At 45.5% G+C, this 72,089-nt stretch overlaps 1 protein-coding gene across 2 annotated transcripts; it reads right to left on the bottom strand.

The window, feature by feature from the left end:
• Positions 1 to 225: 225 nt before the first annotated feature.
• On the bottom strand, positions 226 to 15,957 carry USP29 (ubiquitin specific peptidase 29). 2 transcript variants are annotated; one of them, XM_073017225.1, is made up of 4 exons: positions 15,825 to 15,957; positions 12,688 to 12,839; positions 11,020 to 11,111; positions 226 to 3,466 (listed from the first exon to the last, which is right to left on the bottom strand). In XM_073017225.1, the coding sequence occupies exon 4, from the start codon at positions 3,448 to 3,450 to the stop codon at positions 712 to 714; it is 2,739 nt and encodes a 912-aa protein (XP_072873326.1). In that variant the 5' UTR covers positions 3,451 to 3,466; positions 11,020 to 11,111; positions 12,688 to 12,839; positions 15,825 to 15,957; the 3' UTR covers positions 226 to 711. The 2 variants fall into 2 exon arrangements, with proteins under 2 accessions (XP_072873326.1, XP_037862248.1); XM_038006320.2 differs by lacking the exon at positions 15,825 to 15,957 and adding an exon at positions 14,817 to 15,111 and having other exon boundaries at positions 11,020 to 11,117.
• Between the last annotated feature and the right edge of the window lie 56,132 nt (positions 15,958 to 72,089).

Raw genomic sequence — 72,089 nt, forward strand, 5'->3', positions numbered from 1 at the left:
TCACTGTCCGCCTGAGGATATGCTGCAGCATTCTCTAAGTTCCCCCTCATAAATGCTCCGGACAGATCCCTCTGGTGTTTAGTGCTTCTTTCTTTGGAATCGCAACTGGCCTGATCTCAGAATGGTTTTGGGCACTCTCTTGTTGGAATTTCCCTGCTGCCACTTTTGGAGTGACTCTTATCTAGTCTTAGGTTCAGTGGGACAAAATAAAGGGAACGCAAAAAATTCAGTGAAAATCATTTATCTAACATAAACAATCCATATCAACAGTAGCAAAATACACCAAGATACTCCACACATTACCAGTGTTCTTCCAACTCTCATGAGCACTAGCATCTCCATCTGATTGCTGGCTCACACCTCCTGTTTCTGCGTCAGTTGGTCTGGAGGGGGACCCAAGAATGTGCTTTTCTAATCAGTCCCTAGCTGCTGCTGTTGCCAGTGGGAGAACAACATTTTGAAAACCATTGTGTCAACACATGAAGAGCACCATTCTAATCTTGTAGGGAAAATATGCATATGCACCTGAGTTCTGGGATCTAGGTGTCTGAAGCAGTTAAAATAGATATACCCCAAAATAAGTGTTTTTCATTGAGCTTTCATCCTGAGATACTTGTTCCTTCATTCTGAGTGAAGTACCGGATTCTTCTTGCAAGGATGAAGTGAGGCCGAGTGAGTTTGCCAAGCAGCTCTGTACAAAGAGTTGTCTTTTTACTCCCCCTGAGGGATCACTCCTGCCTGTGTGCTAAGTAGCCGAGAGTTCTCTGCCTTTCTTAACAGCTCCTCAAAAATCCCATTGTGCATGTAGAAGAAGATATACCCAGAGTGAAGCCTCGCCTCTTGCATTTTGGTCTCTGAGATTTCTGATACACGTAGATCGTTGTATGTGAACCAGGCCTGCTTCTGAAAGTCATACACATCGCTGATGTAATGGCCTGAATTTGGGGAGCTCCCAATGTGGCTGACAACACTGATGAGTCTGTAGGCCTGGAGAGGATCCCCCATCTTCACGTTTCTTGTCAGTTCCTTGGCTTCACCTCTTGTGTTCTCTGTATCTAAAATGTTTTTGTTTCCTGGGTTATCACAACCCAATGCCTCGAGGTGGTTCAGGTCAGCCTGCTGAAGTCTTAATTCTGTAGATTGATTGGGGGTCTCCTCTGCATGTTCCTGGGCATCCAGTTTCCTAACAGCTGGAGGTGGTGCTTGCTGAAGAAATTCCTCTATGATGCTCTCCTCAAAACACTGCTGGAACTGTTCAGTCATCTCTTGAGATCCTTCTGGAATCCTGTTTTCTTTACACTCATAAAAGCCATTGGTAGACTCCATGACACTGTCAAAATCGAACTCTACGAATGTATTGGTTTTCTCATACTTCTGAAGTTCTTGATGTTGAGGCATTTCTTGAAGATGAACCTCGACAAGCCTTGTGTCTGGGCTGCTGATCGGCTTCCCTCCATCTTCACAGATCACAGGAAGAGAAATGTCTTCCTGGTCCATCGGTGAGTCAGCCACTGGAAGCTCCTGTTCACTTATTGCCCTATCTCTAAAGTGGACCAATTCTGACTCTAGTGCAGAACCATTTTCCAGGTCTCCCTGATGCTGCTCTTGGCTTTCTTCTCCACAGTCTCTCTGGGATCTTTGTAGGTCGGCATTCTTCTCTGGTTCAACGGGTAGAACCAGGGAACCACTGGATTCTGAGGTCAGTTTCATTGATGGTGTCAATGGGCTGGTGATCTCAGAAATCATCTCCTGAGAGACTTCCAGGACTTCACATTTCCTAACAGGTGCATTACTGCTCAAGGGAAGAGGTGGTTTGGTGCTTTCATTGCAATAAGAAGATAAGCTTAAATATTTGGGAATATAAACTTGCTCGTTATTCTTCACCAGCAACCAAGCATTGTTGAAGCTATAGCGTTTCAGATGAACGATAAGGACCCTGGAGAGCCTACTAAATGTATGCCTTGCAACACAACTCTTGTGCTTACACATCTCACAGTTATATTCAAGCTCTTCTTCTCTAAAGAAAAGATCTAAAGAATTCTGAATGGACAAAGGAAGTGGTTTTGTTTCTTGGTGCAGGTTGATGGAGAGATAATTGTTAGGTTCTACCTTGAGAACCGCATGACCACAGGCTTTACAGATAATGGAGAGCTGCAATTCAAACTCAAAATTAGCAACAACAGGACAAACAAACACTTTGGTGGCAGCACTACCAACATGCATTTGTGGAGATGAATTTTCATCCCTGCATTTTTTCCCAGTATTCAAAATGGCATTTAAGTTTTCCATGTCTTCTTTCAGCTGGTCTAAACACTGACCTAAAAACTCATGCGCATCATTCTGCATGTTGCCAGAAAATATTTCTGCAACTGCTGAAATGACTTTTTTAACATTCCCAAGTAATTCTCTCTTGATCTCTGTACTACAGAAATCTTTCAAAGCAAGCAGCTGGGTCAAGGTCATAATAAGAGCCTCAAAGGGAATATATTCCCATGGGACATCTTGAGTGAGTAAGTCATCAGCAAAAGAGGGAATTGCAAACAGCGATTGTAAAATTGCATTCATGTAACAGGTGTTTCCCAAATTGGGGAACCCTTGCTGCAGTTGCTCCGAATGAGAGTCAAGAGGCACCTGGGCTTCGTTGCATCTCGGGTCATCCTGGCTGTGCACTGGTTCTAATGGAAATGTCAAACCATTTTTGGCATCGAGAGTCTGGGTTGCAAGAACAGTCTCATCTAGGTTAGGATGTCCATTAGAGTTGGTCTTGAATGAAGGCCCGAGTTTCAAATCGCTAGCTTTTTCTAAATCCTCTAAACTTGATGGGTTCTTCCTATTGCTTTGTATATATTTCAAGGAATCTGTCTTATATTTCTTGTTTGGTACAGGGTTATGTTCCTTCAGAATGTCCTCATTCATCTGTAGACCAGATGCTAGTGGGTTTTTCTCCTTCCCACCTTGATTTTCTAATAACCCTTTTTTCACATGTGTTGGTGATTTTGACATAAACAAAGGCATCTTCTGATAACTTGGCTTGTTACAAATGCTGTAAAATGAAGTTTTGTCAATTTCCTTCAGCACATTCCTGCTTTCAAACACACTCCAATCATCATCAGGTTTCATGGGTTGCTGAAATTTGTTTTGATGGATTATGTCCAGGAACATATTCAACTGTTTAGCATCTCTGTAGGATAATTTGTCAATAAACAAGAACACATTGTTTTTCAAAGTTAAACGCAGGTGACTTTGTCTTTTTTTACAATGTCTAAGGACCACACTTCTAATGTTATTACTCAGCTGAAAAATTCTTATAAATTTTCCAGATTTGAAAGTGACCACCAGCTTAATTTCCTTTTTTCTTTGCACTGTTTCAATGAGAGCTTCTTTCAACTTAGTCATCCCAGTCCTCTGGCTCCAAATCTGGATGAATCCACGTACCTTTAGAGATATCATCCTTTCTTTATGTAACCTAAAGAAGAAAAGCACACATGCATTTTAACCAAAAATATATTAACAGTTATATTTTATGAAAAACCTCATCCACATACAATAATGATTTATTTTTCGTCTTCTTATGCTCTAAGTAAAACACTCTTTTGGGGAACTGCTCATATTCTGAAGCTATGCCAGTTCTGTAGAAGACATAGACTGAGGGCACACACTCTTTCAAGGGAGCTGTTAGACGAGCAAGAAGATACAAATGGCCAACAGAGATATGAACAGGTGTTCAACATCACTGCTCATCGAGAAAATACAGATTTGGTTGGACATGGTGGCTCATGCCTGTAATCCTAGCACTCTGGGAGGCCAAGGTGGAAGGATCAATTGAGCCCAGAAGTTCAAAACCAGCATGGCAACATAGGGAGACCTCATCGCTACATAAAATTTTTTAAATTTAAAAAAGGGGAGGGGTGAAGATGGCCAAATAGGAACAGCTCTGGTCTGCAGCTCCCAGCAAGACCAACGCAGAAGGTGGGTGACTTCTACATTTCCAACTGCGGTAGCCAGTTCATCTCATTGGGACTGGTTAGGCAGTGGGTGCAACCCACAGAGGGTGAGCAGAAGCAGGGTGGGGCATTGCCTCACCTGGGAAGTGCAAGGAGCCAGGGACCTCCCTCCCCCAGCCAAGAGAAGCCGTGAGGAACTGTGCTACTTGGCCCAGATACTACGCTTTTCCCACAGTTTTTGCAATCTGCAGATCAGGAGATTCCCTTGTGTGCCTACAACACCAGGGCCCTGGGTTTCAAGCACAAAATTGGCCAGTTGTTTGGGCAGACACCGAGCTAGCTGCAGGAGTTTTTTTTTTTTTTTTTTTTTTTGTACCCCAGTGGTGCCTGAAACCCCAGTGAGACAGAACCATTCACTCTCCTGGAAAGGGGGCTGAAGCCAGGGGTCCAAGTGGTCTCACTCAGCAGGTCCCACTCCCACAGAGCCCAGCAAGCTAAGAACCGCTGGCTTGAAACTCTCACTGCCAGTGCAGCAGTCTGAAGTTGACCTGGAATGATGGAGCTTGGTTGGGGGAGGGGCATCCGTGATTACTGAGGCTTTAGTAGACACTTTTCCCTGGACAGTACTAAGGAGGGTGGGAGGTTTGGACTGGGCAAAATTCACCACAGCGTGGCAAAGCAGTTGTGGCCAGACTGCTTCTCTAGATTCCTACTCACTGGGCGGGGCATCTCTGGAGGAAGGGTAACAGTCCCAGTCAGGGGCTTACAGATAAAATCCCCATCTCCCTGGGATAGAGCAGCTGGGGGACGGGGTGGCTGTGGGCACACAGCTTTAGCAGATTTAATCTTTCCCGCCTGCTGGCTCTGAATAGAGCAGCTGATCCTGATAAGAGGGATTTCCTAGCACAACAGCTCTGCTAAGGGACAGACTGCCTCCTCAAGGGGGGCCCTGATGCCCGTGCCTCCTAACTGGGAAAGAACTCCCAACAGGGGTTGACAGACACCTCACACAGGAGAGCTCTGGCTGGCATCAGGCTGGTGCCCCTCTGGGACAAAGCTTCCAGAGGAAGGAACAGGCAGCAATCTTTGCTGTTCTGCAGCCTCCACTGGTGATGCCCAAGTGAACAGAGTCTGGAGTGGACCTCCAGCAAACTGCAGCAGACCTGCAGAAGAGGGGCCTGACTGTTAGAAGAAAAACTAACAAACAGAAAGCAACAACATCATGAACAAAAAAGACCCCCACACAATAACCCCATCCAAAGGTCATCAGCCTCAAAGATCAAAGGTAGATAAATCCACGAAGATGAGGAAAAACCAGCACAAAAACGCTGAAAATCCAAAAAACAGAATGTCTCTTCTCCAAATGATCGCCAATTCCTCTCCAAGGAGGGCACAAAACTGGACGGAGAATGAGATTGACGAATTGACAGAAGTAGGCTTCAGAAGGTGGGTAATAACAAACTCCTCTGAGCTAAAGGAGCATGTTCTAACCCAATGCAAGGAAGCTAAGAACCTTGAAAAAATGCTACAGGAATTGTTAATTAGAATAACCAGTTTAGAGAGGAACATAAATGGCCTGATGGAGCTGAAAAACACAGCAAGAGAACTTCGTGAAGCATACACAAGTATCAATAGCCAAATCGATCAAGTGGAAGAAAGGATATCAGAGACTGAAGATCAACTTAATGAAATAAAGCATGAAGACAAGACTAGAGAAAAAAAATGAAAAGGAATGAACAAAGGCTCCAAGAAATACGGGACTACGTGAAAAGACCAAACCTACGATTGACTGGTGTACCTGAAAGTGACGGGGAGAATGGAACCAAGTTGGAAAACACACTTCAGGATATTATCCAGGAGAACTTCCCCAACCTAGCAAGACAGGCCAACATTCAAATTCAGGAAATACAGAGAATATCACAAAGATACTCCTTGAGAAGAGCAACCGTAAGACACATAATCATCAGATTCTCCAAGGTTGAAACAAAGGAAAAAAATGTTAAGGGCAGCCAGAGAGAAAGGTCAGGTTACCTACAAAGGGAAGCCCATCAGATTAATAGTGGATTGCTGCAGAAACCCTACAAGCCAGAAGAGAGTGGGGGCCAATATTCAACATTCTTAAAGAATTTTCAACCCTGAATTTCATATCCAACCAAACTAAGCTTCATAAGTGAAGAAGAAGGCCGGGTGCGGTGGCTCAAGCCTGTAATCCCAGCACTTTGGGAGGCCGAGATGGGTGGATCACGAGGTCAGGAGATCAAGACCATCCTGGCTAACACGGTGAAACCCCGTCTCTACTAAAAAATACAAAAAACTAGCCAGTCCCAGCTACTCGGGAGGCTGAGGCAGGAGAATGGCGTAAACCCGGGAGGTGGAGCTTGCAGTGAGCCCAGATCGCGCCACTGCACTCCAGCCTGGGCGACAGAGCGAGACTCCATCTCAAAAAAAAAAAAAAAAAAAAAAAAAAAAAAATAAGTGAAGAAGAAATAAAATCCTCCACAGACAAGCAAATGCTGAGGGATTTTGTCACCACCAGGCCTGCCTTACAAGAGCTCTTGGAGGAAGCACTAAATATGGAAAGGAAAGCCGGTACCAGCCACTGCAAAAACACACAAAAATACAAAGACCAATGGGACAGAAGAAACTGCATCAACTAATGTGCAAAATAACCAGCTAGCATCACGATGACAGGATCAAATTCACACATAACAATCTTAACCTTAAATGTAAATGGGCTAAATGCCTCCAGTGAAAAGATACACACTGGCAAATTGGATAAAGAGTCAGGACCCAGTGGTGTGCTATATTCAGGAGACCTATCTCATGTGCAAAGACACACATAGGCTCAAAATAAAGGGATGGAGGAATATTTGCCAAACAAATGGAAAGAAAAAAAAAAAAAGAGGAGGGGCTGCAATCCTTGTCTCTGATAAAACAGACTTTAAACCAACAAAGATAAAAAAAGACAGAGGGGCATTACATAATGGTAAAGGGATCAATGCAACAAGAAGAGCTAACTATCCTAAATATATATGCACCCAATACAGGAGTATCCAGATTCATACAGCAAGTTCTCAGGGACCTACAAAGAGGCTTAGACTCCCACACAATAATAGTGGGAGACTTTAACATCCCACTGTCAATATTAGACAGATCAATGAGACAGAAAATTAGCCAGGATATTCAGGACTTAAACTCAGCTCTGGACCAAGTGGACCTAATAGACATCTACATAACTCTCCACCCCAAAGCAACAGAATATACATTCTTCTCAGCACCACATAGCACTTATTTTAAAATCGACCACATAATTGGAAGTAAAACACCCCTCAGCAAATGCAAAAGAACGGAAGTCATAACAAACAAGCTCTAGGCTGGGCGCGGTGGCTCACGCCTGTAATCGCAGCACTTTGGGAGGCCAAGGCTGGGGGATCACGAGGTCAGGAGATTGAGACCATCCTGGCCAACATGGTGAAACCCATCTCTACTAAAAAAATACAAAAAATTAGCTGGGCGTGGTGGCGGGCACCAGTAGTCCCAGCTACTCGGGAGGCTGAGGCAGAAGAATGGTGTGAACCCGGGAGGCAGAGCTTGCAGTGAGCCAAGATCCCGCCACTGCACTCCAGCCTGGGGGACAGAGCGAGACTGTTTCACAAAAAAAAAAAAAAAAAAAAAAAAAAAAAAAATTAATTAATTAAAAAAAAAAAGCTCGCAGATTACAGTGCAATCAAATTAGAACTCAGGATTAAGAAATTCACTAACCCACACAACTACACGGAAATGAACAACCTGACCCTGAATGACTACTGGGTAAATAACGAAATTAAGGCAAAAATAAAGAAGTTCTGTCTGGAAGTGGTGGCTCATACCTGTAATCCCAGCACTTTGGGAGGCTGAGGCAGGTGGATCACTTGAGGTCAGGAGTTCAAGACTAGCCTGGCCAATATGGTGGAACCCTGTCTCCACTAAAAACACAAAAATTAGCCAGGTGTGGTGGTGCATGCCTGTAATCCCAGCTACTCTGGAGCCTGAGGCAGGAGGATCGCTTGAACCTGGGGGGCGGAGCTTGTAGTGAGCCACGATTTTGCTACTGCACTCCTGCCTGAGTGACAGAGCAAAACTCTGTCTCAAAAAAAAAAAAAAAAAAAAAAAGGAAAAACAAAAATAAAGAAATAGGCCGGGCGCGGTGGCTCAAGCCTGTAATCCCAGCACTTTGGGAGGCCGAGACGGGTGGATGACGAGGTCAGGAGATCGAGACCATCCTGGCTAACACAGTGAAACCCCCTCTCTACTAAAAAATACAAAAAAAAAACTAGCCGGGCGAGGTGGTGGGCGCCTGTAGTCCCAGCTACTCGGGAGGCTGAGGCAGGAGAATGGCGTGAACCCGGGAAGCGGAGCTTGCAGTGAGCTGAGATCCGGCCACTGCACTCCAGCCCGGGTGACAGAGGAGACTCTGTCTCAAAAAAAATAAAAATAAAATAAAAATAAAGAAATAAAGAAATTCTTGGAAACCAATGAGAACAAAAGGACAGCATACCAGAATCGCTGGGACACAGCTAAAGCAGTGGTTTTTTTTTTTTTTTTTTTTTGAGACGGAGTCTTGCTCTGTTGCCCAGGCTGGAGTGCAGTGGCCGGATCTCAGCTCACTGCAAGCTCCGCCTCCCGGGTTCACGCCATTCTCCTGCCTCAGCCTCCCGAGTAGCTGGGAGTACAGGCGCCCGCCACCTCACCCAGCTAGTTTTTTGTATTTTTTAGTAGAGACGGGGTTTCACCGTGTTAGCCAGGATGGTCTCGATCTCCTAACCTTGTGATCCGCCTGTCTCGGCCTCCCAAAGTGCTGGGATTACAGGCTTAAGCCACCGCGCCCAGCCTAAAGCAGTGTTAAGAGGAATATTTATAGCACTAAATGCCCATATCAGAAAGCTGGAAAGATCTGAAATCAACACCCTAACATCACAATTAAAAGCACTACGGAAGCAAGAGCAAACAAATTCAAAAGCTAGCAGAAGGCAAGAAATAACTAAGATCAGAGCAGAACTGAAGGAGATGGAGACACGAAAACCCTTTAAAAAAATCAATGAATCCAGGAGCTGGATTTTTGAAAAGATTAACAAAATAGACGGTTAGCCATCCTAATAAAGAAGAAAAGAGAGAAAAATCAAATAGACAATAAAAAATGATAAAGGGGATATCACCACTGATGCCACAGAAATACAAACTACCATCAGAGAATACTACAAACACCTCTGTGCAAATAAACTAGAAAATCTAGAAGAAATGGATAAATTCCTGGACACATGTACCCTCCCAAGACTAAATCAGGAAGAAGCGGAATCCCTGAACAGACCAATAACAAGTTCTGAAATTGAGGCAGTAATTAATAGCCTAACAACCAAAAAAAGCCTAGGACCAGATGGATTCACAGCCGAATTCTACCAGAGGTACAAAGAGGAGCTGGTACCATTCCTTCTGAAACTATTCCAAACAACGGAAATATAGGGACTCCTCCCTAACTCATTTTATGAGGCCAGGATCATCCTGATACCAAAACCTGACAGAGACACAACAAAAGAAGACAATTTCAGGCCAATATCCCTGATAAACATCAATGCAAAAATCCTCAATAAAATACTGGCAAACAGAATCCAGCAGCACATCAAAAAGTTTATCCACCATGATCAAGTCGGCTTCATCCCTGGGATGCAAGGCTGGTTCAACATAAGCAAATAAATAAATATAATCCAGCATATAAACAGAACTAATGACAAAAACCATATGATTATCTCAATAGATGCAGAAAAGGCCTTCGATAAAATTCAACATCACTTCATGCTAAAAACTCTCAATAAACTGGGAATTGATGGAACATATCCCAAAATAATAAGAGCTATTTATGACAAACCCATAGCCAATACCATATTGAATGGGCAAAAACTGGAAGCATTCCCTTTGAAAACCTGCACAAGGGCGAGCACAGTGTCTCACACCTGTAATCCCAGCACTTTAGGAGGCTGAGGTGGGCGGATCACCTGAGGTCAGGAGTTCGAGACCAGCCTGGCCAACATGGTGAAACCGCATCTCTTCTAAAAAGTACAAAAAGTTAGCCAGGTGTGGTGGCAGGCACCTGTAATATCAGCTACTTGAGGCTGAGGCAGGAGAACTGCTTGAACCCCAGAGGCGGAGGTTGCAGTGAGCTGAGATCACGCCACTGCACTCCAGCCTGGGCAACAAGAATGGAAACTCTGTATCAAAAAAGGAAAATGAAACTTAAAACCATACCTGATGAGTTATCATTCGCTGTTATATTTGGACTGGAGTGGATTGCAGAAGTTGGAAAACATGAAGGAAAACTGGAACACTATTAGGAAGAATTGATGGGGCAGAGAGTAAATGCTGGATATGCAACCAGTAGTGTCAACACAGGGAGTACGGGCCAGGTGTGGTGGCTCATGCCTGTAATCCCAGCACTTTGGGAGGTCGAGGCAGACAGATCACCTGAGGTCAGGAGTTTGAGACCAGCCTGGCCAACATGGTGAAACCTAGTCTCTACTAAAAATACAAAAATTGGCCGGGCATGGTGGCAGGCGCCTATAGTGCCAACTATTCGGGAGGCTGAGGCAGGAGAATTGCTTGAACCCTGGAGGTGGAGGTTGCAGTGAGCCAAGATCTCGCCACTGCACTCCAGCCGAGGCAACAGAGTGAGACTCTGTCTCAAGAAAACACAAAACACAAAAAACAAAAAACAAAAAACAAAAAAAACAGGGAGTAAGGAAAGGGAGTAAGATGGCGAGTTGTTGTGCTAGCTAATTAGCAAAACTGAGGCGGGGAGAGAGACAGAGAAAGGGAAATACGAAGAGTAAAAAAAAAACCATGGAGGGAAAGACATCTCAAAACACAAACAGAGATTTCAGAAAAAATAAAAAATATCTCTCTTAATTTGCTCCCTCCCCTTACTCATTTGCCTATTTCTCTCCAGGCAATCAGGAATGCCTACTTGCTTCTAACGTTCCAATTTCAGGAAAAGCAGTGAAATCCCAATGAAACCAACAGAAAAAATTGCCCTTTGCCTACTCACAGTTTCTGAAGAAACTTGAGTCAATTTACGGAAGTTTAAGCTTTGGAGAGCTGTCCATGGTCACACTGCAGGCAGAGCCCTGACTGCCACGGCTGTTACTAGAAAGAAAGAAAAAGGTCAGAGTCCTGAAACTGAGCTTTATTTAAAAAGTCTGCACATAGTCCCAACCATCTTTCGTGTTAATTTATTGCATTATATCTTAGAAACTGGGAAAACCAACCTTCCTCCAAAATCCTTTACGTTAATCCAATCTGGGAGAAAACCTGGTGTGTTAATGGGATTATCTCTAGATGCATTCCTAAAAGCGACCCTCCCCAATTACACAGATTAGATTAGTATATCAACCAACCTCACATTCATTGGTTTTCTTGAAACTCTGCCACAACCAGACTTTCTAACAACATTTGTTGCCTGATAAACCCTATACTTTATGGGTCTCTAACTTAAAGACTAGTTCTGACTTTGCTCACCTAGAACTTTAAGCATCTTTATTTTTTCCTTGTTACAAAGAGGCACTACAGAGAGGATGCACAGAGATCACACATTGTACATTCCAATTTCCAGGATTCCAAGACTGGTTTCACCACTTACTGCTTTTATAATATGAAGGCTGAAACTCAACCCTTCTGAGTCTTAGTTTCACATAAGTGAAAATGGGGCAGCAATAATAACAGCGACTTCTTAGGATAAGCCATTGGGCTAAAATGGCTCAAAATCATGTCTGCACATAAGTAATTACCATAATTGTCAACATCATATTCCTATTGCTAATTCTAAGAATACATTAAACTACAGGGATGCCTCATATGGAGAAAATTAAGTCTCCATCATGGGAGGAAAGGGAGTTTAGTGACATTTATTACAGGTTTATTGTTTGTTGTACTATATCAGTCTGTATGATTTACATGCCTTAATACAATTTAATTCTGCAAGTGACCATATGATATTCAATTTTATTACATTTAACATAGTAAGAAAACTGAGGTCCAAATACATTATTAATACATTAAGGGACTTTTAGGAGTCAATTCAGCTAAAGAAACACGGATGTGCAGTTAGAAATGGCTGCAGTTGATGGGTGCCCACATTTCTTCAATGTAGGGCATGAACTATACTATGCCAAACCCAGCAAACCGTGTGGGAAGCAGAAAATCTTCCATGATTATAATTAATGTGTCCTCCGTTTCCTGAGAGATCCTAACATAATATCTAGAGTGTGAAGAAAAGTCCCTCTATTTCATCCTGTTGCTGCTGATAAATTAGTGCCTCTTTAGGGAAACTTCACCCTCACTGGACCTTAAATTTAATGAAAGGAGGAATCACAAAAATTAGAGTGATCTCTAATTTTAACTCAGCTTTTCCCTGAGCTGAGTTCAAAAGACAGATAGCCTTCATCATTTTCATTTTGAATGCATGCTCTTTTCTGAAGATGCCAGTATCCAATGCCACAGAAAACAGAAAACTATCCCTCAAAATAAAAACCCGGAATCAGGATTTTCTAATTTACAAGTCAGCCTCATAAAGGGTAGGAGATGAAATTCCCCTCATCACAATATCTGACAATATTTTTAGGGCATTAAGTCTAGAAAAACTCTCCTTCCAACACACACACACACACACACACACATATCCCATCACCCAAACAAGCAAACCTTGAATGAAACTTACAGTTCGGAGAGCTGTTCTGGGTGAGAGTGGACGATAATTCTTTTTTCAGAAATGAGATCTTGCTATGTTGCCCAGCGTGGTCCCAAACTCCTGGCCTCAAGTGATCCTCCAGCCTCAGCCTTCCAAAGTGCCTGGATTAGACTCCATAGTGCCTGGATGAGAATGGATGAAAGTTGAGTCTGACAGGGATTACGATGTTCCGAACTTTTCTTCCCAGGTGGCTCCACCTATATCATGGGTTTTTCCAGGACATACGTTTCTTGATTAACTCATTTCTGTGTAAGAGTTTAAAACATTTGTCTAGAAAAGGCTAGCTAGGTCTACTACATTTCTAGACATTCTACTACATTTCTAGACAAATGTTTTAAACTTTATTTCAATTTGTAAGTTAAAACTTTTATTTAGAAATCATTGCAAATATACATAAGAATTGCAAGATTAGTAGAAATAACTCATATTCCTTTCACCCAAATTTACCAATTGTGTATGTTTTACCACATCTGTCTGCTTTCTCTCTCCCTCTTTTGATGTTTTTTCTATCTATCTATCTATCTATCTATCTATCTATCTATCTATCTATCTATCTTTTAATAAAGATGAGGTCTCGCTATGTTGCCCAGGTCTGGAACTCCTGACCTCCAGTAATCCACCCCTCTCGTCCTCCCAAAGTGCTGGGATTATAGGCGTGAGCCACCGTGCCCAGTTAGATGTTCAAGTCCCTTATATAAAATGATATTCTTTTACTCCAATTAATGTTTACCTGTTTTCCTTGTAGTAACCGTCCTTTTTGCTTTATATATATATAAGTATGTATATATTAAACATATATATATCCCCTACATTTTCAACATGTGTAACAGATGTGGATAGTTTCAAAAAGATCATTTTACATTTTAGTGGTTACCCTGCTTGACCAGAGTGTACTACTTTTATTTTTCTACTGCAGTGCATTTTCTTTTTCTTCTTCTTTTGGCGGGGGGCAGAGCAGGGGCGGGGACGGAGTCTCACTCTGTCACCCAGGCTGGAGTTTAATGGCGCAATCTCGGCTCACTGCAACCTCTGCTTCCCGGGTTCAGGTGATTCTCCTGCCTAAGCCTCCCAAGTCGCTGGGATTACAGGCGCCTGCCACCACACCTGGCTAATTTTTTGTATTTTTAGTAGAGACGGGGTTTCGCTATATTGCCCAGACTGGTCTCGAACTCCTGACCTCAGGTGATCCGCCCGCCTTGGCCTCTCAAAGTGCTGGAGTTACAGGCGTGAGCCACTGTGCCCGGCCTTTTTTTATTTTTATTTTTGAGACGGGGTCTCTCGCTCTGTTGCCCAGGTTGGAGTGCAGTGATGTGATCTCGGCTCACTGCAACCTCCACCTCCCGGGTTCAAGCAGTTCTGTCTCAGCCTCCCGAGTAGCTGGGATGACAGGCACCCACCATCATGCCCAGCTAATTTTTGTATTTTCTTTTTTTTTTTTTTTGAGGCGGGGTGTAGCTCTGTCGCCCAGGCTGGAGTGCAGTGGCCGGATCTCAGCTCACTGCAAGCTCCGCCTCCCGGGTTCACGCCATTCTCCGGCCTCAGCCTCCCGAGTAGCTGGGACTACAGGCGCCCGCCACCTCGCCCGGCTAGTTTTTTGTATTTTTTAGTAGAGACGGGGTTTCACCGTGTTAACCAGGATGGTCTCGATCTCTTGACCTCGTGATCCGCCCGTCTCGGCCTCCCAAAGTGCAATTTTTGTATTTTCAGTAGAGACTAGGTTTCACCTTGTTGGTCAGGCTGGTCTCTAACTCCTGACCTCAGGTGATCCACCCGCCTCGGCCTCCCAAAGTGCTGGGATGACAGGAGTGAGCCACTGACCCAGCCCTTTTTTTCTTTTATATACTTTTTGAGACAGGGTCTTGCTCTGTTGCCCAGGCTGGAATGCAGTGGTGCGATCATACCTCACTACAGCCTTGATCCCGGAGGCTCAAGTCATCCTCCAAACTCTGCCTCCCGACTATCTGACACTACAGGCGTGGGGTAATTTTTAAAGTTTTTTGAGACATAGTCTCACTTTGCCGCCCAGGCTGGAGTGCAGTGGCGCGATCTCAGCTAGCTAATTTTTAAATTTTTTGTAGAGATGGGGGGGAGGGTCTCACTATGTTGCCCAGGCTGGTCTCCAACTCCTGGGCGCAGGCGATCCTCCCGCCTCGGCCTGCCAAAGTGCTCGGATTACAGGCATGAGCCTGGCCAGCATTTTCTGTTTGGATGTTTTTACGTAACCGGAGTCGTCATGATGGAGGTACAGTTCCTTGGACTTCCGGCTCCCCGGCTCTGGAAATCTCAGCTCGGACCCGCCCCTTCCGGCGCCGCCTCCCCCGAGTCTCCCGGCAACACAAGAGTTCCGGGCTCCACACGCTGCGTCTGCGCAGTGCCGGGCTGAGGCCTCCAGACCTGTGGGACTCGGTGCGGGCTCCAGCGTCGCCAGGGAACATGGAGTTGCTGGCCTAGAGCGGGTGGGGCCTAAAGGCAGGAGTTAGGGTTCAGAGAAAACCAGCCCAGGCGGGGGTTCACTCCGCTACCCATTCAGCCTCAAGCGAGGTGGGGTGTGGTAGGCGGGCTGGTGCCAGAAACCACGCCAACCATTGTTAGTAACAGTCCTCCCGGCCGGGCGCGGTGGCTTACGCCTGTCATCCCAGCACTTTGGGAGGCCGAGGCAGGCGGATCACGAGGTCAGGAGTTTGAGACCAGCCTGACCAACGTGGCGAAACCCCGTCTGTACTAAAAATACAAAAATTAGCTGGGCATTGTGGTGCGTGCCTGTAGTCCCAGCTACTCCGGAGGCTGAGGCAGGAGAATCGCTTGAACCCGGGAGGCGGAGGTTGCAGTGAGCCGAGATAGCGCCATTGCACTCCAGCCAGGGCGACAGAGAGAGGCTCTGTCTCAAAACAACAACAACAACAAAACCCAAAAAACAGTCATCCTCCAGGTAGAAGAGACAGAAAAGAGGGTGCGGAAGAGACTTAAAAGTCTCAGGCCTGCAAGCGTATTTGCCTCAGCCACCCATGAATCCTACAGGAAAACTAAAACAACATGGCGACAAGCCCCTCAGTCTTGGGGAAGCGGACGGTTTCCCAGCCGAGCTTTAGGAGGAGGCGCCGCGGGGCCTCACGGGTGACGTCGTCCCCGGGGGTGGTTTGCGCGGAGGGTCGCTGTGGGCGCGCGTAGAGCCGCGCGGCGCCTGGGCCGGCGAATCCCAGGCACAGTCATTTGCGGCCCTGTCCCGGCGCACGAGGGGCCGAGGCTGGCCGGGGGCTGGGTCCGCGCGGTGGCGACTGCGTCCTGCCAGCTTCCATCTCTCCGCCTGGGGCGGTTGCCAGAGTCAGGTCTCCAGGCCGGGCGCTCACACGTCTGTGCCCAGGGAGGCCCCAAGATGCTGGTGAGGCCTCCACCCGGACTGCTGTCCAGGCTCTTGACACTGTCGTGAAAAGGAATTCATGGAGGAGCAGAGCAAAGTGTGGAGATTCATTGCGAATCTCCTGAACATACTGAAGAAACAAAAGTGCAAGCATACCACAGAGCATCACGCCCAACGGGGTTTGGGGCTGCTACCTGTAAATATTTATTTAACCAAGGGGTGGAATATTCATGAAGGTTCTTGGAAAAAGGTAAACATTTCTTTGTACTGTGGTGCCACCCGTTTTTATACTAAATATGGGTGTTCCCCAGAACTGTCACAGTGGGTGTGTGACTTAGTATGTAAATGAGCACATAATGAGAGGTCCTAGCTGAGACGGGTCAAATCCAGCACCATGTTGGGTCCAGTTGGCTTTAGCCAGCTTGGCCCACACCCTGGTTTTCAGGGTCTTATCCGCCGCTAACTTATGCAGCTATTTCAACGATTTCCTTTGCTAGTCATGCGAAACTGTTGCCTGGAATTTTCCGTTCTCCTGCGACCACCTTTATTATTCCTGTCTCAAGGGGCACCCCATTTGTGCCTGTAGGGAGATTGCGTTGCGACCAGGCTCTGGCTGCTCATGCAGCCTCAGCCATATGCTTGTGTGGCTGAGTCCTATGTTCATTCCACAAACATGCAGCAAGGCTGCGTGGGTTCCAGCCCTTCCTATGCACTTCCCTGCTGCGTGACACTGGCAAGTTGCTTAAGCTCTCTGTACCCCATTTCCTCCTCAATAAGGCAGGGATGGTGATAGTACTAGTTCCAAAGGATTATTGTGAGAATTAACGTAATACATGAGTTAACATGTATAAAATGCCTAGAACCTTGTCTTTGGATTCCCTCAAATATCCAAGGTGTTTGTACACTAAAGGAAGACACCCAACTTAATTTTGGATCTACAGACTTTGCATTATCTGCAAAATACCACTGGCTTCTTGACACTGAAGTTATGCAAATGTGCCATAATTTCCTTCACAAATTTCTGGTGTATGTTGATGTTGCTTGAATTAAAACAACCCTGTGGCAAGTGGCCTCGTGGAAGGCTTTGCACATGGTTATGCTTGTTTTCTGTGGCTGAACTTGTGGGATTTACCTGAATCACCTGTACAGTTTGTGTTACTTTTTAACTTGCCCCTACATCATTTTCCAGCTGTGTAATAAATTTAACAAGCATTTATTGTGTGTTGAACGCTCACTTTTCTGGGTTAGTGATTCTCACTTGGTGGCAGTTTCGCCCCCTAGAGGACAATTGGCAACGTCTGGAGACAGTTTTGGTTGTCACATGGATGCTTCTGCCTGGGTAGAGGCCCAAGACACTACTCAGCATCCTACAGTGCAGTGGATGGCAGCCTCCCCACCCACCCCAGTCTCCTACAGAAACAGTTATCCAGCCCAAATGTCAGTAGTGCCCAAACTGAAAAAAATACAAAAAATTAGCCGGGCTTGGTGGCGGGTGCCTGTAGTCCCAGTTACTCAGGAGGCCGAGGCAGGAGAATGGCGTGAACCCAGGAGGTGAAGGTTACAGTGCACCGAGATAGTGCCACTGCATTCCAGCCTGGGCAAAAGAGCAAGACTCCATCTCAAAAAAAAAAAAAAAAAAAAAGAAAAGAAAAGAAAAGAAAAGAAAAAAACCCTGAAGTCTAGAGCTAAGATCTTGGTCTCTAACGTGCCTGCACTTAATGAAAGTCAGATGTAAAAACCAATAAGTAAAAAAAAATTTGATATATAGGACAAAATAAGAGTATATACCCACCAAGGGGTATGTGTAAAAAAGTTTAATTCCACAGTGTGATAATGGAAAGATTCACAAGTGATAAATTTTAGGAAATGACTAGGAAGTTGGTAACCAAATAGAGATGCACCAAGAAAACAAGGAGAGACTTTTCTTTTCTTTTCTTTCTTTCTTTTTTTGAGGTGGAGTTTTGCTCTTGTTGCCCAAGCTGGAGTGCAATGGTGCAATCTCGGCTCACTGCAACCTCTGCCTTCTGGGTTCAAGTGATTCTCCTGCCTCAGCCTCCTGAGTAGCTGGGATTACAGGTGTGCGCCACCATGCCCAGCTAATTTTTTTTTTTTTTTTTTTTGAGACAGAGTCTTGCTCTGTCACCTAGGCTGGAGTGCAGTGGTGCAATCTTGGCTCACCTCAAGCTCTGCCTCCCGGGTTCATGCCATTCTCCTGCCTCAGCCTCCCGAGTAGCTGGGACTACAGGTGACTGCCACCACACCTGGCTAATTTTTTTTGTCTTTTTAGTAGTGGCAGGGTTTCACCATATTAGCCAGGATGGTCTCGATCTCCTGACCTCGTGATCTGCCCACCTCAGCCTCCCAAAGTCCTGGGATTACAAACGTGAGCCACTGCACCCGGCCTAATTTTGTATTTTTAGTAGAGGTGGAGTTTCACCATGTTGGCCAGGCTGGTCTCAAATTCCTGACCTCAAGTGATCCACCCACCTTGGCTTCCCACAGCATTGGGATCACAGGCGTGAGCCACCATGCCTGGTCAAGAAGAGACTTCTGAATCAAATTAATTTCATCTGTGAGAAAACATGTACTGAGCAGAAAGTCTATGAATGTGAGGCTTTGTCAACAGTATCCCCTCAAGACAAAAGCTCCATGAACATGTCTTAAGTGGAAGGGGCTTGAAGCGTAATTTTGATTTCCTGAATTATAGAAGAAATAACCTTTATCAATTTAATGGAGATGAAAAATCATTCGTTCAGTTATAACTCATCTTAAATGAAGCATGAGAAAATTCATACAAGTCAGAATGTAGTGAATGTGAGGAGGTATTCAGGCAGAAGTTATACCTAATTGGACATCAAAGAATACATACTAAAGACAAACTGTATGGATGCGATGAGTGTGAGAAACCCTTTACTGATTGCCCATCCTGTGCTAGACACATAAGAATCCACACAGGTGAGGAACCCTAAGAATGCAGTCTCTGCCTGAAAGCCTGAAGCAGAAAAGCACACCTCCTTATACAATGGAAAATTCACACCGGGGAGAAACTTTATAATTATAGTCAATGTAGGAAAGGCTTTATTGATCGTTCATCTCTTTTTCAGCATATGAGAACTCATATGGGAGAGAAGCCCTGTGAAGGCAATCAATGGGAAGAAGCCGTCAAATGCAGCTCAGCTTCCTTGCAGCATGACAGAACCGATACAGGAAAGAAAACTTGTGATTGTAAAGAATGTGATAAAGCAACAAGAAACAAGACCTCCCAGCTCATCCTGCATCAAAAAACTGATACTGGGGAAAACCCTGTGAATGTACGGAATGTGGGAAGGCTTTTAGTGTGAGTTTTCCTCCTTAAGGCAACGTACTAGAGCTCACACTGAAGAGACACCCGACAAACATAATACATGTGGAAAAGCATTCTGTTGCATGACTGACATTATTCAACACCAGGAAATCCATAGTGGAGAGAAACTGTTATGTCTGTAATGCCTTGAGGGAGCCTTCCAAAATAGCTTAGCCATTAGTCGACTTGAGAGAACTCATACTGAAGAGAAGCCCTATACATTTAATAAGTGTGAAAAAGCCTTTGCTCACAGTTCATCCCTTAGTGAATGTGCAAGAACTCATATAGGCAAAAAATTTTGTGAATCAAGCCTTCAAAATTAGCTCAATATTTATTAGAAACTAAAGAGTTCATACTATATGTTAGTAATTTTTTTTTTTTTTAAGATGGAGTCTCTCTCTTGTTGCCCAGGCTGGAGTGCAATGGTGCGATATCAACTCGTTGCAACATCTGCCTCCCGGGTTCAAGCGATTCTCCTGCCTCAGCCTCCCAAGTGGCTGGATTACAGGTGCCCGCCACCATGTCCAGCTAATTTTTGTGTGTTTAATAGAGACAGGGTTTTGCTGTGTTGGCCAGGCTGGTCTTGAACACCTGATCTCAGGTGATCTGCCAGCTTTGGCCTCCCAAAGTGCTGGGATTAGAGATGTGAGCCATCACACCCAGCCTATACGTTAGTAATCTAATGAGCTTAATAGAACTTATACATTTTCAAACTCTGTTATATCAGAAATTACTTTCTAGACCTAAAAGCCAACTTCTTATTAAAGGTTTATGGAAAAAACTGGCTGGGCGCAGTGGCTCACACCTGTAATCCCTGCACTTTGGGAGGCTGCGGTGGGCCAATCACTTCATCCCAGGAGTTCAAGACTAGCCTGGACAACATAGAAAAATGCCATTTCTACAAAAAATACAAAAAAATTAGCCAGGCATGGTGGCATGTGTCTATGGTCCCAGCTACTTGGGAGGCTGAAGTGGGAGGCTCACATGAGCCTGGGAGGTGGAGGTTGCAGTGAGCCATGATCATGCCACTGTACTTCAGCCTGGGTGGCATAGCAAGACTGTCTCAAAAAAAAAAAAAAAAAAAAAAAAAAAAGGCCAGGTGTGGTGGCTCACGCCTGTAATCCCAGTACTTTGGGAAGCTGAGGCGGGTGGATCACAAGGTCAGGAGATCGAGACCACCCTGGCTAACACGGTGAAACCCCCTCTCTACTAAAAAATACAAAAAATTAGCCAGGCATGGTGGCGGGCGCCTGTAGTCCCAGCTACTCGGGAGGCTGAGGCAGGAGACTGGCGTGAACCCAGGAGGCGGAGCTTGCAGTGAGCCGAGATCACGCCACTGCTCTTCAGCCTGGGCGATAGAGCAAGACTCCGTCTCAAAAGAAAAAAAAAAAAAAAGAAAAAACTTATGTTAGGCTTGTGTTTTGTATAACATAAAAGTTTACACATAAAAAAGTAAGAAAAAAACAACAAAAAAAACCCCAAATAATATATACAGTTAAATGGTGTATCTCATATTGTAAACAACTTACATAAGGTCAATTATGACATCTTTTTAGTTTTTTTCTAGCAGTTATATGAGTAGCTACCTTTATTTTTATTAAAACTTTTTTTTCAAAGACAGGGTCTCTCTACGTTGCTCAGGCTGGTTTCAAGCTCCTGGGCTCAAGCTATCCTCCTGCCTTGGCCTTCCAAAGTGCTGGGGTTACAAGCATGAGCCACCACACCTGACTGATGAATACTTATGTTGATTTTTAAGAAATCAGAAGAAAATGTGCATATTTTTATATTTATTTATTTAGAACATTACACACAAAGGTGATTCAGTGGAGAAATGTAGATGTTTTGCATTCCTGTTAGCAGTTGTGTATCTCATTTAAAAATGCCTAATCCAACACAAACTAAAATGTTAATTGCTTTCTTACTACAGTGTCACTTGATATGATGTAAAAGCAGAATCGAATCTTCATAAGCAGAGATCACGATGAAGCACCGAAGCATACTACACTGACTGATCAGTTTTCTCAAGTACATTTCATTCGTTAAAAACGTTAATTGTATTCATGTTCTAACTATTTATTTTAAATGCCGTTTGGGGTCATAAGTTGAAATGACCATAAAAGTCATTTTATGGGTCACAGGTCATCCTTCAGAGTTGTCATCTTCTGTATCTATATCATTTTATTCAAGCACAAGAGGAATTTTTAATATTCATTTTACATTTTATTTATTTATTTATTTATTTATTTATTTATTGAGACAGAGTCTCCCTCTGTTGCTCAGGCTGGAGTGCAGTGGCGTGATCTTGGCTCACTGCAACCTCCACCTCTGGAGTTGAAGCGATTCTCCTGTCTCAGCCTCCCGAGTAGCTGGGATTACGGGCACGCACCACCATGCCTGGCTAATTTTTCTATTTTCAGTAGAGACGGGGTTTCATCTTGTGGATCAGGCTGGTCTTGAACTCCTGACCTCAGGTGATCCACCAGCCTCAGCCTCCCAAAGTGAGTATTGCTTTTTGAGTGATATTCAGAACAATAAACACTACTTCATGGTCATGGAACTTCCTTACTAAGTTATCTTTTCTGTCTCATCCGCTTTGCTTTTCTCTTCTTTTTCCCTCCCTGTATCTGCAATGTCATCTCAGGAACTGCCATGTTTCTGCCTCGGCATTGAGGCTGTAAGAAGAAAGCTAATATATGTCAGGTTCAGGGGAATCATTTCATGAGCTATACTGATGCGTTTAAAGTTTTACTCTGACTTATAAAAAATTGTAAAAGTAAGTAACAGTCGTTCGTTTTAGTGAATAAATACTTTTCTAGGGACAATTTCTTTGGCAAGAATGCTTCTAAAACTTGCTTTTTTTGAGACAGGGTCTCACTCTGTCACCCAGGCTGGTGGGTAGTAGTGCAATCATGCTCACTGTAGCCCTGACCTCCTGGGCTCGAGTGATCCTCTCACTACAGTCTCCCAAGCAGCTGGGGCTACAGGCACACACCCACACCCAGCTAATTTTTATTTTATTTTTTTTATAGAGACAGAGTCTCACTGTGTTGTCCAGGCTGGTCTTGAATTCCTGGGCTCAAGTGATCTTCCCACCTTGGCCTCCCAAAGTGCTGGGATTACAGGCCTGAAACTTTGTTTTTCTCTTCTAAATCTGTATTGGTTGAGATTTTTTGTGTTGGAAATAACAGAACACACAAACTGATATAAGCAACAAAAGAAAGTTTATTGATCATATCACTGGAAAGTCCAGTATACCCACTGGACAGGAAGAAAGATACGTCATAATTTTTGTCATAAGTTTTACAGAGGAAATGACTGCTTAGAAAACCAAAAAGAAACAAGAAAAAATAATTGAAAAGTCATAAATTTAGTAATATGACCAAGCACACAGGAATATATTTTAATCAATATTTAAATCAATAACATTCCACAATAACTACAATTAGAATGAAATGCAAAATTATTCCATGTGAATAGTTCAATAAAATGTAAAGTGCTTACGAATTAGTATAACCAAAAGGTGAGATCTCTGTATTATTGGAGGAAACAAAATAAATATTGTGTTGAGTTCACATAATATGTTAGAAATAAGTTGAAAATGACCTGGAGAAAAGAGCCTTGTGAAAACATTATAAACATCATGAGGGGCGTGTGGGGAGGCAGACTATTTCAGCAGCAGCTGGTCTTCATAAAATGCTATAGAAATTAAATGTCTCAGCCAGGTGCGGTGGTTCACGCCTGTAATCCCAGCACTTTGGGAGGCCGAGGCAGGCGGATCACGAGGTCAGGAGATCGAGACCATTCTGGCTAACACGGTGAAACCCCGTCTCTACTAAAAATTACAAAAAATTAGCCGGGCGTGGTGGCAGGTGCCTGTAGTCCCAGCTACTCAGGAGGTATGACCGGGAGGTGGAGCTTGCAGTGAGCCAAGATCGTGCCACTGCACTTCAGCCTGGGCGACAGAGCGAGACTCAGTCTCAAAAAAATAAAAATAAAAATAAAAAATAAAAAAAATCAAAATAAAAAAATAAATAAGAGAAGAAATTCAATGTCTCCCTTCCGTACTTTAACTACAGATACATGGTTTGCACACACTTGGAAGAAAATTAACCGATGGTAGTGTTGTCATCACTAAAGAAGGCTGAGAAGTGTCAGACAAGTTGGTGAGGAAACCCCCAAACTATGGCAATATTAGGAGATGGAAATCCAAGCCTCATTTGGGTATGGAAATAGTCACATCCTGGTGCCACCGTGGGAGTGACCAAGCAACCTCAGATAGATCCTGGGAAAAGCAAGAATGATGTAGAAAGAAGAAACACATGACAGGACTTGGATTTAGGATAGAGCTGTCAATCAAAGCATGTGCTTGCTGAAACTCCTAGATACTGCTGTTCTTTCTGCCCAAACTGTGCACTCATTGGTCAGTCAGTATAAGTAATAATAGCACTGAACACTTACATAGTTGTCAGCCTATTCTAAGTACTTTACATAAGCTGAGTTAATTCATCAAATCCGTCTAAGACTACATGAAATAGATTTCATGCTTAAGCCATTTTTTTTATATATATATATATATATTTTTTTTTTTTTTTTTTTTTTGAGACAGAGTTTCACTCTTGTTGCCCAGGCTGGAGCACAGTGGTGCCCTCTGGCTCACTGAAACCCCCACCTCCCAGGTTCAAGCAATTCTCCTCCCTCAGCCTCCCAAGTAGCTGGGATTACAGGTGCACACCACTGCACCTGGCTAATTTTTTGTATTATAGTAGAGACAGGGTTTCACCATGTTGGCCAGGCTGGCCTTGAACTCCTGACCTCAGGTGATCTACCCACCTCAGCCTCCAAAAGTGTTGGGATTACAGGTGTGAGCCACTGTACCTGGCCTCATTTTAAATTTGATATATGAGAAAATTAAGTAATTTATCCTCAGTCACCAAGATTGGAACACAGGCAGCCAGAATAAGACAAGATTCTTAACCTTGTGGCACTCTTTAAAAGATTATTTTAATTCATGCAGAAACATACTATATTCATGAATGAGTGACTCTAAGACTGTAAGGGCTGAAGTTCTTTCAAAATAATTCACAGAGCTGTGAATTTACCCCAAGACTTTGTTTTTACCCAGAGCTTGACCCCCAGAAGCTTCCTGTGGGCAAAGGAGGTCAAGTTCATGTTAGGTCAAGGTCTCTGGTGGGATGGCCACTGTCCTCCTTGCTGCTTCTGGGAGGGACTGTTTTCTAAGAGAACACAGTTTTCTTAGACTGATGGTTCTGAGGGCTTCCAGTCAGACCTGTTATCCAGAATGTATTAATATTTCTTCTGTAGATTTGCCTTTTTTTTTTTTTAAATTTGAGATGGACTGTTGCTCTGTCACCAGGCTGCAGGTTGGAGTGCAATGGTGAGATCTCGGCTCACTGCAACCTCCACCTCCCAGGTTCAAGCGATTCTCCTGCCTCAGCCTCCCAAGTAGCTGGGACTACAGGTGCGTGCCACCACCACGCCCAGCTAATTTTTGTATTTTTAGTAGAGATGGGGTTTCACCTTGTTGGCCAGGATGGTCTATTATCTCTTGACCTCGTGATCCGCCCATCTCAGCCTCCCACAGTGCTGGGATTACAGGTGTGAGCCACTGCACCTGGCCTAGATCTGCCTTCTTAAAGCTCAATCTGTACCTGAGAAGACAGCGCTACTAAGGTAGTATTATTACTCACTGTATTCATTTTCTATTGCTGAATAGCAAATTTCCACAAACTTAGCATCTTAAAACCACACTCGTTTATTTGCCCACAGTTCTGTAGGTCATAAGTCTAGACAAAATTGGTTGTGCCGTCTGCTCCAATTCTCCCAAAGTGGAAATCAAGACATCAGCCAGGGCTGAATTCTCTTCAGGAGCTCAGAGTCCTCTTCCAAGTTCATCCAGCTTGTTGGAAGAATTTGATCCTTTGCAGGCTGTTGGGCAAAGATAACTTTCAACTTCTAGGAGCTACTCTCTGCATGGCCTCCTTGGTTTTCAAAGTTAGTAACAGCAAATTTCTCATGTGGCAAATTCAAATCCCCCTTCATGCTTCATATCTCCGGGACTACAGGAAGGGACTCATCCCTTTTATGGGCTAACATGATTAGATCAGGACCGCAGACGAATCCCCCTTTCTTAAAGTCAACTGTGCCCTTTTACACAACTTAATCAGAGGAGTAAACTAAATTATAGTCACAGTCCCAGGAATTTTACCAGGAATCTATACCAGGGGCTGGGATTTATTTATGTATTTTTATTTTTTAATTTTTAAACTTTTTTTGAGACGGAGTCTCGCTCTGTCACCAGGCTGGAGTGCGATGGCACGATCTCGGTTCACTGCAACCTCCGCCTTCTGGGTTCAAGCGATTCTCTTGCCTCAGCCTCCAGAGTAGCTAGGATTACAGGCGTGCACCACCACACCTGGCTAATTTTGTGTTTTTAGTGGAGATGGGGTTTCAGCATGTTGACCAGGCTGGTTTCAAACTCCCGACCTTAGGTGATCCACCTGCCTTGGCCTCCCAAAGTGTTGGGATTACAGGCGGATCTGTATTTGTGGACCTAAACACGGGAAAGGTGTAGTAGTGCGGGGCGCCTTGGCTCACACCTATAATCCTAGCAGTTTAGGAAGCTGAGGTGAAGAGATTCCTTGAGCCCAGGAGCTGCAGACCAGGCAGGGGGCATGGAGAAACCCCATCTCTGCACACACACACACCCCAACGTCCCCCACCCCCTGCCAACATTAGCCTGGCATGGTAGTGCATGCCTGTAGTCCCAGCTACTTACTCGGGAGACTGAGGTGGGAGGATCGGTTGAGCCCGAGAGGTCGAGGCTGCAGTGAGCTGTGATTATGCCACTGCACTCCAGCCTGGGGGTCAGAGTGATATCGTGTCTCAAAAAAAACAAAAGAAGTACAGTAAGCATGTGGTATGAAGGATAAAAAAAAAAGGTCCACCTGCGTAGGGCGCTTACCATGAATGCAGCTTGCAGGATGGGAAGTTGCTCTGGGTGTTGTGAGTGAGTGAATGTGAAGGCCTGGGACATTGCTGTAGACTTTATAACACTCTACGCTTAGGCTACACTGAAGTTATATTTTAAAAATACAGTAATTGTGCTATGATGTTACTTTGGCTACCGCATCACTGGGCGGTAAGGGCTTTTCCAGCTCCATTATGATCTGACGGGACCACCATCACGTATGCGGCTCATTGTTGACCAAAACGTGGCTACACGGCACATGACTGTACTAGAAACTACTCAAGTAATAGCAGTGATGAATTTGAGAGAAAAGATAAAATAAAAATAAAGTATCTTTGAAAATTGCTCAGAGTAGATTTTATGTTCTCACCACAAAGAAAAGCTATGTAGAAATTACATGGCTACATTTCGCCCTTCTACAATGTATATGAATACGGAAACATCATGTTGCATGCCACAAATATATACAACTTTTGCTTATCAGTTTTAAAATAAATAAAGATCTAAAAACCGAAAAAGGCCGGGCGCAGTGGTTCATGCCCGTAATCCCAGCACTTTGGGAGGCCGAGCTGGAGGGATCACCTGAGGTCAGGAGCTCAAGACCAGCCTGACCTCGAACATGGTGAAACCCCGTCTCTAGTAAAAATACAAAAATTAGTTGGGCGTGGTGAAGGCCTCTGTAATCCCAGCTGCTTGGGAGGCTGAGGCAGGAGAATCGCTTGAACCCAGGAGGCAGAGGTTGCAGTGAGCCGAGATGGCGCTACTGCTGTCCGGCCTGGCGACAGCAAAACTACAACACAACACAACACAAAACAAACAAAACAAAACACAAAACAACCCCTCAAAACCAAAAACAACAAAAGGCCCCAAACTACTCTATGACTTGGCTTCCACTGCCACCTAATGGCAGCAGGTAGCAACTGCTCCAGAAACTCAGGCTCACTCCTGCAAGGCAGATAATGAAATCGTGGAAGGAGGTATTTGCGCAGTTACTGTTCTCTCATAAATCACAGGGACATTAATGGCTTAGTAAAATGCAAATGTCCCGATGGGCTTTTAAACTCACCTCCCTAAGTGGATGGCTTTAGTATTTCTCTGCATAATGGGAGAAATCATTATTATTTAGAGTGGGGTGGTGGAAGGGGTCTCAACCAGTGGTGGTTCTTTCCCTAACCAGGGGACCTTTGGCAATGTCTGGAGGCACTTTGATGGTCACAGCTGGGTGAGGGGTTGCTCCTGCCCTCTAGTTGGTGAGACCAGAGATGCCGCTCAACACCCTACAATGCACAGGACAGAATCCCCCCACCCCCACCCCACTACAACCAGCAAAGAATCCTCCAACCCCAAATGCTGAGGGTACCAGAGCTGGGTAGCCCTGATTTAGAGTGACAATGGAAGGAAGGAGCACTGGTGAGCTCACAAACACCCCGACAGGACGCCGGCTCTGCTCCGTATTCAAGTCCAGCTTTGACAGTTTCAGGAGTTGGGAGGAGTTTGAATCTTGCTGTGGGCACATCAGATGATCCCTGGGTGAGGAGAGGCAGTTTGGGGCAGGGATGGGGATATTTAGAACTTTCCGCAGCCCAGGAGATGATGGCGGTGGCTTGGTTTTCAGTGGCAGCAGAGGAGATGGGGGGAAATGGGCAGGTCGATCAGCATCAAACGGCAGGATGTAGTGACCGATGGGAGGGGTGACGAGAAGGGCGTCATTGGCCTCTGGTCAGTATAACCGGGTGGATAATGGTGCCACTGGGGGAGATGGGCAACTCTGGAAGGTGAGCAGGTGAGGGGAAGATGTCGTAAGCTTCGTTTGGGACAGGTTGAGGCATCTCCCACAAAACATTAAGTAATTAGCTTGTTACAGGCTCAAGTTTGTCCCCCCAAATTCGTGTTGAAGTCTTAACTCCCAGCACCTAGAAGTGTGACTGTATTTGGTAATAGGGTCTTCAGACAGGCAATTAAGGCAAGACAAGGCCATAGGATAGAACCTAATCCAGTATGACTGATTTATTTTTTTTTTTTTTGAGATGGAGTCTCATTCTTGTCGCCCAGGCACTGGAGGGCAATGGCGTGATCTCGGCTCACCGCAACCTCCGCCTCCCCAGTTCAAACGATTTTCTTGCCTCAGCCTCCCGAGTAGCTAGAATTACAGGCATGCGCCACCACACCTGGCTAATTTTTGTATTTTTAGTAGAGACGGGGTTTTGCCATGTTAGCCAAGCTGGTCTTGAACTCCTGACCTCAGGTGATCCACCTGCCTTGGCCCCCCAAAGTGCTGGGATTACAGGCATGAGCCACTGTGCCCGGCTGATGTTCTTACAAGAGGAGTTTACGGCACACACACACAGAGGGAAGAACACACGAGGACACAAGGAGAAGACACCATCTGCAAGCCAAGGAGAGACACCATCGCAAAATATGGTCCATCCACACAACGGAATATTATTTATCCTTAAAAAGGAAAGAAACTCTGATACATGCCCAACATGGCTGAACTTTAAGGCCTTACGCTAAGTGAAATAAGCCGGTCACAAGAGGACAAATACTATAGGGTTCAACTTACATGGATGGGGTACATGGAGTAGTCAAATTCATAGAGACAGAAAGTGCAATGATGTTTGCTGGGGGCTGGGGCCGGGGTAATGGAGGGTCAGTGTTTAATGGGCACAGAGTTTCAGTTTTACAAGATGAAAAGGGTTCTAGAGATGGATGGTGGTGATGGCCATACAACATTATTAGTGTATTTAGTACTCCTGAGAGGTACACTTGAAAATGGTTAAGATGGTAAGTTTTATGTTATGTGAATTTTACTACAATAAAAAATAACTGGAGAAAGAAAAGGTGTTTTTGTTTTGTTTTGCTTTTTGAGATGAAGTCTCGCTCTGTCATCCAGGCTGCAGTGCAATGGTGCAATCTCAGCTCACTGCAACCTTTGCCTCCTAGGTTCAAGCGATTCTCCTGCCTCCGCCTTCCGAGCAGCTGGGATTACAGGCATCCGCCACCACGCCCAGCTGATTTTTGTATTTTTAGTAGAGACGGGGGTTTCAGCATGTTGGCCAGGCTGGCCTCAAACTCCTGACCTCCGGTGATCCACCCGCCTTGGCCTCCCAAAGTGCTGGGATTACAGGCGTGAGCCACTGCGCCCAGCCAAGAAAAGTTTTTTAATCATTAAGAGCGTAAAGTTAAGTTTCTATGGTCAATTTTGTTTCTGCAGAGCAAATTGAAGCCACTATCCCCAACTCAACTGAATGTATAAACCAGGAGGCATTCAAGCTACATCTCAGAGAACAAGTTCTCAAGTTTTTCTTTTTCTTTTTTTATTTCTGAATGGTGTTTCCCCTTGCAGAGCAGGACTAACTCATGGGCAGTAGGTCCGGAGTCTGCCCCACGTTCTTCTGTTGAAAACAAGGAACATAGGCTGGGCATGGTGGTTCACAGCTCTAATCACAGCACTTTGGGAGGCCAAGGCAGGAGGATTGCTTGAGCCCAGGAGTTTGAGACCAGCCTGGGCAACACAGCAAGACCCTGTCTCTAAAAAATATTTTTTAAAAACTAGCCAGGTGTGGTGCTGCAAACCTGTAGTTTCAGCTATTTAGGAGGCTGAAGTGGGAGGATTGCTAGAGCCCGGAAGATCAAGGCTGCAGTGAGCTGTGATCATTCCACTGCACTCCATCCTGGGTGACAAAGCAAGATTCTCTCCAAAAAACAAGGGACATGATACATATTTCAAAACATCATGTTTTACACAATAAATATATACAATGCTTATTTGTCTATTAAAAAATATATATATATAATTTTTGAGACAGAATCTTGCTCTGTTGCCCAGGCTGGAGTGCAGTGGCACCATCTTGGTTCACTGCAACCTCCCAGGTTCAAGCGATTCTCCTGCCTCAGCCTCCCGAGTAGCTGGGATTACAGGCATCTGCTCGCGCACCTGGCTAATTTTTGTATTTTTAGTAGAGATGTGGTTTCATCACATTGGCCAAGCTGGTCTCGAACTCCTGACCCCAGGTGATCCGCCCTCCTCGGCCTCCCAAAGTGTTGGGATTACAGGCGTGAGCCACCGCACCCGGCTTAAAAATAACTAATTTTTTAAAAGAAAACAAGGGACATGAAGGCAGGAGCAGGTTGGAGATAAGAGAGGATGGTTTGATTTAGCCGACAGCTTGGCAGAAGGAGAGCCTGTGGTTAAGGTTAGAACCTGAGTTTGATAAAGCTAAAGGAGTCAGCATGACATGACGTCACAGCTGTGGAGACAATGGGATTAGCGTGGCCCTTCCATTCAAGGAAGCCAATTTATGGTAGAAAATAGCATGTAGAGAGAAATGCAGGTAAAAACGCTTACAAAGAGGCAGCCTCGTGTAGCAGTTAACACCCGAGAAGCTAGGTTCAGGCTTCCTGAGCCTAAATACTGGCTCTGCCTCACACAGCTGGGTCTCCACGGACTTCACCTTTTGTACTCACTTTTCTCACTTTTGAAACGGGACAGTAGCAGCGTCTTCTTCGTAGATGCTCTGTGAGGATGAAAAAAGTTAATGCATACAAAGTATCTAGAAGAGTGGGTAAATATTTTCAGTAAATGCCCCCAGGAAAGGGCCACAATAGCAAGTTTTTTGTTGTTCTTTTTGAGACAGAGTCTCGCTCTGTTGCCCAGGCTGGAGTGCAGTGGCGTGATCTCGGCTCACTGACACCCCCACCTCCCAGGTTCAAGCAATTCTCTTGCCTCTGCCTCCTGAGTAGCTGGGATTACAGGCACCTGCTGGCATGCCCAGCTAATTTTTTTTTTTTTGGAGGGGGTATTTGGTAGAGTCAGGGTTTCAGCATGTTGGCTGAAACCCCTCTCCTTCCCTTCCCTCTTCGGTCTCCCTCCCCCATCCACCCCATCCTCCATTCATCCATCTGAGGTGCCCGACCCTGGTAGACAAGGAAGATATTAAAAATATTTAACAAGGGTGGGGCAGTAGCTGATTCTGATGAGGCCCTGGCCAATGATACATGAGCCCCAGCTGGGAGCCATTGGTGCCATCCGCAGCTGCTGTGGACAGTGACATTTAAATTGATTTAAACTTCTTCTTCTTCTTCGTCTTTTTAAATTTTTTTATTTTTTTGAGAGGAAGCCTCACTCCACTGCCCAGGCTGGAGATCTCGGCTCACTGCAACCTCTGCTTCCTGGGTTCAAGCGATTCTCTTGCCTCAGCCTCCCAAGTAGCTGGGGTTACAGGAGCACACCACCATGCCCGGCTAATTTTTGTATTTTTAGTAGAGATGGGGAGTTTCATCATGTTGGCCAGGCTGGTCTCGAACTCCTGACCTCGAGTGATCCACCCACCTCGACTTCCCAAACTGCTGGGATTACAGGCCTGAGCCACGCGCCCGACCAGATTTGTAATCTTAAAAAGGAAAAACCAGGGGCACCCCACCGCCTGGGGATCGAGGGGAGCCCAGCATAGGGAGGGAGGGGGAGCCAGGGTTATAACGTCCACATTCACACAACCTCAGCCTTGATCCCTACGTGCGGATCATGGCGGTACCGACCCGGCAGGAAACACAGCGAGCGAGCTGATTTGTGGTCGTGGTCAGTGCTCTGAAGAACAGACAACGAGGCGTGGAGCGCGTGCCCGGTGCGATTCTGGAAGGCTCCTCAGAGGAGGTGACATCTCGCCGGGCCTGGGCGGCCCTGACGTCCAGCGGCGATGGCAGCCCACGGCCACCAGGTGGCGCCGCGAGAACGTGGCTGAAGCGGCGGGACTGCGCTCCCGCGATCTGACCGTGCAGACAGCTGTGGCTCCAGGTTTATCGCAAACCATTTTTCTCAGCAGGTGAACTTAGGGAGGGAGGGAGGCAGGAGAGCAAATTCCCCTCACTGCCCGTGTATCGGTTTTATTTTACCTTAATGGTAGTCAGTGCTGCAGCAGCCGAGAGCCCGGGCTCCCAAATTAGGGATCACAGGCTGGCTCCAACCCAAACCAGCATGTGTGTGTCCCTGCCATGAGGCGTTTTATGTATTTATTGTGTATTTGTTTTTCTATTGAGACAGGCTCTCACTCTGTGGCTCAGGCTGGAGTACGGTGGCACTATCCTGGCTCACTTCAGCCTCCGCAGCTTGAGCAGTCCTCCTGCCTCAGCCTCCCAAGTAGCTGGGACCACAGGCCCGCACCACCATACCCAGCTAATTTTTGTATTTTTTTGTAGAGAAGCTGATGCCCAGGCTGGTCTTGAACTCCTGGGCTCAAGTGATCTGCCCACCTCTGCCTTCCAAAATGCTGGGATTATAGATAGGCATGAACCACCACACTTAGCAATTATTTATTTTTATTTTTACATTTTTTTAGAGTCAGGGTCTCTCGCTCGTTGCCCAGTCTGGAGTGCAATGGCACAATCACTGGCTCACTGTAACCTCCGCCTCTTGGGTTCAAGCAATTCTCGTAGCTGGGACTACAGGTGCTTACCACCACGCCTGGCTAATTTTTGTATTTTTTGGTAGAGACGGGGTTTTGCCATGTTGGCCAGGCTAGTCTTGAACTCCTGACCTCAAGTGATCCATCTGCCTCAGCCTCTGAAAGTGCTGGGCTTACAGGCGTGCGCCACCGTGCCTGGCCAGTTCATTAATACTGAGACAAATCATATTCATGTAAGATGCTACTAACAGGGGAAGCCGCTGCAGGAACAAGGAAAACTTTCTAGTGTCTTTGCAACTTTTCTCCAAATCTAAGTCGATTCTCAAATAAAAGTTGATTCTTTTCTGTTGTTTATCTGAAATCCACATTTAATGGGGCAACCTGTATTTTTATTTATTAAATTGGGCAACGCCAGTGCAGAGCTAAGGGAGACAGGTGGATTCTCCAACCCAGACACGCGATTTTGAGCCATCAGCGTTTGTGATCCAAGCTGGGAGCCGGCATGAGATCCCGAGTGAGGGAGAGTGATGCAGACCCCGGTGTCTGGAGGCGGAGATGCAGGGAGGCGAGTGGGAGCTGTCTGAGCAGTGGCTGAGGGTGTTCACTGCTGGGCAACTTAGGCTCTCCTCCTCTGTAAAATGGACACTAGAATCACGCCTGCCTCGCGGGTTTTTGGGAAATGCCTTTGATAGATCATTTATTGCTGCATCGGGTGCACAGGACACAGACAGAGTTAACTGACTCCTGAGTTCTTCCCATCCAATCTCTTCATGAACGTGTGTCCACATACACACATACAGACATGTGCCCAGGGAGACATAAATAGAATGTATGGTGCAAATCTATATTCATAATTATAATTTAATGTTCAACTATATTCATGTTTATAAAAAGTATAGATGCACAGTTAATTATGTATTTAAATATATCTTTATATAATTTTATCAATACAGCTTTTTTTTTTTTTGAGACAGGATCTGGCTCTGTCACCCAGGCTGGAGTGCAGTGGTGCGATCTCGGCTCACTGCAACCTCTGCCTCCCGGGTTCACACCATTCTCCTGCCTCAGCCTCCCAAGTAGCTGGGAATACAGGTGCCCGCCACCATGCCTGGCTAGTTTTTTGTATTTTTGGTAGAGATGGAGTTTCACTGTGTTAGCCAGGATGGTCTCGATCTCCTGACCTCGTGATCCTCCTGCCTCGGCCTCCCAAAGTGCTGGGATTACAGGCATGTCACCACATGCCTAGCCTTTTTTTTTCTTTGAGACAGGGTGTCATTCTGTCACCCAGGCTGGAGTGCAGTTGTGCAATCATGGCTCACTACAACCTCCACTTCATGGGCTCCAGTGATCCTCTCACCTTAGCCTCCCGAGTAGCTGGGACTACAGGTGTGTGCCACCACGCCTGGCTACTTTTTGTATTTTTTGTGGAGACAGGGTCTTGCTGTGTCGGCCAGGCTGCTCTCAAACTCCTGGGCTAAGCCTTCCACCCTCCTCAGCCTCCCGAAGTGCTGAGATTACAGGCATGATCCACCATGCCCAGTACATTTTTACATATAATACATTTAATGTCTTTTTATATTTAATATATAAGTCACTTAATATATAATGTTTAAATTTATAATTTATAAATTTAATTTATATAATTATAATACATCTCTATATTTTTTAAGAAGAGAGTACAAATTAGGTAATGTGAAATGTTTTGTTCCTTTACTGACTATGTCAGGAAACAGGATTTCACAGTAATTCCACTGAGCCCTTATTGTGTGCCAGACTGTACGCTAAAAACTTGTAAAGACACGAAACCTGCAGATTATAAAATTAAATGTTGTCAGCTCTCAAAATTTGACTGAAAATTGCGGAGGACCGAATCCAGGAATAATTTGTGGAACAGATGGCTATTTAGAGAAATGTGATTTTAAACAGACGTCTCTGCAACACTGTCCACATTGTTTAGTGTCTAAGAGAAAAACCTTCCCATCCTTAATTACATGGTGATGTATATAATTCTTGGAATTCCTCCTGGCCTTTAGCTTGGTGGAAAATTCCGTTGCGGACTCGAGAGCTGAGGTTTCATCTGGCCGCTGGAGAGATGGTAAACATTCCAGCTGCTCTTTCTCCTTGAGCACAGGCTCTCTGTACTTGTATTCTTTTCACGTCGCCTCTCACCAATTCCTCTCCTGCTCCTTCTCCTTTTCCAGTGCCCCCATCACATACCCTGCAGATGGTTACAGGAAGCACCTCAATTTCTGTCTCTTGCCTTTCAGGCTGGCCCGTCTCATCAAATGTTGTCAAGGTCCATTTAGTTGCTTGAGACAAAAACCTACAAGTAATTCTTCACGTACTTCCCTCTCTGCAAGTCCCGTGGAGTCAACTTTATCTTCCCCTGTTGCCTACATATTTCTCAAAAATGTGGTGTACCTATTTATATTTATCTGCCCAAGACCAGATCACTGTTAACTTAGGCTTGTGTCATCAGTCAGGGTTCTCCAGAGAAACAGAACCAATAGGTTCTCTCTCTCTCTCTCTCTCTCAGAGAGACAGGGCTCAAAAATATGGTCTACATACTTGTCTCTCTTTCTGAATAGGTTTTCTCTCTATATTAATGGTGACCTGGCGAGTGAGCCTCACCAAGGATGTTAGTCTCCCTTGGAGAAGGAAATGTACATGTCTCTATATATCTATATCTATAGAAAGATAATTATCCGTCTATCCATCTATCAACATTTATTTTAAGAAATTGGCTCTTGTGGGCCAGGTGCGGTAGCTCATGCCTGTAATCCCAGCACTTTGGGAGGCCGAGGCAGGCGGATCACGAGGTCAGGAGATCGAGACCATCCTGGCTAACACGGTGAAACTGTCTCTACTAAAATTCAAAAAATTAGCCGGGCATGGTGGCAGGCACCTGTAGTCCCAGCTACTCGGGAGGCTGAGGCAGGAGAATGGTGTGAACCCAGGAGGTGGAGCTTGCAGTGAGCAGAGATCACGCCACTGCACTCCAGCCTGGGCGACAGAGCGAGACTCTGTCAAAAAAAAAAAAAAAAAAAAGAAATTGGCTCCTGTGATTGTGGGGCTGGTATGTCCAACATCTGTAGAGCAGGCTAGAAGTTCAGTCAGGATTTCTATGTGACTACAGCCTTCAGGCAGAATTTCTTTCTTTCCAGGAAACCATAGGTTTCACTCTTTCAGCCTTCAGCTGACTGAATGAGGCCCACTACGTTGTGGAGGCCACACTCTCTTACTTGATTTACTTGATTTAAGTGATTGTAAATGTGAATCTCATCTGAAAAATACCTTCACAGCGACACCGAGGCTGGGGCTGGACAAAAGAACAGGACACGCTGGTGAACACCTGAAGTCAGGCTTCACAGCCTGAGGCATTGCAGAGACTCCCGATCCACACCTCCTTCCACCCTGGAAAACCGGAGCAGGGCCTCCACCCTTGGGATACATCCCCCTTGTATTCCCTAAAAGGACTTTATTTATTTGTTTCAGACAGAGTCTTGTTCTGTTGCCCAGGCTGGGGTGCAGTGGTGCGATCTCGGCTCACTGCAACCTCTGCCTCCTGGGTCCAAGCAATTCTCCTATCTCAGCCTCCCGAGTAGCTGGGATTACAGGTGACCACCACCATGCCCGGCCAATTTTGTATTTTCAGTAGAGACGGAGTTTCACCATGTTACCCAGGCTGGTCTTGAACTCCTGACCTCAAGTGATCCACCCACCTCGGCCTCCCAAAGTGCTGGGATTACAGGTGTGAGCCACCGTCCCCAGCCCCTAAAAGTCCTTTAGAGCAGGGGTCAGCAAACTCTTGTCCACTGGCCAAATCTGATGGCCACCTGATGTTGTAAATATCACAATGTGGGCACACGTCCACAACCATTTGATTGCATCATGTCTATGGCTGCTTTTGGCCTACCCTGGCAGAGGTAAGTAGTTGCAACAAATACCTTAAATGTTGGCTTTGTTTCCTTGTACAGGATAAGCTTGCCATTCCCGGTGCAGATTGTGGTTCTTAACGGAAATGTCACTTCCTCTATGGGGCGATTCTGAAAACTCTGGAGGCATCTTTGATTGCCACACAGACTAGGGGTGTGCATGAAGCTCTCAGGATCCCTGGATGCGAGGGCTCTGTAACCTTGAAACCATCTGTCCTGGCCAAGCATCGTGAGTCCTCTGGAACTCATCAGCCTCCTGCTAGACACGGGTGTAAGTGAAAACCCTGCTTCTAATCAGCTACATTATGTGATAATCAGCAATTCACTTTGCATGCACATATAAAGGATTCTTTGCCAACTTTAATACATGCAGAACTTCTCAAAACTTCGATACTGCAATAGATCAGGGGGAGACATCTCTTTGTTTAGCTCAGGATTTTGGCAAGAGCAGTTCACATGGTAAAAATCACAACACGTGCGGCAAGCCTGCCGGTGGGTGTTGGAGTCATTGACCTCATGCCTGTAACAGATGGATCACGTGTCACATTCACAGTGATCCTACATGCAGATAAAAAATATATGCACGTGTGTCCCCACGTACACGTAAACTAATTCTAAACGCATGTAAGAATGTATGTGTGCATATACGTGTAGTGTATGTACAGTGTATGTTTCCACTTGCAGGAAGTCCTGGAACAGGCAAAGCAATCATTGACGACAGAAATCAGAAAAACGTTGCATCTGGGGCTGAGAGAGCACAGGGCTACAGCACGGGGAGGGGTAGGTGGAAATTGGTGGTGTGCTGGGATGTTCTGTATCCTTATCAGCTGGTCATGACACAGGTGTATAAAACGTAAAAAGTCAACACTGTGGATTTGAGATCACTAGTCCTCAAAAGAGTATCTGTGACATAGAACACATAAATACATGGAAAATACATTCATGCCAGGGAAAATTACACAACAATGAAGCAAACGGTCCCAACAACGTGGAACAATCCCACAGGCACACACGCTCACGTGCGTCAACTTATTTATTTATTTTTGTTTTGAGATGGAGTTGCACTCTTGTTGCCCAGGCTGGAGTGCAGTGGCACGATCTCTGCTCACTGCAACCTCTGCCTCCCGGGTTCAAGCAATTCTCCTGCCTCAGCCTCCCGAGTAGCTGGGATTACAGGCGTCCACCACTACGCCTGGCTAATTTTGTGTTTTTAATAGAGACGGGGTTTCTCCATATTGGTCAGGCTGGTCTCGAACTCCCGACCTCAGGTGACCTGCCCGCCTTGGCCTCCTAAGGCCAGGTGAGTCACTGCGCCCGGCCACATGCATCGATTTCACAAACATGATTGTGAGCGCAAGGCACCTGGGCTCAACAGATTACACGCCGCGCGATTTTGTTGCTGGAGAAAGGGGTCTTGATCCAGACCCCAAGAACGGGTTCGTGGATCTGTTATGGGAAGGAGTTCAAGGTGAACCTCAAGAGTGCAGTGAGCAGAGATTGTTTATTGAAAGCTGCTCAGTTACAGGGCACGGCGTCCTCAGAAAATAAGAGAAGGAACTCACCGTCTTGGTTTTAAACTCTCATGTAGGAGCCTTGTCTAAAGGCTGAGCTATGTCTGCAGGCGGGTGGGCTGACAGCGGGACAAAATGTTTTATTAAATACTTTGCTGATGGAAAGAAAGCTATCCTTGGCATTTTAGTGTGAAAGTGCATCAAAACATACCTATAATCATCTTTTTTTTTAAAGCCCAGGTCTCACCATTTAATCATCTTAAAAGCAAATACTGTTATGTGATATCAGGACATCTGGACATTCTGTTGTGGTAGACGTTTGTCTTGCAGGTGTTATTAAGCTGCTAACTGCTCCCTTAGCTGTAAACATCTGAGGACTGTGGTGCATGACTGGCAAGGAAGGTACCTTGCTAGTTTTAAGGTGGAATTGATTTTAAAATGGTGTCACCCTGGCTCTCCTGTGCTCCTGTTTCCCTAACAATCTTTCTTTCCTTCCTTCCTTCCTTCCTTCCTTCCTTCCTTCCTTCCTTCCTTCCTTCCTTCCTTCCTTCCTTCCTTCTTTCTTTCTTTCTTTCTTTCTTTCTTTCTTTCTTTCTTTCTTTCTTTCTTTCTTTCTTTCTTTCTTTCTTTCTTTCTTTCTTTCTTTCCCTCCCTCCCTCCCTCCCTCCCTCCCTTCCTTCCTTTCCTTCCTTTCCTTCCTTTCCTCCCTTCCTCCCTCCCTCCCTCCCTTCCTTCCTTCCTTTCCTCCCTCCCTCCCCTCCCTCCCTCCCTCCCTCCTTTCTTTCTTTCTTTCTTTCTTTCTTTCTTTCTTTCTTTCTTTCTTTCTCTTCTTTCTTTCTTTCTTTCTTTCTTTCTTTTTCGTTCTTTGTTGTTGTCTGTTTTTTTTTTTTTTTTTTTTTTTTTTTTGAGACAGAGTCCTCGTTCTGTTGCCCAGGCTGGAGTGCAGTGGCATGATCTCGGCTCACTGCAACCTCCACCTCCCAGGTTCAAGTGATTCTCCTGCCTCAGCCTCCTGAGTAGCTGGGACTACAGGAACACACGACAATGCCTGGCTAATTTTTTTGTTTTTGTACTTTTTGGTAGAGACAGGTTTCACCATGTTGGCTAGGCTAGTCTCCAACTCCTGACCTCAGGTGATCCACCCACCTGGGCCACCCAAAGTACATAGATTACAGGTGTGAACCACTGCATCTGGCCTATATTTCAGAACACCTATCTGTGTGGGTTTTTGTCATTCTCTTTTAATTCTTCAGCCTGTATTCATTCTGCTAGGAGTAATGACATAAACTCTCTCTGAAGACAAACACCTTAAGTTTATTCTCCATGGCCTTCTGCACAAACTCTTCCCTCTAAACTGCCACCATCTATGGAGGACCGTGATATTTTAGACCCAGGATGGGCATGATTTGGAAAAAAGTAATCTGTGAAAAGGCCCATAATCATTAGAAGAAAACATTGACAGTTTATGCAGTTTCATGGAAGAGAAAAAAGAAACAAACATTAGCTCAAGCTGCGCGTTCCACAGACCATCTGCTTGTTTTTCTGCCGTGGGCAATTATTGAGAATCTCTCCAGCCATCAAACGTTCAACTGGGAAGCACCTGTCCTGAGATTTTTGAGTTGGGATGAATCATCGCGGCGTCTTGCAATCGACAGCAGTTCATTTCTGAATGCCTCTCCCCTAACAGTCTCCACCGGCCACTTGCCCCCACTCCGCCGATCTCAGAAGTAATGTAAACTGGGTCCTGGGTGATGGTTGAGTCTTCGGTTTCGTTCATTTCCTCCTAGTTCCTCCAGGTGTTTGGGGTTCCCAGGTGCCAGAAAAGAGGGGCCCCACGTCTTTTGAAGTGAGAATAGGAGGGCCCCATGCATTTGTGTTTTTTTGAGGGGGGAGATACTTGAGTCTTTTACAGACCAATTTTTATTCGTCATAGCAGGTTTTTGAAATTGTGCTCAAGCGCCTAACATCGTCCCTGGCACATAACACGCTGTCTGTCAACTTGTGCTGAAGGAGGAATGAGGCGCGACTGAAAGGTGCGCATAGATGCTGGGGGTGTCACAGGCGTCTGTGGCAGCTGCTCCATGGAGAACCCGGGATTTCTATTTTTTTTTTTTTTTGAGCCAGCAGCTGCTTGCATGCCCAGGTCCTTTTTTGTTCTTCTACAAAAACCCCATTCGAGGAGGCCTTGAACGAACCCTAAGGGCTTGAGTGAACGGGGAACAGGGGGTGGGGTGAGAATCGCAGAATTCAATCCTTCACCTCGTCCCACCACCCTCAGCCCAGCCTATTCCAACATCAACTACTCCTCCTTCCTTTCAGGGGACTCAAGGGATGTTTGCGACCAAGACTGTTGCTATGGAAACCACTGCAGTGTGGGGGACGGGACGGGGCAAGCAAGGCTTGCAGGCTGGAATTTTCCATGCCCTTGAGCACACGATGAGTGGATGTGAAAGCCCTGTGTGGGCACAGAGCAGGCGTTCAATAAACACCTGTATTTATTATTTGGGAAGAGATGGAGAGGAACAATCTGATCTTTGGTCATTGCTTTCCCCTCTGACGCCTCGGTCCACTCTTCTGCAGTGGGTATGATCACCATCCCTAGCTAGCAGGGCTGTTGGGAGGATCCCAGGACTCCCTGCCTGCCTGCCTGGGGTCTACCACCAAGGTGGTCAACTGGTTCAGACGGGGGCTTGTCGAAATGTCAATTCCTGGCTACGACCTGGACGTCCAGAAAGAAAATATTTTGTGCAAAGTATTCCATTCACTGTCACAATCTGCCACTCTTTTTCTTTTTACCCTGATATATTTTTTTCTTAGTAGTTTTTAGAGCTGTGCTTTCTGATGTCAAAAGACAAAACTACAGAAAATTTTGTTCTGCATGGTACTATCTATGTACACGTAGATTATGGTAAAATATGTATGCACATATGTGTGTATCTCTATCCCTATCTCTATCCTTTCAACCTAAAAGGAAGAAGATGAGGCAAAATTAATTTCAGAGTTTATTTGGGCCAAGCTTGAGGATTACAGCTTAAGAGCACAGATTTGCCTTCCCCTGATTACACACTCGGATTAGCAGCAGTTACAAGTGAATTTTAATTTGTATTTATTTATTTATTTATTTATTTTGAGACCGAGTCTTGCACTGTTGCCTCGACTCACCACAACCTCTGCCTCCTGGGTTCGAGGAATTCTCCTGTCTCAGCCTCCCAAGCAGCTGGGACTGCAGGTGCATGCTGCCATGCTGGCTAATTTTTGAATTTTTAGTAGAGATGGGGTTTTACCATATTGGTCAGGCTGGTCTGGAACTCCTGACCTCAAATGATCCACTTGCCTCAACTTCCCAAAGTGCTGGGATTATAGGCGTGAGACACTGCACCTAGCCACAAGTGGATTTTTTTTTTTTTTTTTTTTTTTTTTTTTTTTTTTTTTGAGATGGAGTCTCACTCTGTAACTCAGGCTGGAGTGCAGTGGCATGATCTCGGCTTTCTGCAACCTTCGCCTCTTGAGTTCAAGTGATTCTCCTGCCTCAGCGTCCCGAGTAGCTGGGACTACAGGTGCCCGCCACTATGCCCAGCTAATTTTTGTATTTTTAGTACAGACAAGATTTCACCATGTTGGCCAGGCTGGTCTTGAACTCCTGACCTCAGGTTGATCCGCCCACCTCAGCCTCCCAAAGTGCTGGGATTACAGTCATGAGCCACCACGCCCGGCCAACATACAGCCTTCAAATTATTTTTACCTGTTTCTTTTTTACTTTATTAACATAGATACCAGAAAACTTTAAATATGTGTGGCTCATATAACATTTCTTTATTTCTCTCTGCTTTAGACTATTATAAATGTGATGTACACATACCAGGGATTCACAGACTCGGCACTATTGGCACGTGGGGCTGGGTGACTCTTGGTAATGGCTCTGCGCTGTGCATTTGTGGGATGTTGAGCAGCTACCCTGGCTTCTACCCATGACATGCGAGTGTCAATGCCTCCCACCCAATTGTGACAACCAAAAAATGCCTCCAGGCATTGCCAAATGTCCCCTAGGGCACAAAATCACTCCCAATCTAGAATCATTGAAATGTATATGTACATGAAGAAGATATGTTGATGAAATGAAAAACCATGAACTCTAAGTATTTTGACTCTTACTTACACCATCCTGTGTGAGCGTCGTGTTGTGTGCTCACCTGTTTCCCTCTCAGTCCTCATAATGACCCTACAGGGTGGACATTATTGTTATGCCCATTTTACAGATGAGGAAACTGAGGCACGGGGTGGTTACGTGACTGGCCCTGAGACGCACTGCTAATGGGTGGCCCAGCACAGACCCAAATCCAGGCCGTGTCACTGGTGTAAGAGAGGCGAGCGTGTGCCCAGCACCTGCAGACCCACAGTGAGAACCCAGATCTCCACTGAGTGCCCCATCCCTGACCTGAAGCCTAAGTCCTCCCTTCGGGGAGGAAGGTGAAGAAGTGGGTAGGAGTCAGGATTAATTTTACCTCCCTTGGTGACCAAAAGAAACCAGAAAAAAGGCTCCATTCCAACCCCCTCCTGTGAAATTATGATAGAACACCACGCAGAGCACAGTGGCTCACATCTGTAATCCCAGCACTTTCGGAGGCTGAGGCGGGCGGATCACTTGAGGTGAGGAGGTCGAGACCAGCCTGGCCAACACGATGAAACCCCACCTCTACTAAAAACAAAAAAATTAGCCAGGCATGGTGGCATGCACATATAATCCCAGCTACAGGTGGGAGAATAGCTTGAACCCGGAAGGCAGAGGCTGTAGTGAGCCGAGACTGAGACTCTGCACTCCAGCTGGGGAGACAGAGCAAGACTCCATCTCAAAAAAAAAAAAAAAAAAAGCACAGGAAAGCCGGAATCCATTCATTCATTCACTGCAGTCAGGTCCTGTGCACTGAGGCCCTGCCTGTGCCAAGGTCTGTTGAAGGCAGTGAGAGTGCAGCCATGAAGATTGACACAGCTCTGCTCAGGAAACTCCCCAACACTCAGCAAGGATGGGGAACCACAGATAAAGATACAAAAAAAAAAAAAAAAAAAAAAAAAAAAAGGATTTCAGGCCCAGACAAGTTATTTGGAGAAAATAAGAGAGAAATGACTGGCGTGAGGACACATGTGAAAGACTCCAGAAACATTTTTCTTTTTTTTTTTTTTTTTTGAGACGGAGTCTCGCTTTGTTGCCCAGGCGGGAGTGCAGTGGCCGGATCTCAGCTCACTGCAAGCTCCGCCTCCCGGGTTCACGCCATTCTCCTGCCTCAGCCTCCCAAGTAGCTGGGACTACAGGTGCCCGCCACCTCGCCCGGCTAATTTTTTCTATTTTTAGTAGAGACGGGGTTTCACCGTGTTAGCCAGGATGGTCTCGATCTCCTGCCCTCGTGATCCGCCCGTCTCGGCCTCCCAAAGTGCTGGGATTACAGGCTTGAGCCACCACGCCTGGCCTCAGAAACATTTTCCTAAGGTGTCGCCCGGGAGCCGCCTGTTTAATCCGCCTTGTGGGTGATTCTGCAGTGAGGGCGGGGGCTTAGGGCCGCCTTGGCAAACCCTGCCTTGGACCCAGCCTGGGTTAGCCCCTAGGCCCATGGAGGGTTCAGGGTGGAGGAGAAGAGGCCTCCCCCAGCCCCTCTTCTGCGTACCCAGCCCCCAAGTCTTTACGGAGCCCCCGCGGTGAGGCCTGGGATCTGAACCCGCAGGCATGCACAGGCTAAGCCCTGAGCCTAGAAAAGTCCAGGCCCCGCATCCCTCCCGCATTGGCGCAGCCCCTCCGCTGCCCCGCGGTTTCCATGACAACAGCTGTCGCCAGGTGAGATCTCCGAGGGGGCTGAGCCTCCCAGGAACCAGGTGGGAATGGGGTGGGGGGTGGGCGCCTTCGTAGTCCGCTCACGACTTTGATGCAGTTAAAATGCATCCTCAGACAGGGGTCCTTGGGGAACAGGGCAGGGAAACAGGCCTATGCAGGAGGGGGGGTCTCTGCAGCCTCTGGTAGAAACCTCAGCTCGCCAGAAACGACCGGTGACAGAAATGATATCTGTCCTCCCTTTTACTCCTTCGTTCATTAAACCATTTAACTTTTGCACAAAGATCAATTCGATCACTATAGATGATTCACACAGATAGTTTTATGAATATACTAATGCTATATCTATTTCGAGCTGCTGGCATTGTTCTAGGGAGACAGTACTGATGAAGAAAACACCCGCAGTGGCTCTTTAATAGGGTTGGCTTAGATGGGGTTGCCACACAAAACACCCGGGGACCCCCCATATGTAATAGGATGGCAGGCTTTGATAAGTTCTGCGGCGAGAAGTAAAGCAACCCATATTGTTTTGGATTTAATTCCCTTCATTTTGAAGTGGTGACACATTCGCAGAGTCAAAATTACATTTTAAGATGTGATTTTCACTCTGCGACTGAAATAATTTTGGGGGGGAACATTGTGTAATGAAAATGAAACATCATGCCCTCATCCCAAGGCAGCCGACACCCCTCCCGGAAGCCACATCTGTTACGCGTTCCTTCGTGAATAATTCTAAGCATATCGTAGTGTCAGTTGCCCTCCCCGCCATTTTATTTTTTATTAAAAAAAATTTTTTTTTTTGAGATAGAGTTTTGCTCTTGTCATCCAGGCTGGGGTGCAATGGTGTAATCTAGGCTCACTGCAACCTCTTCCTCCCAGGTTCAAGAGATTATCCTGCCTCAGCCTCCCGAGTAACTGAGATTACAGGCCCCACCACCATGCCCAGCTAATTCCTGTATTTTTAGTAGAGACGGATTTTCACCACATTGGCCAGGCTGGTCTTGAACTCCTGACCTCAGGTGATCCTCCTGCCTCGGCCTCCCAAAGTGCTGAGATTACAGGCGTGACTCACTGTGCCCGGCCGTATTTTCATTCACTCTCCTCACACTCTGTCTCTCTCTCACACACACACACACACACACACAGTTATGGGGACTCATTTGTATGGCAGCTTGGGATTCTAACCCATATGCAGCCTGGAAAGTTCCGTCCTCTGAGTGCCTCTTGGCCTCCTCTCCATCTCTTGGATGCAGTTTCCATGGCAACAGGCAGAGTCTGCCTGCATCCCAGACCCCCAGCGAAGGCTGCTAAGGACCAGGGCAGGACGATGGGAGAGGAGCCGAGCAGGCGGAGGACGCAGGCCTGCTGTACCCCATCGGGGATTCAGGTTGGGCGCATCCTTAGGGCATATTAAAACTTAAAATGTGTACATTTAAAATGATGTCCTTGAAGAAAAACCAGCCATGTCTGCCTTTGCCGGCAGGCGTGGAAATCACAGGTTTCTGTTCTGTGGCAGCCGCCAGCACTGATGATACAAACAGCCTTTGTTGTCTGAAGATTAGTCATTTGATTGACTGATTATACCAACAAATATTTGTTGATTGCCTCCTGTTTGCCAGACCTTGTGCGAGGCAGCAGCATCCAACACAGATGTAGTCTTTGTTCTCATTGGAGTTGACAACTTACGGAGACAGATCATAATAGATATTGAAGTGGAGATAGCTGTAGAGACAGGGCTGGAGATTAAGGAAAGGAAAGAACTTCTGTCTGAGGAATGTGAGGGCTTTCAAAGGATCAGGGCCCCAAGAAGCATTAAAATGACGCAGCGATCACACACTCCTCCCGGCTTTGAGAATCTCTTGAAACTGCTTGCTATTGCCATAAGTAGCTGCACTTTAAACGACCCCCAGTGGGACACTAGCACCCATACCTATAGCTTGACAATTGTCACCAGAAAGCACCACATTCTGCCAAACGTTTAAAGAGGTTTATCGTGAACCAGGATGAGTGACCGAAGCCTGGGATTACACAATCTCCAGAGGTCCTGAGGAGGCGCACCTGAGGTGGTCGGGTTCCAGTTTGGTTCTACACATTTTGAGGAGTCAGGAATTGCAGGCAAACTCATAAATCAATACACTGAGGGTCTACATTAGTTCGGCCTGAACCCATGGACATCTTGGCTTACAAATCATAGTGGGTTTTAAGGATTCTTTTCTTGTTTCACTCCTTCCTGCATACTGAAAACGTTTCTTGGTGTGTGTGTGTGTGTGTGTGTGTGTGTTTTGACACAGGTCGCACTCTGTTGTGCAGTGGCATGACCATGGCTCACTGCAGCCTTGACCTGTCAGGCTCAACTGATCCTCCCAGCTCAGCCTCCCAAGTAGCTGGGACCTCAGACATGCACCTCCACCACCGCCTAATTTTATTTTACTTTTTTTTTTTTTTTTTTTTTGAGACGGAGTCTCGCTCTGTCGCCCAGGCTGGAGTGCAGTGGCGCAATCTCGGCTCACTGCAAGCTCCGCCTCCCGGGTTCACGCCATTCTCCTGCCTCAGCCTCCCGAGTAGCTGGGACTACAGGCGCCCGCCACCACGCCCGGCTAATTTTTTCTATTTTTAGTAGAGACGGGGTTTCACCATGGTCTCGATCTCCTGACCTTGTGATCCGCCCGCCTCGGCCTCCCAAAGTGCTGGGATTACAGGCGTGAGCCACCGCGCCCGGCCTATTTTACTTTTTGTAGAGACAGGGTCTCATTGTGTTGCCCAGGCTGGTCTCAAACTTCTGGGCTCAAGCAATCTGCCTGCCTCAGCTTCCCAAAGTGATGGGATTATAGGCGTGAACCACTGAGCCCGGCCTCAAGGATTCCTTAGTTGGCAATTTGAAAGTTGCTTTGTCTAAAGCAACTCAGTAGAAAGAAATGCTGAAGTTAAGGGGGTCTGCTCTCTGTCACACAATATGCTATACCAGAGATGGGTGGGAAGTCAGTCACCTGATACAGCGTTAATAAAAGAATCTGTTTAACAAGATTTTATGGTTTATAAAGTGTGACTCCCTAAGCCACCTAGAGAGGAATTCAGGCAAGAAAAAAACAGGTCGTGGAGTCCTCACAATGTACACCTAATCACTAACCAATGTTATTTCTGTAAATTGTAAACAACAACAAAAAAATAAACTTCTAAGCCCCCCAACCTACTGATGGACCCTTTCCTCAGCCAAGGGTATTCCAAAGTTAACCTGAGGCCAGGTTCAGTGGCTCACGCCTGTAATCCCAGCACTTTGGGAGGCCAAGGCAGGAGGATCACCTGCGGTCAGGAGTTCAAGACCAGCCTGGCCAACATGGTGAAACCCCATCTCTACTAAAAATACAAGGAGCTCAAGGCAGAAGAATCGCTGGAACCACGAAGGCGGAGGCTGCAGTGAGCCGAGATCGCACCCTTGTACTTCAGCCTGGGGGCACAGAGCAAGACTCCGTCTAAAAAAAAAAAAAACTATATCTTATTTAGCCCAATATATTCAAAATGCTGTGATGTAATCAACATGCAGCTATTGCACAACACTGTTAACGGGATATTTTCCAGTGCTTTTTGGTAACAAAGTCTCTGAGATCCGGCGTGTGCTTTTCCTTGGAGCCCCCCTCAATCCCCCTAGCCCCTCTTCAAGCGTCTGTAGCCACAATGGTCTGAGACCGCGGAACTGGACCTCACCGGGCTGGACACAGCGTTCTGGGTGAGACGCACCTGGTCAGTAGAGGGCGCCACAGAGTTAGTCTAAAATCTACAACAGGAAAGAAATCATGGGCAGAGCTTGAGAAAGAAACGGCGTTAGACTCAGTCCCTTCTCCATGGAGGAAGAAAGGGATTGGAGGGGAAAGGCAGGCTTGCGAGCTCCTTTACGAGCTTTGTTGCTAGTGGAGGACGTGGAAGCCAAGATGCTCATGCGTTGATGGCATGGGTGCAAACTTTTTCTCCTCTGCCCAGACCTGTCTACCCCACTGACCCACCCAGCCTTTGCCTGGATCTCCACATGGCCTGTGGCATGGTGCAAACTTTTTCTCCTCCGCGCAGACCTGTTTACCCCACTGACCCCCCCAGCCTTTGCCTGGATCTCCACATGGCCTATGGCATGGTGCAAACTTTTTCTCCTCTGCCCAGACCTGTTTACCACACTGACCCAGCCGTGTCTCCAGCCTTTGCCTGGATCTCCACATGGCCTGTAGCATGGGAGCAAACTCTCTCTCCTTCTCCCAGACCTGTCTACCCCACTGACCCACCATCTCCAGCCTTTGCCTGGATTTCCACACAGCCTCCTCTGGCATCCAGTTGGGTCCACAGGCAGCCAGAGCCATCTTGCCTGGACACAGAGTGTGACCCTGCCCTCCTGTGACCCATGGGGGCTCCTACCACACACTGGGTGGAAGCCAGGCTGCTGACTATGGTCTAAAATAGACTCCCAGATCTAGCCTTTACCAAACCCTCCAGCCTCCTCTTGCCACTGCCCGGCCCACCCCCTGGGCTTGGGACTGTTACAGGTGAAGCTGTATCCCCCAAGAGGCATATATTGAAGTCGTCACCTCCCAGTCCCTCGAAATATGACTGTATTTTGAAATAGGGTCTTTGAAGAGGTAATTCAGGTAAAATGAGGTTGATAGGCTGGTAGGCCTCATGCAATACGATTGATGTCTTTACAGGAAGAGATTGGGATACAGACACGCACAGAGGGACGACCATGTGAGCACCCAGGGTGAAGATGGCATCTGCAAGCCAAAGAGAGAGGCCTCAGGAGAAGCCAATCTGGCTGACGCGTGGATCTCAGACTTCCAGCTGCCAGGGCCGTGAGAAATTTGATTTCTGTTGTTGAAGCCACCTGGTGTGTGGCGCTTTGTGATGGCAGCTCTAGAAAATGACTACACCGACTCGCCGAGCCCTTTTCTGCTTTCCCCAAACACTAAACTTTGCTTCTCGGGTGTACCACCCATGCTTATCTGTACCCAACTTATCCTTACCCACTCCTCAAAGCCCCACTCCTTAACAGCAGCAGCAGTAATAATAATGCTGCCGGTGCGAGAGTTTCACAGGACCATCTCACTTGATCTTTACAACAGCTCTCCGAGGTCGTCCCTCTCAATATGCCGTTGTTCCAGATGGGGAAACCGAGGCACAAGGTAGTTCAATGACTTCTTATCTGAAGTCCAGTATCCAGAATGGAGTAGAACCAGGCTTTGGCATAGAGAGGCTGGTGTGCTCTTCTTAGGCAACGCATCATGTAGACATCTTCCTAATTGGGGCTGGCACCTTCCTCTGCGGTGGCCTGGCCTGGAGTCCTCACCCTACTAGGATGTATGGCCATTCCTATGCTGTGGGATGGAGAGTTTCTCCTTGGGCATCACTACCTCCCCAGCATCCTCAGGGCTCAGCACAGAGCACTGCTAATCATACAGATGTCATTAGCAGCATGGGATGGAGAAAAGTAGCCGTAGAAATGATTACCAGGTATTGCACAATCTACTCTGGGCCAGACCCTGTATTCAAGCATTTCACCATATTCATTAATTTTCCTAACAACCACATGAAGAGGGTAATTTTATGATCCTTAATTTACAGAGGTGGCCCAGGCCCAGAGAGGTTAAGTAACTTTCCCCAGAGCACACAGCTAGTAACTTATGGAGCTGGGGCTTCCGCCCATGAGCCTGGCGCCAGAAAACTCAATTGCAACAATTGCATCTACACCCTGACACAGACCTCCCTCCCTCTCTCTGTCTCTCTGGACAACAGATCCTTCTGCTTTATTTTATGTTTTAGTGCTGTTTTTATTGTAAATTCAGTTCCGTTCATTTTCTGAATAGGTGATATATTTAAAAGGTTCAGAAAGAGATTTCGTGAAGGCTCTCTTCTCAGTTTTGTGGTCACCTGGTTTCCTTCCCTGGAGGCAACCAATGATAGAAGCAACAAAACAGAGGTGTCTTTGGACACACAGGAGGTGTGCTTATACATTTCCCCCCTTTGGTATACAATTTGGCACATTAAATCCACTGTTTTGTATCTTGTTATTTATTTATTTATTTATTATTATTATTATTCTTTAAGTTGTAGGGTACATGTGCATAACGTGCAGGTTTGTTACATATGTATACTTGTGCCATGTTGCTGTGCTGCACCCATCAACTCGTCATTTACATCAGGTATAACTCCCAATGCAATCCCTCCCCCTTCCCCCCGCCATGATAGGCCCCAGTGTGTGATGTTCCCCTTCCCGAGTCCAAGTGATCTCATTGTTCAGTTCCCACCTATGAGTGAGAACATGTGGTGTTTGGTTTTCTGTTCTTGTGATAGTTTGCTAAGAATGATGGTTTCCAGCTGCATCCAGAAATAGGAACACTTTTACACTGTTGGTGGGATTGTAAACTAGTTCAACCATTATGGAAAACAGTATGGCGATTCCTCAAGGATCTAGAACTAGATGTACCATATGACCCAGCCATCCCATTACTGGGTATATACCCAAAGGATTATAAATGCTATAAAGACACATGCACACGTATGTCTATTGCAGCACTATTCACAATAGCAAAGACTTGGAATCAATCCAAATGTCCATCAGTGACAGATTGGATTAAGAAAATGTGGCACATATACACCATGGAATACTATGCAGCCATAAAAAAGGATGAGTTTGTGTCCTTTGTATCTTGTTTTTTAACAAAAATGTATTTTAGAGATCATGGCATTTTGGAACTTAAGCACTCCTTCGTTGCTTTCCGTAGCTGTGTAGTATTCCATCTTTTATTTATTATTATTATTATTATTTGAGACTGAGTTTCGCTCTTGTTGCCCAGGCTGGAGTGCAACGGCACGATCTGTGCCCACTGCAACCTCCACCTCCCAGGTCGAAGTGATATTTTTTTGCCTCAGCCTCCCAAGTAGCTGGGATTACAGTCATGTACCACCACACCTGTCTAATGTTTGTATTTTTAGTAGAGACAGGGTTTCACCAAGTTGCTTAGGCTGGTCTTGGACTCTTGACCTCAGGTGATCTGCCTACCCTGGCCTCCCAAAGTGCTAGGATTACAGGCATGAGCCATTGTGCCTGGCCTTCCGTTATTTCATTAAACTGTATTATTATTATTAATCAGCACCCCATGGATGCATGCCAATGTCATATCCAATTTTTGACAAGCAAAAATTGATGAATTGATGAAATAAATAATTTTTGGTGAATGAGCGTGAAGACAGTTGGGGGTAATGATGCTACCAGGAGACAAGAGAAGCCTGCTCGTGCCGATGTGTTCAAGATCTGTGCATTTCCTGTGTAGGGGACCAGAACACGCTGTCCGTGAATGTGTCTCTTTGACATTAGGATTCTTCTGAGCTGATTCTTTTTTTTTTGAGACGGAGTTTTGCTTTTGTTGCCCAGGCTGGAGTGCAGTGGTACAATCTTGGCTCACCACAACCTCCGCCTCTCGGGTTCAAGCAATTCTCCTGCGTCAGCCTCCTGAGTAGCTGGGATTACAAGCATGCGCCACCACGCCTGGCTAATTTTTTGTATTTTTAGTAGAGACAGGGTGTCACCATGTTGGCCAGGCTGGTCTCGAACTCCTGACCTCAGTGATCCACCTGACTTAGCCTTCCACAGTGCTGGGATTACAGGCGTGAGCCACGGCACCCAGCCCTATTAGCTGGTTTTGATCTGTATCCTTCCAGTGCAGTAGACTATAACCATGAGCATAACAGCTTTTCTGGGTTCCACAAGTTCTTCTGCTTAGTAAATTGGGGGTGGCCTGGGGTCCCTCAAACTTGCACTTGGTGTCAGGAGTGAAGGTGGCCTAGAGCCACATATACATCCCTTGTGACAGGTAAATGGAAACCCTCCAAAACAAAAAATAAAAATCTGGTAGGTCTACCAAGAGCAATAGTCACCTGCAAATTCCCTTTCACACATACCTCTGCCGGTGAGTGAAGCGTGAGTGCACTGTGGCTGTGGACCCACAGCTCCATAGAGTCACTTGATATCACAAACACTGTGATTCTCTGGGGGGCCAGACCGCATGAGGCCATGGTGGTCGAGAGGCTGCTTATCCCCTTTCAGACCACAGCTGCTTTTCTTCTTCCCCCCATAACTGCCTTTTGGTTTCACAATGTAAATTTTCACATTTGTGTGTTTCCAGGGATATTTTATGCGAAGCACTCACAGATTGGCATCTAATTTTTTGTTTGTTTTTGAGATGGAGTCTCGCTCTATTGCCCAGGCTGGAGTGCAATGGCGCAACCTCTGCTCACTGCAACCTCTACCTCCTGGGTTCAAGTGATTCTCCTGCCTCAGCCTCCCGAGTAGCTGGGATTACAGGTGCACACCACCACACCCGACTGATTTTTTGTATTGTTAGTAGAGATGGGGTTTCATCATGTTGGTCGGCTGGTCTCGAACTCCCGACCTCAGGCGATCCACCTGCTTCGGCCTCCCAAAGTGCTGAGATTACAGCCATGAGCCACCGCACCTGGCCGTATCTACTTTTTTTTTTTTTTTTTTTAGAGAATTGCTTGCAATTGTATTCGCAGTGGGCACTCCAGTGCCTAGCTCTTAGGAGGCAGCTGGTTGGGATTTTTAAAGGATAATTTTTTTTTATTATTGTTATGCACAGAAAACTCAGCAGTGCACATTTAACCCAGTTTGGTGGCAAGTTCTTTAGCCTTTGCCTTTTCCAGTTCTGGCAGTGCAAGCCAATGATTTTGGACCCAGGATGTTGCCTCCCCAGTGACTACAGATCTCATCGTATCTGTTATTTTAATTGGTCCTGGTAGCTTCCACCAGCTTAGCCAAAGCTCCTTTGTATCCCAGGTTAACCGGCGTGAAAGTGACAGTGGGGCGGGTCTTCCTGTGGACTCAGTACCCCAGTCTTGCCTTGCCCTCATTAATGCAGTCAGGAACTCCCATCTTACGACCCAGGGCAGGTAGGAAGACAGACGGCTTGCTGGGATCCATGTCACATGCAGTCACCATCAGCTGAGCCTTCTTGCTGTGTGTGAACACGATGGTGGCAGTGCTAACCCTGCTTGGCCTCCCAAAGTGCTGGGATTACAGGCATGAGCCACTGTGCCCCACGGATCCTCTGATTTCTAAGTGGAGAGCTGATGATGGTAAAGCAATAGTAGAAGAAAAGAAACCGGGTGAGTGACCACTACAACCATCCGGGCAGGAGGCAATAGTGCTTTGGACTAGGAGTGGTGTCTAAACAGGGGTAGAAAAGAGGAGGCAGGAGGGAGAGACTTTTCTGACCAGGAAATAGAAGCAAGATTCTTAAAACCAGGATCAGTCACACGAGGAGACTGATCCAGAGAACTTACTGCTGCATGAAATGGCCCAGCTGGTTCTCAAGGCATTTTTGTGTTGCCATCAGACTCAGGAACAGTTTTTTTGGATTCAGAACCACGCAGTCAGAATTCTGGGCTGGGCGCGGTGGCTCACGCCTGTAATCCAGTACTTTGGGGGGCCGAGGTGGACAGATCACCTGAGGTCAGGAGTTTGAGACCAGCCTGACCAACGTGGTGAAATCCCATCTCTACCAAAAATACAAAAAAAAATTTAGCTGGGTGTGGCAGCATGTGCCTGTAGTCCCAGCTACTCAGGAGGCTGAGGCAAAAGAATCGCTCAGACTTGGGAGGCAGAGGTTGCAGTGAGTCGAGATCGTGTCACTGCACTCCAGCCTGGGTGACAGAGCTAGACACTGTCAAAAAAAAAAAAAAAAAAAAAAAAATTCTGGAGTTGCCTTTTTTTTTTTTTTGAGATGGAGTCTCACTCTGTGGCCCAGGTTGGAGTGCGGTGGCCAGATCTCAGCTCACTGCAAGCTCTGCCTCCCGGGTTTATGCCATTCTCCTGCCTCAGTCTCCCAAGTAGCTAGGACTACAGGCGCCTGCCACCTTGCCCAGCTAGTTTTTTGTATTTTTTAGTAGAGACGGGGTTTCACCGTGTTAGCCAGGATGGTCTCGATCTCCTGACCTCGTGATCTGCCCGTCTCGGCCTCCCAAAGTGCTGGGATTACAGGCTTGAGCCACCGCACCCGGCCTGGAGTTGCCATTTCTAAACCATAAAAACATGTGCAGGCTGGTTGTGGTCCTTCCAACTATATCTCTAAATCCTCTTTTCCAGCAGATTTTCTCTAATTTCCAAACAATGACCATCTTCTCTAATGTGTCGTTTTGTGTCTTGGGTGCTCAGAACAGTGAGTTCTCAGTGAACCCCAGCTATTCTGCTGCTGTTCTTGCTTCTTGTTTTATTATTATTTTTCCACCAGTCTGGAGTATTCAGCATGGGCTACATTTTGCCATTACATACCACACACGACATTGGTTGTATTGTTTGTTTTTTGGTCTGTGTCTTCCATTAGACGGTGAGTATCTCAGGGGCCAGGACCATGTCCTCATGCCCCGAACAGTTCCTGGCAAAGAGTCAATAATCAATAAATGCCTGTAGAACCAGATCATAGCATATCTAATGCATAACTCGCAAGCAATGAGCAGAATTTCCCTAGTGTATTCTATAGCTTCAGTTTTGTGCATAAAAATGCTTATGCAAGCTGCTCTTTTTCCAGCAATAGACAGTATCAGGTAGTGGCCTTCCAAGGGTCAAGCTCTGCTTTGGTTCAGAAGTCAGCTTTCTGCAAGTCTTTAAGAAACACAGATATGGAAATGTTTATGGAGGACATGGTATCATGTCTAGGATTTGCTTTACAAACAATGCCAGTGGTGTGATGGGGGTATAGATACAACAGATTAGGCCATGAGCTGATAACCGCAGACAATGAGCAGAAGGGGTTTGTTATGCTATTTTGCCGACCTCTGTATATTCTTCTCAAACTTTTTCCACGACACTGCCCCTCATCCATCGCTTCTCACAAGCAAAGCCAAGGTAATCTTTCCACACAACAGATAGGACCACATCATTCTCCCATTTCAAATCCCCACTACCGTGTGGAAAGAATCAGAAAGAGGTCAATCTTGCTTAATTCACACCATGCTCAGGGCTTCGAATGCTTATCGGTTTCATGGGGAGAAAATGAAATATTGATAAAGCCTGTGATGATATCTTTGGCTCCAGCAGTTATAGGCTTTCCTCCTTGGGGAGCAGAGTTCACAGATATTGTCCACTCTGCAAGCATTTTACCGCAACGCAATTGTGAATGATGGATAGACCACCTCAGAAATCATCAGCAATATATTCTGAACAAACTGCCGAAAGGAAGCTTCGCCCAGCAATTCCCAAACCTGCAGCTGTTTATCATGTGTGCGGCCTACATGTAATTGGGATTCTGTGTTCCGTTTCTTTGGGTACCTCCAAAGTTGTCTGCATCATGATTCTCTGGGCACTCAGAAAACAAAAGTGTTCTCCATCTTTTGAAGCGAACAAAGTTCTATAATGCAAACCTCGAAGGTCACGTTTCCCAGGGGCGGACATACCTAAAGCGTTTGTCACAGGATCAGCTTTCCTTACAGCTAATCCCCCCAACAGCTGGGCTGGCTCTGTGACCTGTCAGACTGCTTCTGACCAGCCCGTGGTCCTTCACGGAAGGCGACGGGGATCGAACTGATCGCCTTGACCAGCGGCAGCTGCTGCAAGCTGTTGGGAAGGGCACTGCTGTTGATAGCCATGAGCTGCATGAAATTTGTCACAGATGACGAGTCAACGTATAATTCACCCTGGCTGTGTAATTCGGAAAGGCGCTCCCACGTAATGAAAAGGGAGACGTTATTTGAGGCATCCTTGGTCACTCTCCAACTTGCCCTATAGCAAATTATTCCGCCCACCATGAGGGTCTTACAACACATACTCACATTTCCCCAAATTAGAGACGCGGTTCAGCCGACTTTTTGTGGATAGAGGACCCTAGGAATCTGGATAAAGCCTCCAAGTATCCTTTCAGAAGAACAGGAATGTTTTAACAAAATACGATAACAACAACAACAACAACAACAACAACAACAACAACAACGAAAACCCAAAGTCCAGAAGACTCCAGCAGCAAGAATGGCTTGGGGTGTTTTTCTTTTTCTTTTTCTTTTTTTTTTTTAAATTTATTTTAGGTTCAGGGATACATGCGGAGGTTTGTTACATAGGTAAACTGTGTGTTTCAGGGGTTGGGGTACAGATAACTTCGTCACCCAGGGTAGTAAGCCTAGTATCCGATGTGTCTTTTCTGATCCTCTCCCTCCTCCCATCCTCCACCCTCAGGTAGGCCCTTCCTGGGATCTATGGGTTCTTGTTGTTTAGCTCCCCCTTGTAAGTGAGAACATGCAGCATTTGATTTTCTGTTCCTACATTAACTGGCTAAGGATAATGGCCTCCAGCTCCTTTCATGTTACAGCAAAGGACATGTTTTCCTTCTTTTTTTGTGGCTGTGTCGTATTCCATGTTATGTAGATACCACATTTTCTTTATCCAATCTACCCCTGGTGGGCATTTAGATGGATTCCACGTCTTTGCTGTGGTGAATAATGCTGCAATAAACATACGCATGGGGTTTTTAAGAACAGATTTCCGTCGATCTCTTCCCAGTTCTTTGCCTAGGTTGCCATTCACCTCCACACCTCCTCCATCCTCAGATGACTCTGTATCTTGTCAGAAATGCACACATGAGGCATTTGGCAACACCGACTCACTCTCCGACCCTGCCAAGACAGTTGTTCTTTCGGGGCCTCCGTTTCTCCACTTCGGGCAGTGGGTAAGAATGATCCCCACCTCCCAGGCTCCCCCAAAGGTTAAAGTAGGAAATGGGGTTACCATGCTCAGCATGTGGGTAGGAGTTGTGTGTCTTAGAGTGTGTGTGGATGTGAGTCAGTGAGAGGTGATCCTAATTACTGAATAGGATTTAATCGTCCCTTGCTCTTGTGTAGCAGAAATCTTGAGTCTCATTCAGGGTTCTATGCTGTTAGAGGCTGCTATGACCTCAATGGTGCTCCTTGACCAAAACTCACATTGAAGTTCTAACCCCCAATGTGACTGTATTTGGAGATAGTGCTTTTAGAGAGGTAATTAAGATTATATAAGGTCATAAGGGTGGACTTTTAATTCAATATAACTGGGATCTTCATAAGAAAAGGGACACCAGATCAGATCTCTTCCCCTACCCCACCACCTCTGCTATGTGAGGACACAGCAAGAAGGTGGCCATCTGCAAACCAGGAAGAGAGTCCTCACCAGGAACAGAATTTGCCAGCACCATGATTTTGGACTTACAGCCTCCATAACTGTAAGAAAATGCGTTTTTGTTGTTTAAGTCACCCAGTCCGTGTGATTTTGTTATGGCAGCTGGAATTAATGAACACAGGACCCAGGCTCCTTCTGTCTTGTTACTCTGAATTACTCACCAGGTGACTTCTACCTCACTGTCTAGAGAGTTGACTGAATTCAGGCAGCATTTCTGCCTTCTAGCTAAGAGGAAGAGAGGTGAGGCAAAGAAAGATTCTGTCCCCAGTATTCCCTTTAAGGCTTCTCTTAGTCCACACTCCATACATGTGCTTTCATCCTGTTGGCCAGACCTTGGTTGCATGGCCACATCTAGCTGCAAGTGGTGCAGATATTTGGCCCATTCTAAGCACAAGCTTGAATAGGAAATTGCAGATAGGCTGTATACATCATAAAGGACTGTTAGTTTGGGAATTTCCAGGTGAAGGCTCCTTTAGGTGGTTGACCTGGAATATATTACCGATGATTTCTGAGATGTCATATTTATCACTCATAATTAAAAGATGGGTGCTTACAATAAACTGACTATAGGTGGGAAAATGCCTGTGAACTTTGCTTACCATGGAAAGAAGCTCTTAGATAAAGGGGCCAAATACATAATTATAGGCTTTATGAATATTTTATGCTCTTCCCAAGAAACCAAAGATTATTGCAGCTCTGAGTATACTGAGCATTAAGCAAAAATTTTCATTTTCAATTCTCTTTCTTTTAAATGTGCTTCAGAATAAGAATTAAGTATGCTTAAAAAACAACTTTTTCCAGAGGGCAGCAGGGTTTAGAATAGCAGAGTGACATGGTCAGATTTGTAATTTAGAAAGTTTACTTGACATTTAATGGGAGAAGTGATCAGTGGGATAGATGTTACCTGTCTGTTCACTTTTGAGGAATTTTGCCCTGTCTGTGTTAAGAACTAGGCCATGAGGTGCTATTTACCATTGTTCTATAACATAAACTTTTATTTTTATTTATTTATTTGAGACAAAGTCTCGGTCTATCACCCAGGTTGGAGTGCAGTGGTGTGATCTCAGCTCACTGCAACCTCCACCTCCCGGGTTCAGATGATTCTCCTGCCTCAGTCTCCTGAGTAGTTGGGACTACAAGTGTGCGCCACCAGGTCCACCTAATTTTTGTATTTTTGGTAGAGACGGGGTTTCACCATGTTGTCCAGGCTGGTCTCGAACTCCTGACCTCAAATGATCCACCTGCCTCGGCCTCCCAAAGTGCTGGGATTACAGGCATGAGCCACTGCACCCGGCCTATAACATTAACTTTAAACACCCGAGTGAGAATCATTTTAAAGTTTTGATATCATGAATATCCATGGAAAGTCAGTGTCACCTCCTTTAAGTGGAAGACAGTGTGAAAGAAAGAACAATGATAAAACAACAACCACCACACGCACCAGTGTGCCTAAACCAGTGGTTCTCAAACAGGGGGGCTTTGTCTACAGGGGGACACCTGGAGATATCTTTGGTTGTCACACGAGGGGAAGAGGGCGTCACTCCTGCCATCCAGGGGGTAGAGACCAGGGGTGCTGTTCATCAGCTTACAGTGCAGAAGACGGCCCTCCTGCCCACCCACTGAACAATTATTCCGCCCACAATGTCCACAGTGCTGAGACTGAGAAACCCTGGTTAGATGCCATTGCCTGCCAATGATCTGGGCAAAGCTCTCCTTTGTGTAAAAAGTAATTAGCAAGTGTGACGGAAATGTTGAAGGCACACCAGCACCTACGGGGAACGTCTCTTTGAATGAAATAGAAAGACTTGGCAAGGGGGTAACATTATTATGGTGAGACACAGTTATCTTTAGCACTGAACCATCTGATATGGCATTCCCACAGTGCAATCTGTCCATATTCCAGGACAGTCTGGGCAGAGGACGGAAAGGAGCTGAGAAAATCCATGCAGTCAGTTGCAGTAAACTGAGCCGCAGGTGACGGCGTGGGACAGGGAAGAGTGGGTGGTGTCTAGCGATTTCTACACAGTAGGAGACGAAGGTGGAATTAATAGGACTTGCAGGTGGGTGGGACTCAGGCTTCGGAGGAAAGGAGTGAAGCAAAAATGAATCCTTAATTTTGTCTTGAGTGGCTCCTTAAGTGGTAGTGACATTTCATGAGTTGGACAAGACTGGGACATGGAGGGGATGGTTAGGAGGTGGCTGTGGTTATTCAAGCCAGATACAATAGAAAACACTAGGGTGGTGGCCGTGGAGAGGGAGAGGAGATTCAAGAGCAATTCACATGATGTGGGTGTGGCCAGGGTCAGGCAAGTGAGGCATTGGCCTCAGGTGCAAAATTTAAAGGGCAGTGGAAAACTGCAATATTCAAGATAAATAGTGTGTGTGTGTGTGTGTGTGTGTGTGTGTGTGTGTATTCTTTTTGAGACGGAGTATCTCTCTGTCACCGAGGCTGGAGTGTGGTGTCTCAATCGTGGCTCACTGCAACCTCAGTTTTCCGGGTTCAAGCAATTCTCCTGCCTCAGCCTCCCGAGTAGCTGGGATTACAGGTGCCCGCCATCATGCCTGGCTAATTTTTGTATTTTTAATAAAGACGGGGTTTCACCATGTTGGCCAGGCTGGTCTTGAACTCCTGACCTCAGGTGATCCGCCCACCTCAGCCTCCTGAAGTGTTGGGATTACAGGTGTGAGCCACTGCACCCGGCCTATAAATAGTATTTTAAGGCAATATTTTATGGGACTCGCTTCTCTCCCTTTTCCTAATACCTGCTGCGTCAGATCCCATCTTTAGTTAAAATGTTGGTATTTTGTGCATCGTCTTTTTTTTTTGCACTAATTCAGAAATGTTAAAGAAACATTACATTAAAATATGAATTACCTCGATTACTTGATGTTTGCACCCTGCCTCCTTAGATTTTGGCCCTGATCTGAGCACCTCACCCATCCTGGCCCCTGGCTATGGGGAAACAGATGGTGGAAACATTTCTAAGGGAGGAGAAACCATTAGAATTTTCACACAAGGCTGCATGGCCACAGTGGAGCCTCAGCTCTCCTGCTGTCTGTGGAGTTTCTGTTGAGCCAAAGGCCAGATTGGATTCCAAGCAGGACACGCATCCCTGTAATTGAGGAAGGGAAGGATTTCTTGGATACAGCACAGCACAGACAACATGTTGGAGGCAACTCTGTCCAAAAAATATTTAACAGTAACCATCTGTTTGACAAATCCACGACTACATTCTGTTTTTAACAAGTTTTTCCTCTACCGTTTGAGAACTGATCACTTCGTAACATTATTTTCAGAATAAATAATAAGGACCTAAGGACTCTTCATGGCGTCCTGAAGCTGGTTGTTGCTCGATAAATGCTCACTGGAGAAGTTCCACTCATGGATGTATTAGAATGAAGAGAGTTTCCTTTGTTTTGGAGTCTCACTATGTGTGTACATGTGTGCATGTGTGTGTGAGAAATTAAAAATATATTTGTGTGTGGACCATTGTTACATAAGATGTCAGCATTACAGAAGGGCTTTCCTGTGGAGGTGATACTGAAGTTGGTGTCTCAAGGTTGTGTTGGCATTGCCTAGCAGTGGGAGTGGGGAGGCAGCATTCCAGGGGGAGGAATTCTGTATTAGTCTGTTCTCACACTGCTATAAAGAACTGCCTGAGATTGGGTAATTTATAAAGGAAAGAGGTTTAATTGACTCACAGCTCCACAGTGCTGGGGAGGACTCAGGAAACTTACAATCACGGTGGAAGGCAAAGAAGAAGCAGGCACCTCTTCACAGGGCAGCAGGATGGAGTGAATGCAAGCAGGGGAAATGCCAGACACTTATAAAACCATCAGATCTCATGAAACTCGCTCACTATCATGAGAACAGCATGGGGGAACCACCCTCACGTTCTGATTCTCACCACCTGGTTCTGCCCTTGACACACGGGGATTATAATTTGAGATGAGATTTGGGTAGGGACACAGAGCCAAACCATATCAAATAGTGTGTTCAAGTACCCTACAGTGGCAGGGCATACGAAGCTCTTAGGGAACTGGCCACATCCCAGAGAGTCTGGAAGGCAGAGGGGAGGATGATAAGACTCAGCACAGTAGGAGAGGCTGGAATAGGTAAGGGTTCATTGTCTATGGCTCTTGCTCTTTATCCCCAAAGTGATAGGTACCTTTGCATTGTTTCCAGTGAGCTGGGCAGTGACACCAGCATTTGTATTTTCCAACATTGTCCTGGCTTCAGTGTGGAGATGGATTGGAGGGGCCGAGGGTAGATGAAGGAAAGTCTGTCAGGCAGCTACTTACTCATGGAATGTATCAGTTATCTACTGCTGTCTAACAAGCAGCCCCCAGAATGCAGTGGCATGTAAAACAACTCATTGTTTCTCACCTTCCATGGGGTGCTATCACAGTATAATAAGAAATGTCTTCATCCCACGTTTCTCCAAAAACCCTTGTAATTTCCTGGGAGTGATAGAGGTGAGAGGAGTACCTTTCTGTTATTCATAACAAATCCTATTTCACTTATATCTCAGTTTATGTTAATGAGGTAGCTTTTGAAAAGCCCTGAAGGATGGGGACTGGTTGCTGGAGGAACCAACCATCTGATTGGAGGATTTGAAATTGTAGCCCCACCTCCTAACCTCCAGGGAGGGCAAAAGGGCTGGAGGTTGAATTGATCACTAGTGGGCAATGATTTAATCAACCACACCTACATAATGGAATCTCCATAACAGCCTAAAAGGGATTTGGGGAGTTTTCAGTAGGTGAACACAGGTGGTACACCTGATGAAGCAGAGAAACTCCACACCTTCTCTGCACACCTTTCCTTCAGCTTCTTCCATTGGGCTGTTCCTGAGTTGCAGCCTTTATTATGGACCATTAATAGTAAGGAAAGTGTTTCCCTGAGTTCTGTGAGATGTTCTAGCAAATTATCAAATCTGAGGAGGGGGCCATGGGAACCCCCAGGTTTTTTTTAGTGCAGGCAGTTGTAATTTTTTATTTTTTATTTTGCTTTAAGTTCTGGGACACATGTGCAGAACGTGCAGTTTTGTTACATCGGTATACATGTGCCATGGAGGTTTGCTGCACCCATCAACCCATCATCTAGGTTTTAAGCCCCGCATGCATTAGATATTAATCCTAATGCTCTCCCTCCCCTGGCCCCACCCCCCGATAGGCCCCGGTGTGTGTTGTTCCACTCCCTGTGTCCTTGTGTTCTCATTGGAACTCCCAATTTACAGCTGGTTTGTCAGAAGCACAGGTCACAACCGGGGAGTTATGAAGGGTATTTGAAGTTGGGTGGGGACAGTCGTGGAATTGAGCCCTTCATCATTGGAGTCTGCACTAATTTTGGGTAGTTAGTGTCATAATTGAGCTAACTTGTGGGATACCCAGTCCGTGTCTGCTGACAAGTGGAGAACTGGTTGGTGTGAGAGAATCTCCCACATAGTTGGTGTCGGGAGTGTTGAGAGCATACAGAAAATCAGTGTGCTTCCTTTCTACATGGGTCGGCTGGTGGTTCCATGCTGTCTTTACTTGGGCCCGCGTGTGTGGCCTCGTTCAGCTGGAGGATGGGGTGCGGTGGGAGGAACATGAGATGCCGTCCCTTATATATTCAGCAATTGTGTGGGCTCTCCACCAGGGTCTGGGTTCCCCTGCGTGTGGACTCCCCTCTTCCTGGGCCAGTGAATGAGACGAAGCTTCCTCACAGCACTGAGGTCTCAGCATTCCAAGAGTGTGGAAAGGAAAGCTGCAAGGCGCCATGGGCCTCACCGCGGCAGGCACATGCTATCGTTTCTACCACGTTCTGTTGCCGAAACAAGTTGTACAGCCAGGCCAGAGCCAGGAAACATGGGAGACAGACACCCCTTCTGGAGCATAAAGTGATTTTTGGCCATTTTTAATCTGCAACATTACCAATATATTTTTTTAATTTTTTGAGACAAGGTCTCATTCTGTCACCCAGGGTGGAGTGCAGTGTTGTGATCATGGCTCACTGCAGCCTCACACTCCTGGGCTCAAGTGATCCTCCTGCCTCAGCATCCTGAGTAGTTGGGATCACAAGCATGAGCCACTATGCCCCACCTAACCAATCATTAAGTATTATTTCTTTTTTGTTTTGTTTTTACATTTCAATGGTTTTTGGAGTACAGGTGGATTTTGGCTACATGGATAAGTTCTTTACTGGTGATTGCTGAGATTTTGGTGCACCCATCGAAACTGTACAGTGTGGTACCTTGACTACACTGTACCTAATACGTAGTCTTTTATCCTTCACCGCCTCCCCAGCCTTTCCCCCTGAGTCCCCAAAGTCCGTTACATCATTCTTATGCCTTTCAATCCTCATAGCTTAGCTCCCACTTACAAGGGAGAACATATGATATTTAGTTTTCCAGTCTTCAGTTACTTCACTTAGAATAATCGCCTCCAGCTCCATCCAAGTTGCTGCAAAAGACATCATTTTGTTTCTTTTTATGGCTGAGTAGTGTTCCATAGTGTGTCTATACCACATTTTCCTTATCCACTCTTTGGTCAATGGGTACTTGGGTTGGTTCCATATCTTTGCAACTGTGAATTGTACTGCTGTAAACATGTATGTGCAAGTGTCTTTTTCATGTAATGACTTCTTTTCCTTTGTGTAGATACCCAGTAGTGAGATTGCTGGATGGAATGGTAGTTCTGCTTTTAGTTCTCTAAGGAATCTCCATTACTGTTTTCCATAGTGTCAACCAATCATTTTTGAGGGTGCCCCACCCTGTTCAGTTGGTTGTGCATCAGCAGGAAACCCAATAGGTGATTGCCAAGTCCTTTCGGAGCTTACAATCCAACAAGAGAAGAAGGATAATAAACAAAAATAAATATGTGCTGTGTCAGGCATTAGGAAGAGGAACAAGGCAAGGTGAGATGGTAGAGAAGGTGGAGGGAGGCAGCTATTTTAGGAAGGGAGGTCAGGAAAGTCTCTGGAGAGGGAGCATTTGAACAGAAAGTGCTGAAGGAGTGAGAGAACTGGAAATGAGGCTCACTGCAGGAAAAACTTCGGGCTGAGAGCACAGTAAAATCAAATCCGCAGAGGGAACAAGCCTGAGCAAATGTGCTGGAGAGACATAACAGCCACCCTGTGTGGGAGAAGGTACAAAGCAAAGGAGAGAGTTAGCAGGAGCCGGGTCTCATGAGGTCATGTCACAGGCCACTGAGAGGGTTTTCTGAGACTCTGATAACTGTGTGGGCTTGGAAGAACAATGTTGGTGGTTACTGACATAGCTTGATGTATTAGTTACCCACTGAGGTTGGAACAAAGCACCTCAAAACTTAGTGGCTCAAAACAACAACAGACATTTATCATCTCAGTTTCTGTGGATCAGGAATTTGGAAGTGAGTTAGCTGGGAGGTTCTCTCTCAGGGTCTCTTATAACATTGTGATTAGGATGTGGGCTGGGGCTGCAGCCATTTAAAAGCTTAGCTAAGGCTAAAGAGCCCACTACCAGGATGGCCAACATACAAGGCAGGCGAATCAGCTCTGGCTGTTGGCAGGAGGCCTCGGTTACTCCACAAGGCTGCTTGAACATCCTCACATCATGGTAGCCGGCTTCCCTTAGAGGAGGTGACCCAAGAGAAAGCAAGGCAGAAGCCACAAGATCTCTTACAACCCAGCCTCAGAAGTCACACAGCCATGTCTGCCATATCTCACTGGTTGCATGGCCCTCTTCAACGTGGGAGGGAACCACAAGGGAATGAACACCAGTTGGCCAGGGTCAGAGAGGACCGTCTTGGGGTCTGGCTCTTGCACCCTATTTTAGGGTCTCCAAAAAACCTCTCACTAATTTGCTGTTGTACAGACAAGTTCTCCTGGAACCAGAGAAGAGAAAGAGTTCAGCAAAAACAGCACATGTTTTCTCAGGAGAAGACAATCTCCATGATTCGAATCTCTTGGTTGCCAATTTTTTTTAAAGTCTATTCTCAGATTTCACTTTTGTTCTTTTCATTATTTCATGCGACAAGTATGTTCTGTTGGTCTCTTCTGCTGGACAGTATAGTGAGAAGATGAAGAAATCAGAAACAGTCAGGGGTGCAGAACGAGGTTGGGAGATAGGCCTAAGGTTAGGCACAAAGGCAGAGCCTGACCAAATACAGACAAGCACCTGAACTCAGGGAAGAAAGAGACAATACATTAATTAACAAAGACATGATTTCAGAGAGGAATTTGCTCTGTGAAGAATTTAAAATAAAAGAATGTGATCTTTTAGACAGGATGCTCTGGAAATGAGATGAGAATATTGGATCTGAGAACTGAATGAGGAGAAGTGAAGTGTCTGGGGAAGGGAACAGCAGGTGCAGAGGTCCTGGCTGGGTACAAGCCAGGCCACTTGGAGACCATTAACAATCAGATTCCAGGACATTGCCTGGGGCTGTTTCTCAGAACATGGAATGACTATATATTTTTAAAAGTCAGTTCAAGGGGGCCCTTCTCTCCACCAATGAGTTGGTTGGGTTCCCATTTTCTATTTTCAGAAAATAGATTGCAAAGGTTTCTTATCAGACGTAAGAAGCCTGTTCTGTAAGTAATTTCAAAAGGGAGGAGGGTAGAATGAGGCATGTTTGGTTCCCTCTTCCTATCACAGCCTAAACAACTTTTTCAGGTTAACTTTAGAATGCCCTGTGGATGGGAGGGTGGGAGGGGTCCATTCAGATGGTTGGGGGCTTAGAATCTTATTTTTGGTTTACATCTTCATTCATTGAACACACACGCACACACACACACACACTCAATACTAGTTATTTTTATCCCATTGCTCACATGTGGAAAGTAACATGAAGAAAATAGCAAAGTGGCTATCATGGAATTAGAGAGAGCCCTGAAGTGGTTGCTTTGGGGTCACTGGAGGGAGAGAGATGGGGTCTGGTGTCAGTTTTGGCCATTGAGATAAATGGATTTGGAGTGTTCTGGAAGTGGAAATAACAGGACATGGTGATGGACAGGACGAGGAGGGGGAAAGAGAGGAGGTGATTGGTGGTTGGGGTCCTTGTGGGTTCAGGGGCCTCTTTCTAACACTGGAGAGTGCAAGGGGACACAGTGAGCCTGTGTTCAGCCCTCAGGCCATGATGTGGGTGATAGAGGATGGGGGAGGGAAGGTCAGTCAAGTTGGGGGCCAGGGGACACTCAAGACACCTTCGCAGGAGGTAAACAGGCCTTGTCGGTCAACAGAAATGTGGAGCAAGCGGAGGGGGGTGACTAGTGTCTGTGTATTAAAGTGAGATCCAGTGTGATTCCCTACAAGCTGTGCATCCTGGAGAAGCTTCCTTCCCTTCTCCATGCTCCAGTTCCCTCTGGTGTAAAAACAGAGAAGAAACATAGTTCCTCCCTCCAGGCATTGCAGTCACACAGCTTGAGTGTACATCTTGGCTTTTCCACCTCTCAGCTGGCGTCTTGTGCGTTTTCCTTAATATCAGTTTCCAAATCTGTGTGTTGAAGATAAAAACAGTTCCTCTCACACAGGCGTTGTGTGAGGATTCAAAGAATTTTATGTACATTTTAAAAATATAATTATATGTAAAATATCTAATTATATATAAACTAAAATATAGATTTATAGAAAAATGTAAGTCACAAGAGTGCCTGGCACATAGTAAGTGATCAGTTAATGCTGCTGTTATTGTAAACACAGCTCCCTTTTTGAGGCTGACCAATATAATATTTGCAAATTACTTAGCAGAGGTGTGGAATCAAGAAGCCTTCAAAAGCTGCTCGCTGCTACCTGTGTCATCATGTCCTCTGTGTGATCTAACTCTACTGTTACATTTTGGAAAGCCTGGGCACAGAGGGCACATCGGTGTTCATTTCCAATCCACCTGAAATTGGTTGTGGTGGGAAGTGTGAGGGTAGATGCTGATAGGACTCTATTTACATGGCTAGCATTTTCTGTTCAGTCTTGATTGCGGACTTCATATCTCAATTTGTTTTTTTTTTTTTGGAAAAGTAATACGTGCTCAAACAATTCCAAAGGTGATGCAGAGAAGAACCTTTCTCTCAGTCTTGATCCCTCATCCTCCTAGTTCTCCTATTTGTCATTTCACACATTTCCTTCTCTCTTTTTTCCTCCTTGTCTTCCTTCCTCCTTCTCTTCATTCTTTCTTTCCTCCCTTCCTTCCTTCTCTCTCCCTATCTTTTTCTTTCTTACTTTCTATTATTAATCTGTCAGTATCAATACATATCATCTATCTATTGTCTGTCTATTGTGTGTATGTCTATTCATCTATCAATCATCCATCTATATATCTTATCTACCCATCTATCTGTCATCTGTCTAGCTATTTATCAAGTATCTATCAATCATCTGTCTTATCTATTACATATATATCTATCCATCTATTGATCTTTCATGTCTTATCGACCTATCTGCCATATCTATCTATCTATCTATCTATCTATCTATCTATCTATCTATCTATCTAATGTGTCTATCCAGTCATCTATATCCAAACCATAATCTTCCCTCTTGTTTTAACCAATGAGAGCATCTCATATATCCTCTTTGGGGCCTACTTTTTACTTAATGATATATTTTGGGGACTATTCTGCAGGCCCTTCCCCTCCCTTGCTTCAGCTGCATCTTCCATGGCCAATCCTGAGACTACCTCCCTCACCACAACAGGTAAAAGCTTTCAAGAGTATTCAGGTTGAATCAATGGGCACCAGGTAGGCCAGGTTGTGCTTGTGTGATGGGCCAGCAGCTCAAAGTCTCCAGCTGCATCCGTGTTGCTGCAAAGGACAAAATTTCATTCTTTTTCATGGCTGTGTAGTATTCCATGGTGTATATGTACCACTTGTTCTTTTCTTTTCTTTCTTTCTTTCTTTTTTTTTTTTTGAGATGGAGTCTCACTCCGTCGCCCAGGCTGGAGTGCAGTGGTGCAATCTTGGCTTATCACAACTTCCGCCTCCCAGGTTCAAGCAATTCTCCTGCCTCAGCCTCCTGAGTAGCTGGGACTACAGGTGCACACCACCATGCCTGGCTAATTTTTGTATTTTTAGTAGAGACGGGGTTTCACTGTGTTGGTCAGGCTGGTCTCGAACTCCTGACCTCGTGATTCGCCTGCCTCGGCCTCCCAAAGTGCTGGGATTACAGGTGTGAGCCATGCGCTGGGCCACCACATGTTCTTTATCCAATCCACCACTCATAGGAACCATTTTTGCTGTTGTGAATAGTCCGTTTTGCTATTGTGAATAGTGCTGTGATGAACATTTGGGTGCATGTGTCTTTTTGGTAGAATACTTTATTTTCTTTTGGGTTTATATCCTATAATGGCTATAGGTCAATAATGGATGCTAGGTCAAATGGTAGTTCAGCTCTTAGTTCTTTAAGAAATCTCCAGTGACTGGACTAATTTATACCCCCAGCAATGTATAAATATCCCCTTTTCTCCACAACTTCACCAGCATCTGTTATTTTCTGACTTTTTAAAAACAGCTATTCTGACTTGTGTGAGATGGTATCCCATGGTGGTTTCAATTTGCATTTCTCTGATGATTAGCAATGCTATTTTTTCTTGTGTTTATTGGCCACTTGAATGCCCTCTATTGGCAAGTGTGTGTTCATGTCTTTTACCCACTTTTAATGGGTTTATTTTGTTCTTGCTTGTTGATTTGCTTAAATTCCTTATAGATTCTGGGTATTAGACCATTGTCAGATGCACAAGTTTTTAATATTTTCTCCCATTCTGTAGGTTGTCTGTTTATTCCCTTGATAGTTTGTTTTATTGTGCAGAAGCTTTTCAGTTTAATTAGGTCCACTTGTCAATTTCTGTTTTTTTTTTTTTTTTTTTTTTTTTTTTTTGACTGTTGTTGTTGCAATTGCTTTTGAGGACTTAGCTATAAATTCTTTGCTGAGGCCAACATCAAGAATGGTATTTCCTTTTAACATCTTTTACGGTTTGAGATCTTACATTTAAGCCTTGAAACCATCTGGAGTTAGTTTTTTATACAGTGACAGGTATGTGACTTGTTTCAATCTTCCGCGTATGGCTATCCTAGTGCCATTTACTGAATAGGAAGTCCTTTCCTCATTGCTTGTTTTTGTCGACTTTGTCAAAGAGCAGATGGTTGTAGGTGTGTGGATTTATTTCAGCACTGTGTATTCTGTTCTGTGGTCTATGTGTCTATTTTTGTACCAGTACCATGGTGTTTTGGTTACTCTAATTTTGTAGTATAGTTTAAAGTCGGGTAATGTGATGCCTCCAGCTACATTCTTTTTGCTTCAGATCGTTTTGGCTATTCAGGCTCTTTTTTGGTTCCATATGAATTAAAAAATTTTTTTTTCTAATTATGTGAAAAATGATGTTGATAGTTTGATGGGAATAGCATTGAATCTGTAAACTTGTTTTGAGCAGTATGGCCACTTAAAAAATAGTGATTCTTCCTATCCATGAGCATGTAATGTTTTTCCATTTACTTGTGTTATCATCGATTTCTTTCAGCACTGTTTTGTGGTTCTTGTAGAGGTCTTTCACCTCCTTGGTTAGAAATATTCATAGTTTTTTTTTTTTTGGTGTGGCCATGGTAAATGCGATTGTATTCTTGATTTGGCTCCCATCTAGAACGTTACTGGTGTATAGAAATGCTACTCATTTTTGTACACTGATTTTGGGATGATACCTTTCTTTTTCCATCTTGATCCTCATCTATCCTCCCCATACTGAGTTTTCATTCTCTGGACCAGGGATCAGAAAACTATTCTTTCCACAGGCCACATCTGGCTCCACAGATCTTTGTAAATAAAGTTGTATTGGGACACAGTCATGCCCATTCATTACGAATTGTCTGTGACTGCTTTTGCCCTCACAATGGCTGAGTTGAGTAGTAGGTTCTTTAGAAGAAAAGTCTGCACAAAATTCTAGCGACAAATCCAATTTCCAGTTCTGTTTCTTTGCAGAGCTATTATGTACATATATCAGCACCAGTATATACTCTTATCCTCACTCCCTTCTCCTCTTTTAAAAACACAGCAAGAAGCCCAGCATTGCGTCTTGTGCTACTTTGCTTTTATCACTTAACGCCACGTCTTGGTGACAACCTTATATCATCAATACACAAAGACATTTTTCATCCTTCTTTATGTCCATAGAACATTGCATTTACAGATTTCCGATAATTTCACTGACATGTTTCCTGATGAGTTTCTATTGTGTTTCTGTTACAATAATAATAATAGTCTGGTACACTGAACAATCTTATTGCACGGATGCTATGTTGCCGAATCTTGCTCTGACTTCTGGATGAACTCTGAGAATTTAATTGCAGTATTTAATTCAAGGTTATGTGTGTTTGTAGTTTAGATAAGTATTGACCAATCACCTCTGGGCCAGAGGGAACATGTGCATGTAATTTTTCTAGATGTTTGCAAATTCCTTCTCCTACACGTTGTTATGCTGGGGATTTTGGATTTCATTGTAGGTTCACTGGAGGCCACTGGAAAGTTGTAAGTCCAAATGGCAAGGAGAGGCAACATCATCTGTTTTACAACTTAAAGCTCTCCCTCTGGCTCCTGTTGGGAAAGTGGAGGACCCCGGGCCTGGCGTGGAGGTGGGGAGCCCCGTGAGGAAGGTGCTGTGGTCTTGTAGGGGAGAGATCTCAGTGTCTCAGGTCAGGGGCTGGCCGGGCGGGGGCAAGTGGGGCCTGTTGAATGTGCAGGGCTGCCATGTGCAACCTTGTGTTTTGCCCACAGATAGTGGATTTGGGGCCTGGTTGCCGGAGTTGTGTAACCAAGGCCTGTTTGAATGCCTGGCCCTGAACCTGCATTGCTTGGGGGGACAGCAGATGGAACTTGCTGCTGTTATCAATGGCCGAATTGTAAGCACCACCTAGCCCCAGGTCCTCAGTGGGAGGAGGCACCGACATTCCTTTCACAATATTACAGAAGCCCATGTTAGCCTGCTATATTTATTTGTGTCCTTTTTTTTTTTTTTTTACGGTTTATTATTAGCTGAAATATTTTTATTTTTATTTATTATTATTATTATAAATAATAATAACAGTGACACCGACCCTTAGAATCCTGTCTCTCAATTATTATTTGTTTCCTGCCTCTGTGAAGATCCTATGGAAGAATTTTCTAATAGAAGCTCTTACAAATACTAACTTCTCATCAATTTTTAATGGATTTTTGGCTGAAGGTTTAAAGTAGACCTCTAACTTGAGTTAGTTAAAATCCTGTAGTTACTTTTGTTTTGTTTTGTTTTGTTGAGATGGAGTCTTGTTCTATCACCCAGGCTGGAAGCCAAGTGATTCTCCTGCCTCAGCCTCCCAAGTAGCTGGGATAACAGACATGCACCATCACACCCAGCTAATTTTGTATTTTTAGCAGAGACTGGGTTTCACCATGTTGGTCAGGCTGGTCTCGAACTCCTGACCCACCCTCTTCGACCCACCCTCTTCGACCTCCCAAAGTGCTGGGATTACAGGTGTGAGCCGCTGCGCCCGGCCGCAATTAATAATTTTCTTGTGTGTCCTTCCAGAGTTGTTGTTTGTGTGAGTGTCTTTATGTGCATTTATTTCTAACCATAATTTTTTTTTTTGACAACAAATAGCATTTTCATATATACCATTTAAGATCTGGTTTATACGAATACTAGTAACATTGTACAGCATTCTTTAGTGCTCTGCCTTTTCTCCCTATTACACTGGTTTCCATGACAGCAGTCTGAGCTTACCTCAATCCCCCATGGCCGTGAGAGCTGGGGAGGGGCTGAAATTGAGCCCTGAAATAATGGACCAGAAATTGGCCCAGCTGGAGGGATAGAAAGGCGGAGACAAGGACTCGAGGCCAAGGGTTTTTA

Source organism: Chlorocebus sabaeus, chromosome 6, assembly GCF_047675955.1.
Source record: "Chlorocebus sabaeus isolate Y175 chromosome 6, mChlSab1.0.hap1, whole genome shotgun sequence".
Taxonomy (NCBI): domain Eukaryota; kingdom Metazoa; phylum Chordata; class Mammalia; order Primates; family Cercopithecidae; genus Chlorocebus; species Chlorocebus sabaeus.

What these genes read in the sequence shown, in the direction of transcription:
- USP29 (XM_073017225.1), bottom strand. Translation starts at nt 3,450, where the DNA reads ATGATATCTCTAAAGGTACGTGGATTCATCCAGATTTGGAGCCAGAGG.